This window comes from Triticum urartu, chromosome 1 (genome assembly GCF_003073215.2).
Source record: "Triticum urartu cultivar G1812 chromosome 1, Tu2.1, whole genome shotgun sequence".
Taxonomy (NCBI): domain Eukaryota; kingdom Viridiplantae; phylum Streptophyta; class Magnoliopsida; order Poales; family Poaceae; genus Triticum; species Triticum urartu.
The window spans coordinates 573,987,144-574,055,239 of NC_053022.1; the positions used below are offsets into that span (position 1 = coordinate 573,987,144).

Genomic DNA, 68,096 nt, shown 5'->3' on the forward strand with positions numbered 1-68,096 from the left:
AGCCTTTAGCCTTTTTCCGAAACAATTTAGCTTTTTTTAACCAAACATCAATAGGAGTCCTCCCCACCATCGGGGTATTCCACACCTCTATAAACATTGTTTTAAATTCTGGGTAGTCAAGCCACCATTTTTCAAACCAAATTTTTTTGGGGGAGGTAACCCTCCTAGCTCTTGTGTCTAAAATCAGGGGGGTATGATCACTACCAATTCTGGGTAAAGCAGTTAAAACGGATAAAGGAAACCGAGCATCCCAAGAAGGGGACATAAAGACTCTATCAATAGCAGCAAAAATAGGATCATCCTGATTATTACTCCAAGTAAAACTTCGATTAGCAATGCTAATTTCCATAAGACCCCACCTATTAATCCAATCATTGAAAAGGAAGGCAAGTTGATTATTAATGATGCCATTGCTCTTATCTGTAGCAGATCTCACCAAATTAAAGTATCCACCCAAAATCACAGGATATATGTGAGATTTGCCATTACATCATGTAGCTCAGCAATAAATTCCATTTTCAGATCATTGTAAGCAGTACCATACACAGCAACAAAGTGCCAAACAAAACCATCTTTTTTGTTCTTAATAGTAGTCACAACACAGTATGTTTTATTAATAAAGCCAATTATCTCAAACAGATCATTATTAATCCCCACAAGGATCCCACCAGCAGTGTTAATAGCAGGGAGTTGTTGCCAAGAAAAATCATTTCTACCAGAAATTCTCCTAATGGTAATATCTTCAATTTTTTCCCTCTTGTTTCAAAGAAACCAACAAAATCAATATGATTGCTATTAATAAAATCCCCTAGGAACTAAATTTTACCTGGTTGTCCTAGACCACGAATATTCCAAAAGGAACCTATCATTGGACTTTAAAAGGGTGAGATAGGCCACAAGGCACATTCTTAGAAAGAACAGCTGGACTGTTTACACCCAGATCAGCAGTGCCCCTGATCTAGAGTTGAAAACAGGACCAAAAGGGGTATATACCCTCTCAGCAGCATGTGTGGAAATATCTAAATCATGCGGTAAAACAATTTCTGGATTTTGGTCAGCAAATTGTAGGCATCTTAATTTCTCCATATCCACAATGTCCATAATAATTCTCTTTGATCTAAGCTACTTTTTCCAACACACAAGTCAATCTTATTAATTTGTTCAGCAAGAGTTTGGGTATCAGTGGTAGCAAAAGATTTACCTTTGAAGGAGATAGGAATTTCCAAATTCTTCTTCTGTAGATATGCAGTAGCTTTCTCCATAATCTTGACATTACCATGGTTCCTAGTGATTGGTCTATTAGAGAGCATAGGCCCCCACCCAACATTATGGTCCACATCACACTTCATCTTCTTGTCTGATTCAGCTTTCTCCATGTTTCCTAGAGTGATCTCTTAACATCTCCAAAGGCCACCGCCAGATCATTAGGTAAACATTGCATATCAGTTAAACAGTGCTCCTCTTCCTCATCAGAGTCTTCCATTTCAAACTTACTTAACTGGGCAGAGCAGTAGTCCATATGGACAGACAAAGGTTTAGAGCCAAACGTGGAAGGAGAACCAACAAGAGTCGGACAGGGACTAGAAGGGCCAGAATTCACAGGGCTTTTTTCTCTGATTTCTTCAATGAACTGTTCATGGAAGCAATCAACAAGTTTTGGAGGATGAAACTCACCTCAGAAACAACCACCATCTTGTTCTTACTTTTAGCAGCAGAGATGTTCTTAATTATTAGGAAAATTTGCTTTGTCAAGTTCATCAATAGGCTCATCACCATCCTCTGCCATCTTGTCCTTCTCAAATTGCTCATTACCATTATCTTCCTTTTTCTCTACAACATTATCAATATCAGGGCCATTGTCGTTACCATCAGAGTCCTCTCCCACCTGTTCAAATCCTTCCACGGTGAAAAATAGCAGATATAGCTTTTTCTTCATCTCCACCAATCTCTCAAAAGGAATTTTGGCAGGATCCCTACAAGGAACTTTAATTCTGATAATTTCATAGAAACTTTCGAAAATCCCACTCCATTCCACATCCACAAGGATGCCAAAACACGAAGCAACCTGTGCAAACACTTTCCATGCACACCACTTGGGAGGAATCCCCTCAACTTGTACCCAAGCTTCAGACAACTGACCAAACGCCTCCAGCATTCCCTCCCATTCACATATCTTGATAGAAACTCCATCAATGGGGAGGTCAAATGCAGGGAACACAATCAGGTCTTCTACTTTTTTCCAAAGTGGGAATCTAAGTAGGTATTTCTTCTCCTCAAGCTCTCTAATTTGCCATGGCCAATCTTTGTTTTTACAGAAAATACCATTTAGCTGGACCAATAAGTCAGAAGCAGATACTTCTCCTTTCACCACTTTCAAAATAGCGCAATTCTTGTAGTTCAACCAACTGGATTCAGCAGCAACAGGGATATCTATGTGGTAGAAACCCAGGCCTGCTGCTGCACTACCAAAATATGTAGCAGTAGGTTGCTGGCGGCCCCAGGCCACACAGTTGTTCACATTATGATTTCCACAGCAGATAAAACACTTCTTATGATCAATGCAATTCCCAACGTAATGTCCTGGCCAGCTGCAGTTAAAGCAAATCATATCTCTATACCTCGGATCGAGTGCTTGAATAGCAGGAGTAGGAGGTGGGGGTGGAGGCGGGGCTGGAGTAGTAGCGGTAGCCATGGTATCCCCCTTTGATGATCCACTCCCCTCCCCTTAGAGGAAGACGACTGGGCACGGGGTAGGGCTGCCGGTGGTGGGTGTCGGTGTCAAAACCGGCGGATCTCGGATAGGGGGTCCCAAACTGTGCGTCTAGGCCGGATGGTAACAGGAGGCAAGGAACACGATGTTTTACCCAGGTTCGGGCCCTCTTGATGGAGGTAAAACCCTACGTCCTGCTTGATTAATATTGATGATATGGGTAGTACAAGAGTAGATCTACCACGAGATCAAGGAGGCTAAACCCTAGAAGCTAGCCTATGGTATGATTGTTGTATGATGAAGTTGTCCTACGGACTAAAAGCCCTCCGGTTTATATAGACACCAGAGAGGGTTAGGGTTACACAAAGTCGGTTACAATGGTAGGAGATCTTGAATATCCGTATCGCCAGGTTTGCCTTCCATGCCAAGGAAAGTCCCATCCGGACACGGGACGAAGTCTTTAATCTTGTATCTTCATAGTCCTGGAGTCCGGCTGAAGGTATAGTCCGGCTACCCGAACACCCCCTAATCCAGGACTCCCTCAGTAGCCCCCGAACCAGGCTTCAATGACGACGAGTCCGGCGCGCAGATTGTCTTCGGCATTGCAAGGCGGGTTCTTCTCCAAATTCCGTGTACCTGCTGAATAATGTCCGATTTTCATAATGTAGCGCACCTTGGCTTCCACGCCCAATAATGGTCGTCTTCCACGTATCAAACGAATGCGAAAAGTCGGGGTATTTTTACATTCACACCCCTAGCTGCATAAACGAGCCGCCTATTTAATGGGATGGGGATTCAGATCCAAACCACACCTTCTCCTCTCCGCGAGTAATCATCAGAGCGCCTCCAGCAAAGGTCCATTCCAACATGGCCAGCCATCGCAGCTCCTCCTCTCGCCTTCCAGTCCTAAACCTGGAGACTGGGAGAGGTGCTCCATCCCGCACAGCGAGCTAGTGTCGCTTCAGGCCACGGGATTTCTCCCTCAGGCCTATATGGTCCCAGTCCGAGCCGAACTCGCCACCTATAATGGCGGAGAGAAAGCGGAGTGCACCCCCAATCCCTCCAAAGGAGAGCGGGTGTGCCTCGTCCCTTATCTCATAAGAGGACTTGGATTTCCAATTCATCCATTTCTCCGCAGGCTTCTGGAGTTCTACGGCCTCCAGCTGCACAATCTCACGCCCGGCTCTATATTGCATATCGCGGGCTTCGTCGCCCTTTGCGAGCTATTCCTGGGTGTTGAGGCTCATTTCGCGCTGTGGAAGAGGTTATTCTGCCTGGTGCCCCGCTCTAAGGAGGGGTCAATGTATCAAGTGGGCGGAGCCGAAGTGTGGCGCATCGCCGGGACCGGATATCTATCCGGAACCCCAAAGAAGGCGTCCGAAGACTGTCCTTCGGAATGGTTTTATATAGAGGATGTCTCGCTGCCGGATCCTGTTCGGATCGGCCTCCCTGAGTTCGACAGTGCTCCCTTAAAGAAGCGCCTGAGCTGGCGTCCATGGAGCCCTCCGGGGGAAAGTGACAGGGACATCATTTACCTGATGGGCCGAATAAGATTGTTAGCCCATTCCGGACTGACTATGATTGGGGTTATGGCCGAATGCATTATGCGGGGGGTGCAGCCACTTCAGTATAGAAGCCACCCCATGTGGGACTTCAACGGGGAGGACGACGCCACCCGCTACGGCCGTAAGGGGCCGGATTCGGCTGCCGCTCTACTAAAGATCTTGTCCACTTTGTTTAAGGGAGAAGAGGAGGAATTTCTCCGCGTCAACCCACAGGATGGATTCTCTATGCATAATCCACCAAGCTAGGTAAGCGGCCGCATTTACTTGCCCATCCGTTTTGTATTCCCATTGTTAAATATTTAGTCTAACGATTTCAACGCAGGAACTGCGCCGGGCTGTTAAGGAAATAAACAGCCCTCCTCCACAACCCGAGGACCCAGGAAGGTCCCTCGACCCGGCCTCTCAAGAGGATCCGGACATATCTGTGGAGCTGATTGATGGAGTGTTCCATCAATTGAGCAAGGACAATGCCTTGGTGGCCATTACGGCCGATTACCCATGGCTAATCCCGGCCTCCCAGGTAACTGAGAGCGGAGTCTCATCCCCTTGAGAAGGAATCCCTTCTCACGCATTTCAGTTTTCCTAACGACGATCGTGTTTTGCAGGGGAGGTTTCCGAGGCGGGAGGCCGAACCTGCGGCGGCTAGCCAACGAGGGGCCGCAGGGCCCCGTGGGGTAAAAAGGAATGTAGTCCAGACTGAGACGCCGGCGCAAAGGTACAGCGCACCCTCTTTTTCCCTGGTGTTATTCCTTCAGGGCATATTAACGTTCGTCCTATCTTCAGGACGAAGAGACCTCGCCGGACTATATCCGGAGGGGTTGCCAATCGCGCCTCCACCAGCCAGGCTCCAACGCCTGGCCCAGGAGCGGAAGAGAACACAAGGTGCGCACCGGATGCTCCTCCGACAGAGGATGCGGACAGGCTGTCTGCCACCAATTCCGAGGTGGAGAGTGCCATGAACCACAGGCGTCGTCGGACAGTTCTTCGCGACGCTTGTTTCTCCCAAGAGGCATTAGATGCCTTCAATTCGGGAGATGCGTACCTCCGTGCCGCTCAAAATGGTTTAGTCAGAGCCACGGAGCAATATGTAAAAGACATACGGGTAAGAAAATTTTGGTAAATATATATATACCAGTAGCCCCCGAGACTTGAAACACTTAGAGTAACTGATTTAAGGATCATTTGTTATGCAGGTTCTTACAGAGAAGAATACCGTACTGTCCCAGGAGCTGGAAGAGTGCAAAGCCCAACTGGAGGCCGCACTAGCCGCAGCAGGGGAGCCCAAAGAGACCCCCTCTGTTAAGATATACTTCGAAAGATTAGTATTTTGCGAAGTGCGGTGTGGGTGTAAATCTGACAAATCATATTGCAGATGGCGCCGGACTGGATCCGGAGAGGCAACAACTCTTACGCCGGCTAAAGGCCGGTGAGAGTATGCTGACAAGGGTGAGGCGGGAGAAGAATGATCTTCAGGATGCCAACACTAAGCTGGACGTTGAACATAAAGATGTTCGTGGCCAGCTGTCGGACTCTACTAAGGAGAATCAGCGGCTTCGACGCGGCATATTTAGTAAGTACTTAAGAGAATCTTTTGAAAAAAGAGTTCGGCGAGGAAGTCGACTAACAGAGTAATCTCTGTAGGTACGCTAACGGGTCGTCCTACAGAGGAGATGCCCGGTTCTATGGGTGACCTTCTTCCCGAGCTCTCGCAGCTGCACGGGCGAGTTCGGCAGGCGATGCGAGGCGTTGCCCAAGTCTTATGGCCTTCCCACTCCATGCCCGAGGGCCTTGGAGAGCTTTCAGAGAAGCTTAAGGGAGCTCGGCGGCGCTTCCGGTTGTGGAAGATATTGGCCTGCCGATAAGGCGCTAGGGAGGCCTGGGCCATGGTGAAGACGCGGTACACGAAGTCTGACCCAAACCACATGGCCGAGGTCGGACCTGTGGGGCCTAACGGGTAGGAGATCCCTGTAAGCTTAGTGTACGGCCAAGTAGAATTGGCCGCAAAGTATTCCCAGCAGGACTGTAAGTTAGACAGCCTGTTAGATGGTATTGAAGAGGAATACAATCAGTCAGAGTGACTATGTAATTTTTAATTGACATGTGTAATGCCTTCTTGCCGGATTGTAGATCGTTTGTCGTTGCCGACCTTTTCGCTTCAACCTCAGGACCTGACGGTTCGGAGTGTGTCCGAATACTCTACCGGTTATGTAAGAACCGGGGTATGCATGGAGACCAGGCGTAGGGGTCATTAGTGCTTTATCAGACAAGTGCCCAACTAGTTATGTTATATTACATGGTTAGTAAGAAACATCTTCCAGAGAGAATAGTTTCGTTAGGGGTTCCTTTCTCTGGGAGGCATGCCCTAAAGTGCATGTCCGGACTGCAAACGCAGGAAAATCATCTGGGGGCATATATATAAATAAGTAAAAAAGGTCATCTTTTAGTTCACCGACCGAATATTCCCTTAAGAACGCTAGCTTTCGGCTTCACCCAGTCTGAGGTACACATCCGGCTGATCCGGCAGTAACAATCGCAGAGGTGCTCCCTTTACCACCTAGCCGAACAATCGGGAACGTAGGGGTAAGCACAGGAGCCAGGCAACCCAGCTTGGCCAAAACTTAAGTCATATCGATGCATATAATGGTGAAGAAAAGGTACATGTGGAAGTTTGACACATGTGGTGGGCGTGAAGCCCGAGTAAATAAGCTTCTGTTAAAGAAGCCCCCAGGTTTAATGAGGGAAAGTAGCACGTCACTTGAGGAGCCTTTAAGGGCTATAAAAGAAAAGAGGGGAAGGAGAGAAATGTAAGACAGAAAATGTAAAAAATGGACAGAGGAAGGAGACAAACACAGAGTCCGGCGCTAGGCATAGAATCTTCAGAGACGGGCTGCGTTCCATGGGTTCGGCTCGAGTCGGTTATCCGACGCATCTCGCAGGCGGTATGCTCCACCAGTCAGGACTTGGTCGATTATGAAGGGACCTTCCCACTTGGGCTTTAGCTTGTCCTTTTTCTTGTCCGGCAGGCGTAGAACTAATTCGCCAACGTTGTAGTTTTTGGCCCGCACTTCTCTGCTTTGATATCTTCAAGCCTGCTGTTGATAGAATGCGGAACGGGCTTTTGCCACATCGCGCTCCTCCTCTAAGGCGTCCAAACTGTCCTGCCGATAGAGCTCGGCTTCCCTTTCTTCGTACATGCGCACTCAGGTGAGTCATGAATTATGCCGCAGGGCAAGACTGCCTCTGCGCCGTACACCATAAAAATGGTGTGTATCTGGTGGTGCGATTCAGCGTGGTCCGCAGCCCCCAGAGTACGGAGTCGAGCTCCTCTACCCAGTGCATGTTAGATTCCTTGAGGGACCGCACTAATCTGGGTTTGATGCCGCTCATGATGAGACCATTTGCACGTTCGACATGACCGTTAGTTTGTGGGTGATAGACGGAAGCATAATCGAGCTTGATGCCCATGTTTTTGCACCAGAGTTTTACCTCATCGGCCGTAAAGTTCGTGCCGTTGTCGGTGATGATGCTGTGGGGGACGCCATAACGGTGTACGACCCTGGATATAAAGTCTATCACAGGTCCAGATTCGGCCGTCTTAACAGGCTTGGCTTCTATCCATTTGGTGAACTTATCCACCATGACCAGTAAGTATTTTTTTCTTGTGGGTTCCGCCTTTAAGGGGTCCCACCATGTCAAGCCCCCAGACCGCGAAAGGCCAAGTTATGGGGATAGTTTGGAGGGCGGTGGGTGGCATATGGCTTTGGTTTGCAAAAAGCTGGCAACCGACGCATTTTTGGACCAAGTCCTGAGCGTCCGCCCGGGCCGTTGGCCAATAAAAGCCTGTACGGAAAGCCTTGCTTACAAGGGACCGGGCTACGGCGTGATGGCCACCGAGCCCGTCATGAATTTCAGCCAGCAGGTTCCGCCCTTCCTCTTCGGAGATGCACCTTTGAAGGACTCCAGTAGTACTTTTCTTATAAAGTTCTCCCTCATGGACTTTATAGGCTTTAGATCGCCGCACTATACAGCGTGCCTCGTTTTGGTCCTCTGGGAGTTCCTGCCTAGTAAGGTAGGCTAGGAATGGTTCTGTCCACGGGGCGATAACGGCCATTAGTACGTGGGCTGAGGTTGTGATTTCATTGGCAGAGCCTCCGATTATGTCAGATTGTTCGGCGTCGGACAATGCGGTTGGGTCCGGGCTAATATTGCCATGTTCCCCTTCCCATACTACGGATGGCTTGAACAGCCTTTCCAGGAAGATGTTGGGGGGGACCGCATCGCGTTTTGCACCGATGCGTGCCAGGACGTCTGCCGCCTGATTGTTTTCTCGGGCTATATGGTGAAATTCGAGCCCCTCAAACCGAGCTGACATTTTGAGGACGGCATTGCGGTAAGCTGCCATTTTTGGATCCTTGGCATCGAAGTCTCCATTTATTTGGGATATCGCGAGGTTCGAATCCCCGCGCACCTCTAGGCGTTGAATGCCCATGGATACTACCATCCGGAGACCATGTAAAAGGGCCTCATATTCGGCTGCATTGTTGGAGTCCGTGTACATAATCTGGAGTACATATTGAACTGTGTCTCCTATGGGGGACGTCAAAACGACGCCGGCCCCTAGTCCGGCCAACATTTTGGAACCGTCGAAGTGCATGATCCAGTTTGAATATGTGTCGTACTCTTTAGGGAGTTCGGCCTCCGTCCATTCTGCGACGAAGTCGGCCAAAACTTGCGACTTGATAGCTCGTCGTGGCCTATAAGTTATGTCGAACGGGAGGAGCTCGATGGCCCATTTTGCAATCCGGCCCGTTGCGTCATGGTTGTTTATAATATCGTTGAGTGGTACTTCCAATGCTACTGTGATTGAACACTCTTGAAAGTAGTGTCGTAGCTTCCGGGATGCCATGAATACCGCATATGCAATTTTTTGCTAATGTGGGTACCGTGATTTGCATGGGGTGAGGACCGTGGACACATAGTAAACCGGCTTTTGAAGGGGGAATTTGTGTCCGTCCATTTCCCGCTCGACGACGAGTACTGCGCTGACAACTTGATGGGTTGCTGCAATGTACAACAGCATTGGTTCGCCGATGTTTGGCGCGGCCAGGACAGGGTTTGTGGCCAATATGGCTTTTATTTCCTCGAGTCCGGCCGTGGCGGCATCCGTCCACTCGAAGTGTTCGGTGCGTCGAAGGAGGCGGTAGAGGGGTAGCGCCTTTTCTCCCAAACGGGAGATAAAGCGGCTAAGAGCCGCCACGCATCCGATTAATTTTTGTATTTGTTTGAGCGTTCGCCCGGGCCGTTGGCCAATAAAAGCCTGTATGGAAAGCCTTGCTTACAAGGGACCGGGCTGCGGCGTGATGGCCACCGAGCCCGGCATGAATTTCAGCCAGCAGGTTCCGCCCTTCCTCTTCGGAGATGCACCTTTGAAGGACTCCGGTAGTACTTTTCTTATAAAGTTCTCCCTCATGGACTTTATAGGCTTTAGATCGCCGCACTATACAGCGTGCCTCGTTTTGGTCCTCTGGGAGTTCCTGCCTAGTAAGGTAGGCTAGGAATGGTTCTGTCCACGGGGCGATAACGGCCATTAGTACGTGGGCTGAGGTTGTGATTTCATTGGCAGAGCCTCCGATTATGTCAGATTGTTCGGCGTCGGACAATGCGGTTGGGTCCGGGCTAATATTGCCATGTTCCCCTTCCCATACTACGGATGGCTTGAACAGCCTTTCCAGGAAGATGTTGGGGGGGACCGCATCGCGTTTTGCGCCGATGCGTGCCAGGACGTCTGCCTCCTGATTGTTTTCTCGGGCTATATGGTGAAATTCGAGCCCCTCAAACCGAGCTGACATTTTGAGGACGGCGTTGCGGTAAGCTGCCATTTTTGGATCCTTGGCATCGAAGTCTCCATTTATTTGGGATATCGCGAGGTTCAAATCCCCGCGCACCTCTAGGCGTTGAATGCCCATGGATACTGCCATCCGGAGACCATGTAAAAGGGCCTCATATTCGGCTGCATTGTAGGAGTCCGTGTACATAATCTGGAGTACATATTGAACTGTGTCTCCTATGGGGGACGTCAAAACGACGCCGGCCCCTAGTCCGGCCAACATTTTGGAACCGTCGAAGTGCATGATCCAGTTTGAATATGTGTCGTACTCTTTAGGGAGTTCGGCCTCCGTCCATTCTGCGACGAAGTCGGCCAAAACTTGTGACTTGATAGCTCGCCGTGGCCTATAAGTTATGTCGAACGGGAGGAGCTCGATGGCCCATTTTGCAATCCGGCCCGTTGCGTCACGGTTGTTTATAATATCGTTGAGTGGTACTTCCGATGCTACTGTGATTGAACACTCTTGAAAGTAGTGTCGTAGCTTCCGGGATGCCATGAATACCGCATATGCAATTTTTTGCTAATGTGGGTACCGTGATTTGCATGGGGTGAGGACCGTGGACACATATTAAACCGGCTTTTGAAGGGGGAATTTGTGTCCGTCCGTTTCCCGCTCGACGACGAGTACTGCGCTGACAACTTGATGGGTTGCTGCAATGTACAACAGCATTGGTTCGCCGATGTTTGGCACGGCTAGGACAGGGTTTGTGGCCAATATGGCTTTTATTTCCTCGAGTCCGGCCGTGGCGGCATCCGTCCACTCAAAGTGTTTGGTGCGTCGAAGGAGGCGGTAGAGGGGTAGCGCCTTTTCTCCCAAACGGGAGATAAAGCGGCTAAGAGCCGCCACGCATCCGGTTAATTTTTGTATTTGTTTGAGGTCCTTTGGGATATCCAATTGTGACAAAGCTCGGATCTTGGCTGGATTTGTTTCGATTCCTCTACCGGATACAATGAAGCCTAAGAGCTTTCCGGCTGGAACGCCGAAAACGCATTTTTCCGGATTTAGCTTGATGTCATATGCTCGGAGGTTGTCAAATGTAAGCCTCAAGTCGTCTATTAGAGATTCGACATGTCTTGTTTTTACAACCACATCATCCACGTATGCCTCTACTGTTTTGCCGATCTGGTTTGCCAGACATGTCTGAATCATGCGCTGATATGTTGCGCCGGCGTTTTTGAGCCCGAAAGGCATTGTGTTTAAGCAAAATGGGCCGTATGGGGTGATGAATGCCGTTGTGGCTTGGTCTGACTCGGCCATCTTGATTTGATGGTAACCGGAGTATGCGTCGAGGAAGCACAACGAATCGTGTCCTGCAGTGGCGTCGATAATTTGATCGATGCGGGGGAGGGGGAAGGGATCCTTTGGGCAAGCCTTGTTAAGGTCTTTGAAGTCAACGCACAGGCGCCAGGATTTGTCCTTCTTTGGTACCATCACCAAGTTTGCTAGCCAGTCCGGATGTTTTATGTCTCTGTTGAATCCGGCCTCCAATAGTTTGGCTAGCTCCTCTCCCATTGCATGTCTCTTGGGCTCAGAGAAACGCCGAAGGGCTTGTTTGACAGGTTTGAATCCTTTTAGGATATTTAAGCTGTGTTCGGCCAGCCTGTGTGGGATTCCTGGCATGTCTGAAGGGTGCCAGGCAAAAATGTCCCAGTTCTCCCGTAGGAATTCTCGCAGTGCGGCGTCTACATCGGGGTTTAATCGTGCCCCGATGGAAGCTGTTTTATTGGGGTCCATTGGATTGACCTGGAATTTGACTATTTCATCCGCTGGTTTAAAGGAGGTGGACTTGGGTCTTTTGTCGAGTATCACATCGTCCCTGTTTACCGTGGAGCGCAGCGTAGTCAGTTCCTCAGCCGCTAGGGCTTCGGACAGTGCCTCAAGGGCCAATGTGGCTGTCTTGTTTTCGGCGTGGAGTGCTATGTCCGAATCACTAGCGAGAGTGATGATTCCGTTCGGCCCGGGCATCTTGAGCTTCATGTAGCCGTAATGGGGTATTGCTTGGAAGATTGTAAACGCTTCCCGCCCCAGCAGAGCGTGGTGTCCGCTACTGAACGGGGCCACTTGGAATGTGACCTCTTCGGACCTATAATTATCAGGCGTGCCAAACACCACATCTAGTGTGATTTTTCCTGTACAGCGCACTTCCCGACTAGGGATTATTCCTCTAAAGGTTGTGCTGCTTCGCTCAATGCGGTTCCAGTCTATTTCCATTTTTTGAAGGGTTTCCTCATAAATGAGGTTCAATCCGCTGCCTCCGTCCATGAGTACCTTGGTGAGGCGAAAGCCGTCCACTATAGGACTGAGTACCAATGCGGCTGGTGCTCGAGCTGTTCGGAATTTAGGTTCATCACTGGCATTAAAAGTAATAGCCGTGTCACTCCATGGGTTTATTATTGCTACTTGATGGACTTCGGCGAGGCTGCGGAGTGTTCTTTTTCGCATATTATTTGATGCGAAAGTCTCGAAGACTGTTAAGACTGTACTGGAGTCCCTGAGGCAGCTTTCTGCTGCCTCCGGAATTAGGAGATCTTCGCCCCTTTTGACCACCTGCCAGAGTATCCAACATGCTCTAAGGCTATGAGTTGGTGTGGCGTCCTCTGTACTATGAATTTTACAGGGTCCATTAAGCCATCCCTCCAGTACGGTTCCATGCCCTGTAGAGGGTTTTGGTTTTTTGGTTTTTAACCCGGGTGTCTGATGATAATGCACCCTTTTATTTCGGACGAGGTTTCTATTCAGGGCCGGATTATCCCAAAATTTAGTTTGGTTTTCCGGGCGCTTTCCATCGCACAGTACTTTTGTACTATGGTTGCCAAGTCAGCGAAGCGTGTAAGATCACGACGACCTATGGCGTTGAGGATTCCCTGGTTCGTGCAATTATTGCAGAAGATTGAGATTGCATCTTCCTCGCGGCAGTCCTTTATCCTGTTCACAACCAGGAGGAACCTTGCCCAGTAATGGTGTACTGTTTCTTCGGGCTTTTGCCTGATTTGGGATAGATCGCTTATGTTCGGGTGGGTGGGTGGAATTAAATCCGGAACTTCACCCAATCTAAGACTCAGAGGCCAAGAAGTTCCCGAACTCTGAAGTTTGGATTCTTGGATGTTGTCCAGTGAATCTAGCCCGTTGCCTGATTCTAAGTTCAGGTCTTGAGGTATATCCTCCCCTCCGCGGGTATCCGACTTGGAGGGATCGGGACGCCGCACTGTGCCTCTACCACGGCAACGTGATGGGTGACTTGGGGAGAATTAATTTCTCTTAGATCGGGTTTAACCCCAACCTAGTCATAATCCGTAGTGACCCCTAAGGCGGCAATGCGATCCAAGAGCTCGTTTACGGAAGAGAGCTCCATTGGATCTAACTGCTCGACGAGTTCCGAACTGACGTGAAGATTGTTTTTGATGACCCGAGAGGTCACCGTCGGCGCAACGGCCGAATAGGCGGTCATGAGAAAACCGCCTAGCCGGAGAGTTTGGCCGACAGCCAAGGCTCCCTTAGTAACGGCGCCGTCTTTAAAGACGGGAAGAGGCATCCTTCCTGATTGCGACGGCACAGAGGAACTCTCAATGAAAGCACCAATGTCGGTGTCAAAACCGGCGGATCTCGGGTAGGGGGTCCCGAATTGTGCGTCTAGGCCGGATGGTAACAGGAGGCAAGGAACACGATGTTTTAACCAGGTTCGGGCCCTCTTGATAGAGGTAAAATCCTACGTCCTGCTTGATTAATATTGATGATATGGGTAGTACAAGAGTAGATCTACGACGAGACCAAGGAGGCTAAACCCTAGAAGCTAGCCTATGGTATGATTGTTGTATGATGAAATTGTCCTACGGACTAAAACCCCTCCGGTTTATATAGACACCGGAGAGAGTTAGGGTTACACAAAATCGGTTACAATGGTAGGAGATGTTGAATATCCGTATCGCCAAGCTTGCCTTCCACGCCAAGAAAAGTCCCATCCATACACGGAACGAAGTCTTCAATCTTGTATCTTCATAGTCCTGGAGTCCGTCTGAAGGTATAGTTCGGCTACCCGAATACCCCCTAATACAGGACTCCCTCAGTGGGCCTTGAGGTTGAGGCGGAGCTGCCCCGGACACCATTTTCTTGGGTGGTGGCTGTCAGTGTTGCGGCAATACATGTGTGGTCTCTGCGGTGCCACCTGCATTATGTATTTCAGTGCCAAGTCAGTATGAGACGGCATGGTCGGCCGTGCCGGTAAGCGGAATGCCGGTCCGCTCACCTGGGGCTCACTGCTTTCGGCGATGTGCGGATGTGCCCATGCCCTTCTCGGCGCGCAGCCGGATGCACGCCTAAATGGATAGGCATGATAGGGCTGCACCGCACGGAACGCCGTCGCCATGCATCGTGGTGATCGACATGTACGCCATGCGCGCCGCGCTCAGCCACGCCCAGGGAGGTGCTCGACGAACGTCATGGCACGAGGGAGGGACTCATCGAAGCGAGATCGCACGGAGTCAGACGCCAGGGCTGCGTCGTCGTCGACATAAATATGCTCAGCATTGCCAGAAGCGTGGACAAGCTAGGCGGTGGAGCTCGTCGCCGCGGTGCCGGTCCGGGCCCTTGGAGCACGATGCTGCACTCACCTGGGGCCCGCAGCTCTTGGCCCATGTTGAGCGTGTGATGCTAAGGATGTCCGACCGACGTGGTCGTCGGCGAAACCGACTGGTGACTACGTACGTGCTCCGAGGGCCTGGTCGAACATGTACGCAACCGAGGGTTGGCACGGCAAAGGCAGGGTACATCCTCGCCGGCCGAGATCGTCGGTGCGGTTGGCGAGTTCCAGCCAGATGATCAAGTTGTCGCCAACAGAATAATATGCTATGCAGTTCGACTCATAGGACACGGCCACTTTTGGGAAAAAAATAGCTACAGAGGTATATTCAGACAATTCAGTTACGGAGATGTATGTATCTGACCAGTCATCCTTTCTGTCGTCAGTTCGTACTAGCATCAGTATCACAGTTGGTCTTGTTAGATTTTTAAAAAAATATAACCTTTTTAACAACAAATTACAAAAATATATGACATAATTTGTAAATTGCAAATATATGACCCGGTCGGTTTCTTGTAGGCCGAAGAGGTTGTCTTCGGGCTTCTGTAGGCCGAAGAGACCATTTCAGCCGCGCATGGGCCGAAGAGACACTCTTTACCAGGCCGAAGTTACTATCTTCAGCTCTTATCTGGCGAAGAGTGCGTGGAGTGTCGAGAGGTATCACTACAAATGCATGCATGCACAAATGCGAGACGAGACACTCCATAAAAGTGCGTGGAGTACAAGCTAGCTAGTCATGGCTGATCGATGAGCCTGTCTAGATCTCTCTCTCTCTCTCTCTATGGTAAATCCGTGCGTAAACGTTTTTAGAACAACTTTTTCACCACTCCTCTCCAGAACATGAAGGCCGTGCGATCAGCTGGTGAGCACTGTTAAAAATAAATAATCCTGGCAGTTATTACGGGATAATCCATGACTAGCTAGCTTGTACTACATGTGCACGGCCGTCGACCAAACAAATTTATGGAGTGTCTCGTCTCGGGTTTGTGCTTGCATGCATGAACAGGACACTCCACGCACTCTCCGGCCAGATAAAAGCCGAAGATAGTAACTTCGGCCTGAGAGTGGCGTTACTGGTAGGGGTGGCATCTGAACATGTTATCCTGGCCATAGGTCCATCTCTAGGGATTTGGACTTGTGGGTCCATCTTTAGGATGTACGGGTGTAAGAAAATGCAGTCATCTAACGCTATACTATGAGGAACGGTGATGTACGGTAGCCCGCGGGCTCGTTTATTGAAATCTAGGTTACCTTGACGAACCGAGCCGTGGCTCGCCTCCGTAACGAAAAGTTGTGCGGGGATCAGAAACGTATGCGCGCCGTTTTCTGCAAAAACATCGCCGTCAAGGTTCAGTAAACGCTGACGGCGGATGAAGCGTGGGGCAGCAAAAATATCTCGGACAGCTTTAAGAAAAAAAAGAGACACCTCGGTTGCCATCTACTCAGTTGAGCCCTTCCCCCTAGCTCGACGGCGGAGGGCAAATAAATGGCGGTGGCGAGCAATATGGCGGAGTTTGCGGACCTACGCCACAATGGGCTCGGATATCTGCTGGATCTGATTGACAGGTAATTTCTCCACCGTATTATTCTATTCGATTCGATCCGAAGACGCGTGAGCAGAAGTAGTCAATGATTGGTCTTCGGTTTGTTGAACATGCCATAGGCTCCCGCTCAGAGAGGTCACTGCGGATGTTGAGCAGCCAGATCCATTGGTGTTGACGTCTGTTGAGCCGTCCGCACCGGCAAACGCTGACTCGTCGTGCGCGGGTGTGGTTGGACAACTTGGCGGCGTTGCTGAGCAGAACGATCCCGCTAGCAGGAGGAAGCAATAGCAAACCTAGCCCGTGAGTCGACCGGGAAGGTGAACCCAGAGGCACCTGGGTGAACCAGATGGTATACATAAAATTCAATGTTCTTTCTCTCTGGATTCATGTTTTATTTTTATTTTTAGTGCCTATGTTGATAGATGTCCAGGGACATTACTACTGCTGTCAACTAGCTGACCCCCTGATTTTGATCGTCATCCTCATCCATGCGCGTAATTAGCATACATAGCGGTTTGTGGACAGATCATTACGTCCAAATGTGCTGATGCACAAAAATCACGGCCCACTGTTATATGTGAAAGGATTGCATCATCTCAAAACTGTGAATTCAATTTCAGATTAAGACTTAAGAGTAGGACGTGACCCTCCGGACAGGGCACCCTATCCAGGTATAGTCACTCCATTAGAAGAAACAATCAGGAGGTACGCTGATAAACTCTCAGACAATGTAGTGAAGCCAGAGATTGGGATGAGTTTTGACTCACTCGGGGAAGCATAAGGATTCTATAACCTGTATTCTTGGGAGCTTGGATTTGATATACGATATGGCAAGGGATGGCTGAACATCGAGCAGACAAAGTGTATGCAGGAGATTGTTTATGGATGCTCGGTTAGCACTTAAGAGTTAAGAGCCGAGAAGAAAAGATTTGGCAGTTTTTTAACATATTGATTGCACGGGAATTCATTTTTAAAATTTGACACGGAGAAAACATTTTTTTGCAGGGGAAGCCTGAGCAGCAAAATAACCGATCTTGCCGGTGCGAGTGCCCTGCAATGATGAGATTACTTACAGGTGCAGACAATGATGGCTCATTGCTGAACACTGGTCAAGCCACAACCATTCATTGTCTCTTACTTGCGGTGAGAAAGTTCATTGGCCATCCACAAGCACATAAATGTGTACAATGTGAACTTGAACAAGGCACAACATGGTTGGCAGCTTCTTTGGTTCAACCCAGAATGTGCCTTCAACAAAACGGACGCTGCGCAATCTGTGTGGCTGGATAAGTCAAGACCAGACTGACGATGATGGAAATAAGACACTAGTTGTGTTCAAAGGGATACAATGGAATGATCCAGAATTTACCTACCGAGTACAAGGTGATGAGGAAAGAAGGATCAAGCGAGATACCTCAAGAGCTGAAGATGTTCTTCCTCCCCTGCCTCCCTCGAACACTGGAGCTGTTGTTCGGTCGCCGTCCACATCCGAAAGGCCCCCATCAAGATCCTCCAAGAACGAAGGACTCCAAGAGAAAAGCCTCATCAAGATCCTCACCAAGGTATTCCCATCAGAATTATGGAAGTGTTCAAATGCTAACGACCTCAAAAAAATTCAATTACACATGCTTTAGCATCTCAAAAGGCACTCAAAAATGTAACATGTACATGCTTTAGCAAATACATATCTTTTTTTCAAGTACCATTACATGCTTAAGAATTACTCTGACTTCTGTAGTGTGAATTGCATATGTAGTGTCTGTTTTCAGAAAACAACCTTGTTTATGTGATGGTTCAGTGGTCAAATGATATTATTCTTGGCTAATTTGTTTTCTAGAAACAAACGATTCTGTAGTCACAAGTCCTAGAAAAATCAACAAGGTAGTATTGGTGATTTGTGAGAACTGAACCATTGAATCCAGTGAGAACCAGGATGCTGGTATTTTGAGTCCAGTGAGAACTGAACCTTTGAATCCTTTTTTCAGGGCACTGCTCAGATTCTTTTGATAGGGTCTAGTTAGTGCTAAAAGCATACAAGGTACTTGTCATAAAGTTCCTGTCATCCCACTCCATTCAAAAAATAATTGTAGATTTATACAGCTGTTTAGACAGTAAACTTTGCTAATTGTTCACGGATGGACAACTTGACAGCTTGCTCTTTCCTTAATCATTTCATTGCAATTGCTCGGGAACTTGCACAACATACGGTAGATTTCTATCTCGTATCTTACTCAAGTTTTCTGTATGACTTCTTAAAGCTGCTGGGAAATTGTCAAACCGATAGCTAACTTAGAAAATAGTAAGATTGGAATCAGTACTTGCTAATGCCCGACACTTGAGGGGGAGGCCAGTGTTCTGAACTTAATTGCTTTTGGCACCTAACAGGTAAATATGTGAGAAGTTTAACTGTCCATATCAATCCTAGTCATACTTGTAGAAGTCTTTTTCAGGTAGTAGCCATATTAAGCCACACATCCTTTTCTCTTCAAGAATAAGTGCAAACCTTTCAAATTATACAGCAATCGATCTAAAAAAAAGATATACACGAGTTAAAATATAAGATCCTAGTACACTTTATTCAAAACTCTTCTGCTAATTAAACTGCCTTTTGTGAAGACATAGTATAGTCGAGCATTCATATGGTGATTTCCAAGTACAGAATTATCTCTAAATTCACATCCTAGAAGAGAAACAATCTCCAAGCCTCATGCTCGAATTAAATTTGGTTTGCACAAATAATTATTTACCATCTGGATTCAAATATGTGAGCATGACCATCTGTCTACAATATTTTCGATCATGCCAATAACCATCTGCCAATGCATCAGTTCTCTTGTTCATCTCACTGACAATCAACCTATTTCCATTTTGTGCCAGGCCAAGTCTTCCAAGCAAAACAGCAGGAAGCAAGAAACTAAGCAGTAGTTTGTAATCCTGTTGAGTTTACTGATTGGGCATCCTGTTTACAATGTTGAGTTTACTGAATGGGCATCATGTTTCAGAATAATTTTGAAGGTTCTCTGGCTGTACACTGAATCTTATGTCTTGTTTCTTTCTGTACACTTTTTGAATGAGCAAGAAACCAAGCAAAACATTGAGTTTACTGAATCCTGTGTCCTTCTGTACACTTCTAGTAACCATCGGCTAATACACACTGCTGTAGTTTGTGTCTTTCTGTTAGACAAGCATCGTCGGCCGCGCTAATTCTAGTGTTGTGTGCGTTATGCGAGCTGCACTAGTTTGGTTGATTCACTAATTTGACTGCACTTGTTCCCTGTCAAATTGGCCTACGTGGGTGTATGTGGCCTGTGCGCACGATGAAGAACAACCGGCAGGTAGCTGCGGCGGCAGGGATGGATTTTTCTCGAGTGTGGAGGGGTGGGGACTGGGACCTACGATTACTTATCCACCCCACCGGCTGGTAGGTTGCCGTTCGCTGTGTCCGTCAACACGCAGTGTCGCACCGGAACAGGGAGGCGCAGGAAGAAACCTGATCCATCCACGAGTATCCTGTACCGGTCTGACGGAGTGGCTGAGCAGCAAATTAATGCGTGGGCCCTGCCCTGGAATACTATGGCAATACGTTTGTCGCATACAGTGTGGAATACAGAGAATGCATGCATCCCCAGAAGAGCCATCGAACGTGATTTCAGGATCAGCTGTGCTCAGGACCAGATGCGAATTTTCCCTTCGGCCTGGTAAAAACCGAAGAGTGCCTCTTCGGCTCAGGCGGGCTGGTCTTCGGCCCATCATGCCTGGCCGAAATGAGCTTTTTGGCCTACAGAAGCCCGAAGTCAACCTCTTCGGCCTACACGAAGCCCAAGGGGTTATATATTTGCAATTTACAATTATGTCATATATTTTTGGAATTCGTTATTAAAAAGATTGTATTTCAAAAAAAAAATCGTCTTGTCATTCCTGTGACACAATGCGGATAATGCTTCTGTACTGAAGTACAACATTACGATGATGATCTTGCTACCATTATGATCACAAATATTAGTACTAAGCAGCTCCAGAGCTACATTTCCACTTTCTCAAGGAACATATATACTCCCAAGTCTGGAAGTGTTTCCTCTTTTTTTCTTTGGAAGAGTAGGTTGAAACCCCGGCCTTTGCATGACACAATTATTTTTGTTAATTATTAAGCAGGGTACAAAACAAATGTGATCATGATCAAACCATTACAAGATATGAAAAACACATACGTCTAAGTCCACTTTGTCCGTAGCAACGCCTTTAAGAAGAGATAATCGTCCTTGTGCCATCGTCCGGCCAGAGACCGACAAGACAATGATTTTCATGCTAGTTATCGAGACCGGCCAATGAAGACGAGCACAACAGCAAAGCAAGTAGACAACGCCTTCAACAAGGTAACGACACAAGTTCATCGCTGTTGAGATCGTCGGCACGGCACGGCACGGGACAGCCTCATCGAGATCGTCGGGGTGGTGCACGAGCTCTGAGGCGATTGAAATGCTGTATGTAACCTGGCTTGACAGGAATGCAGAGTCTCAAGCTTGACGGTGCGTCATTAGTCTGCGTTCTTCTTCAGGTTCAGGCTGCGGTCTGAGTCAAAACCATCACCTTCATGCTCATTTATACCAAGAAACAGACACAAGACTGAACAATATGAGAGATCATATACCGTCAGCATGCCGGGTCTTCAATCCAGATGTTCTCACGGACAGAATAAGATGCAGTTCGACTCATGGTACAGGGAGACTTTGGGGGAAAATGTGCACTGTTAGCAGCAGCAGCTGCAGCTTGTTTCTTCTGTTCAGCTGCTACAATCTTTGCGTCGGCTTCTTCTGCTTCCTTCTCTACCTCATTTTGCCTCTGCAGATCCTGCTCTCTTCTCTGAAGCCTCTGCTTAGCTACAGAGACATTCAGAAAATTCAGTTACAGGTCTATTCCTGAACATGCAGAAAACTATATCAAAGAGGTGGGTTACTTATCTTGCTTGCACTGATCAATGTCAGGCTTTCACATGTGCATTCCATTCCTGGAGATATCAAACCAATTAGGAGTACTAAACATACATCTCGAGTAGTATATCATACTGATTACTAATACTCCCTCTGTACCTAAATACTTGTAGTTGGGGAGAACTAACTACAAGTATTTAGGTACAGAGGGAGTACTCAACATGCATGAACTGGGCTAAGCGTTCCATTGTCAAGATTGTGTCACAGGTTTCAGACAGAGACATATATATTGCTTCAGAGATATACCAAACCATGCACACCCCGGTCCCCAGCCACCACAAAAAAGTGCAAGCAAATGAGATTCACAGCAAGAAATTTCTGCTGTGATTTCATAACCGAAAGATCAACAAGGATCACGTATACAAGACTCGACAATATGAGCAAAGCCTCAGGTTATGAACAACTGACAGATCAACAATAGGAACAAAGCCCCAGGTTATGAACAACCGACAGATCAACAAAGATCACAGGCACAAGAATCAACAGTATAATCGGGGAAAGCCAGAAAAGCAAACCGATGGAAAATCCAGTAATACCGTGTCAGATCATATCAGGATGCCTGTAAAGACATCTTCAGGAAGACTCATAGTCATAGGTATACAACCTGCAGACTGCACTTGTCAGCAAAACCGTCACTGTGTTGCCCGAACTTCACCTTCCACAAAGAAAACCTCCAAATTAAATGGGTTTCCCAGCAATAAATAAATGAGAAAAGGGAGACGCACTCGGATATATATGAAGAAGAGAGATACAAATATAGAGACCCAAACAACATACTATCTGAACATGTCCCAGGTTTCAACAATCAGTCCGCACGGAGATCATGGGGCGGACTCAATAACCAAGCCCCTATATCCGGGGATGATTTTGCCCCCATGTTTCACCACTTGGGTGAAAGTGACCTAAGAACCTATGTATGGGTGACACGTGCATTACTTTGGGACATGGAGAGGTAGGATGTGGTGCGTGGACATAGTGTTTAGATGCAAATTTTCTCAACGTCCTCTCCATCGGCGTGTACAATTACGGGTGTGCGTTGCAATTTTTGTTCACCCTATTTCTCACTAAATTTTTTGTTTGAGATTTTTTTTTTACTTTTTTCACAGCCTATTGACCGCCGTTTGGTTTTTTTTTCTCTTTCTTATTTCTTTCTCGCGCATTTGCGTTGGTAGGCCGGCCTGTTCCTCTTGCATGTTCTGGTGATCTGCTCTGAGGTTGCCACGAGGGGCGAACCAACCTGTGGTTGAGATGGTTAGGTGATGATATGCCGGCTCAGTCTCTTGGAGGTGCTGGGGTAGGGTGTGCGTGTGTACGTTTATAGGGATAAGTGTATACGCGTTTATATGAGCGCTTATGTCTGTATTGATGGAAAAAAAAAAGGTTGCCACGAGGGTGACCGATCACTACTTGGCTTCGTTCTACAGCACGTGCACCCTCGTGATCGGCTTCGCATATATAGGCGGTCACCGCTTTGGTCGAGGCTTCTGGGCATTTCGGTCCCAGGTGGTTGTGCTCCAATTGGTTCTTTCATCCTCTTGGAGCTCCTATAAATACAGTCACTCCCCGTTGTTGTTCTTTGTGTTTCGGTTTGGGCTACTTGCTCATTAGTGCCCGTACTTATTGATGGTTCGTCGTAGTTGGTACCACTGCCATCGCTATCCCCCTCCCCCTCCCCCTCCCCCCCTCTCGCCCCCATCGCGCCCTGCTGCCACACCGCATCGGCCGCCGACATACCACCTGGACAGCCAAGCGCCACCGCCATCGGCATCGACATCTCGTCACCCTGCCGTCATGGCGGCGATCTTCATGTAGGTACCACTTCCGACGGCAGGGCCGCGCGCCGCCGCATTTCCCCTGCCTGCGCACGCGCTCCCTGCACACGGCCGCCCATGCGCCGCGGCCTGGCTCCCGACGTGTCGGTTCACCTGAAGGTCAAATCACATCGTCTTCCATCTCTGCAGCTTCTCGCCGCTCAGATGTCATGCCTCACCTCGAACCTCCTCCAGCTTGTTTCCTACTTCCAACTGGTCGCTTACACCATTGACGGATGCCCAAGGCTACCAGGACCATGCCCAAGGCCACTGCTCCTTCCTGAACTTTTTGTTTCTCTTTGTACATGGGTTTCTCTTTGTACATGGTTGGCTGGATGGTCCTCTGTCACCAAAGTCCTAATTTTCTGAGTTTAGATGATGATCTATTTCAATGTGTTTTACAGGTTTGCGCAGCGCGGAGGCCAGGCCAGTGGACCTGCCGCCGCCGCTGCCGCTGTGGCCTCCTTCGTCTCCTCAACCCTTCCGACTCGATCAGGCGTCGGTTGCTGCCAGGGTCCTCGCTCCGACATCGGTGAGAAAACGCTGATGCTTCTCTCATGTGGCTGGGTTCATACTTTTATAGCAATCGATTGATTGATCCGCATTGTGCATCCATGTCTTGGCACTGCACCTGCAGTCACGCATCCATATGTGACCAATGTACTTGGAGCCGAGTGTTCGTGGTACTGCGAGATGACCTCGCGTTTGGACGGGCACCGTGGCGGCTGCGTCGGAGGAGGAGAGATCAAGAGCGCCAGGGCTTCTGTTCTGCAGGGAGAGGCAGCGAACCAGCAGCCGGTAGTTCTGCTTTTGCACAGTATGCGCGACCGGCGCTCTCCTTGCTCGCGTGCGGGTGAGCCTTTGGATTTGAATTTTTAATCTTCTGACCATTTTTCGTTCTGGTTGTTTCATGGTGTCAAAGTAAACCAATGAATCTTTGGATGGGGAAGATACAGAGTAAATGTATCAGACCTGCGGTGGTGCAATTTTTCTGTGCAACCGCCTGACCGGGAAGGAGTGCTTTCTTTCTTTCTTTTTTTGCGTTTGAGGAAGGAGTGCTTTCAAATTAAGCTTTTGGCTTTTCGTCTAAATGTACTGATTTTATACATAAAGTTATATCTGGTGCGACACTATTCCTGTATGATGTTGAGCAAAGCTAGATTCATGTGTGATATGAATGTTCACATGTGAGGGCATCTCTTTCCAACTTATCTTCTTATGTCCACGGTCTTACCTACATGATTCTGTTAGCTTAGGTATTACTGACAATTACAATAAATGTTAAACACACTTCATATAGACACACCGTATCAACAGGCGCGGCGTGTCGCCGCGCGGGTAACGCTAGTATAGATTAGTAGAATGTAGCCAAAAGGTTTATACACACGACTGAATCTTAGAAGCAGCAATAAATATGGCAGGGCTTGTGAATAATAACTATCCAAAACATTACAACGAGCATCAATCACCACTGTCCAGCACCGTAGACTTGGCATCCATCGACTGACTGCAGGACCGCCCGAAAAGCAGCCAGGGTAGGTTGCATCGAGCGCTGTAGGACCAAGCTCAACCAGAGCCGAGGTTCATTGGAGCCTTCCTTCTGATGGCAGCTTCTCTGTCAAGAAGTAAAAAAAGAACAGAAGAACAAACTTGAAGATATATCATTCATTCATCATCACCCAAGCATAAAAGATTGTGGCATTTTACATTCCAAGCAATGTTCGGGGCAGCAACTATGGCCAGGACAAAACCAACATCAGGTTAATGATTGCTGCATATTCACAAACGTTATTTCTCTATTCTAATTCAGATCCATGACTAGCAACAAGAGTTTATTAGGAAAAGAGGCGAAAGATGATTATACGAAGTTCACTAGTACATCTCAAACTGTAATTCTTGAAACATAACTGGAAGTTAAGCATCAAACATGAATAAAATGGTATTGCTAATGAAGAAAGATAACTGTAACATAACTGGGCCATTACCTGCTTCAGGAAATATGCAAAGTGAGCCTTCCACAAAACTCAGGATTTTCTTTACATTCCTTTCACATCAGTCTCCATACTTTGGCAGCCAGCTGAAGAAACAATCACACTCTTCCTACAATGATGCTAACTAGCTCCCTGCTGGTGCTCTACAAGGTCATGCAACTCACAGACAGCGCCATGAGATTTCCAACTCTGCATATCCATCACTAATAAAAGGCTATTGAGCAGCTCATTGTTGGTAAAACAGATTGGTCGCACAACCTGATAAATTCCAACTGTTTGTGACTATTATATTCAACGGAAGGGTGGTTGGGGTGTAATGATAAGGCATCCCTGAACGCAGAAAGTATGGTTGCATCCTGGGAGCCAACCCCACTAATAAGATAGATCTTCCGTAGGCGTAGCAAGTGTTTCATGCCGACTGGTGTACTACCGCCCCACTCCTTGGTATAGAGAGAGAGGGTTTGTAGGTTGGGCATGGCCCCCGCCTCAAATCCCAAATATGCCATAGCGTCTTCCTCAGTCCAAAATTCAAAGTACTCCAGAACGGGAAATAGTCCCGGGCCTAGTATAGCCCATTCTTTAGAGATATGTGACGGACTGAATATGAGTTTAACGAGGGAAGGAAGCTCTCCAAGAAGACGAACCTCGTCAGTTGAGGTCTCCTCCACACGCAGGTAAAGGATGTGAAGGCAATGGAGACCACCCATCCATATAGGAACTCTAGGGAAATTCAACATGAACACATGCAATTTCTCGATGTGTTGGAAAGGATTGCATAATGAGTCCATCTGGCTATGGATTTCAAAATATAACGCCCATATCGAATTGAAGATACTTTAGGTTACAGAGCTTTCCGATGGAGCAGACCAAAGCATCAAGTTCTGGCTTCTCCAAAGACCACAAATTGATTGTTAGGTCCCTGAGATTGGCCAGCTCAATGAGACTTATAATACCGTTCTTCCCATTCAATTCCCTTTGACCGGTCCCCATGCCTACCGGTATTCTCAGACTGTTCAGTGATTTCATATTACCAATCCATTCAGAGAGTAGTCCATGGTTGCAATAAAGAATATAAAGATAGGACAAGCGGGACAAGTGGACTATATCTAAGGGGATGCTCTTCAGCTCTGAATGTATGTGCAACGTCTCCAAGTAAAAAAGGGTCCTTGAAGTTCAGGGAGCTGTACGGCATTTGGTCCCAAAACATACAAATACCTCAATTGAAATAATTGGCTAATACTGGTGAGGTCAAGGGTGTCCACGTTTACCCAGGCGCTGCCATCAATCCTGAGCACCCGCAGATACTTGAACAACACGAGAGGAGGCATGGAGTTCCCCAACAGTGTAAAGGACCGAACTTGTGATAGCTTAACATCAATAGTTGGTCCATATGTTGCTCCACCACCAGCCATCGAGCTCAACGATAATCGACGGACCTTATACTTGCAGCCATGCAGTCTTGCCATGCCTTCATAACTGTATGCCACACTTAAAAAGTTATTTCTATCACACTTGCTTAGGATCAAATCAAGCATAATATCATGTACTCTACAAGACAACACCTCTCCATAATGTGTTTCACAAGGCCGAATCATGCTTCTATTGATAAGTTCATTGAAATAATTTCTACCAACAGCCTCCAAATCTTGCACGTGCAAACTACCAACAAGCAAGCCTTCAGCTATCCATTGCCGGACCAGATCATCCCTTAAGATCTTGCGATCCTCAAGATACATACCAAGGTACAATAAACATGCCCGTAGCCGAGCAGGAAGATGCATGTAGCTAAGGTTTAATATACTCTTCATCTCTCTCAAGGAGGGATTTGCAGAAGTCTGGGTGCCCAAAAAACCCCTTATACTCTCCCAGGCGTTCCTTGATCTTTCTTCACTGGCTAATAGGCTAGCTATTGTGATAACTGCAAGTGGCAATCCATGACACTTCTTCAAAATCTCAGCCACAACTTCTTCAAGTTGGAATGGACAATCATGTTCGGATCCAAATATTCTATTAAGTAATAGCATTCTTGAGTTTTGTTCATTGAGGGGTTTCAGTTTATAAATGCCTTCACAATCATTCTGGCAGGCTGCGCCAGCCACACGTTCCACTCGTGTTGTAACTATTACTCTACTTCCATTATCATCTTCTCGGAAAGCACAACTAATAGTATTCCATGCTGATTGATCCCACACATCGTCAGCAACAATAAGGTACCGATTCAAATGTTTGCAGAGGTCAAATACATTATAATATAATTAATTAATTATAGACAAGATCATCATAATTTTCACAAAATAAGTTCCATAATAAATAGGAAATTTTCTGAAAAGCTATGAATTATCATATTGAATGGAAAAGTAATATGAAAACATATAACCATTTAGCACATAAGGATCACATAGGCACTCCAAAGTCTTTCTTTTAAAAGAGCTCTCTTTACTAAAGGCATAGAGCAGTGCCAACATTGTTTCTAAGACAACCTAGCAATTTTTACGCTAGATGGAAAATATACCAAAACTTCAACCAATCATTCTAATGATTGTATCTCTGCTACATTTTTTTCTCTATAAGTATCCATGTGTATCCCAAAGACCCAAAATAAGAAAACAATCACAAATCTCAAATGCACGGACAAAAATCAGTACTGTGCATGTGAATGTGACCTCATAAATCAATCTTTAGGTTAACAACTTTCACCAGAAAAAAGGAACATAGGGGTATGTTTAACCCTAAATGTACAAACTCTATCAAAACTTCAGACCGCTTTAGCACATATGGGCCACAAAGATATTTGAAGGCCTTTCTTTTGAAAAAGCACTTCTCACTAATATCCTATACTCCCTCCGTCCCATAATATTAGAACATTTTTCAAGATAAAACAGCTTCGAAAACTTTCTTATATTATGGGACGGAGCGAGTAGCAAATATGACACTAGATGGAAAACATACCGATGCTTTAACCGATTTTTCGAAAGATATATGTTTTCCACATTTATTTTCTTTCTGATTTTCAATTTCTGTCTTAAAAACACAAAGAACAAAACAATCAACGTGCGGCTTGGATGGACAAAATTCAGCATCAAATATATATATACGCTAACCATTTACTTAGCTCACATTTAACACGAGTAGCTCATGCAAGTGACTATTGACAGGTAATACCTTTTCTTTTTCAGATGTTCCCTTAGCTCTTCAATGATGTCGTCAACCTTGCGAGTACGAGATGAATCAGGATCCTTCATCTTAAGCTTCAGTTGTAAATTGTTGAGTAGCTCAGTCATATCAGGCCTTTGTGAAACTGAAAGGAATGCTTTGCAATCGAATTGTGAGCTAATCTTGTCATACACCTGTTTGGCGAGTGTAGTTTTACCAAGACCACCGAACCCAAAAATGGATACCACCTTGAGTTTCTTCCGACTATCCAGCAACCGAGTGGCGACCTCTTCTCTTGGGCCATCAATGCCCACGAGAGTTTCTGCCTCCTTGTAGACCGCTTTCAGCCGAGGGTCAACACGCACGGGACCAGAGGCAGGCTTCCAGTCATCAATGTTATACCTCTCGCGCCGAGCATTTGCCTCTATTGCAAGGGTCTTGAGCTCTTCCATCCGGTGGGCTATGCGAAGGCGTTGTCGCAGTCGCAGCTTCTTGATGCGTCGAGCAGTAATCTTAATGAAGCCCGCCTTGGCATCATCGACCCGACAGTGGCGCATGAAGTCATCGATGCAATTCTCCATGTCGTAGGCCATCTCCCTGACATCGTCTCTCCATTCCTTGACCGACGGATCGAGCTTGACATTTGAGCTCGAGCTCATCATCCATGAGGGTCGAGCTTGTGGAGGGCGGCGTTCATGGCGCTGAGTTCCTTCTTGAGGAAGGAGGCCTGCTTCTTGACCCCTTTGAACTTGTTGTACTCGTCGCCCATGAGTGTGGTGAGCTTGCCGATGAGGGGGTTCATCACCCCGCTCGCCACGGTCACGATTCCGCCGGCCATCTCGCGTGCTCTCTTGGCTTGGCGGCTGACTGGCTACAGACAGAGTGAAACAGAGGTTAGTTGGTGTCATAAATAAAGAGATCAAAAAAAGAAATTAACTGGTGCATGGCGAGGGGTTGGGATCCTCCGCAGTGGCGATTGGTCTGTTACCTTGATATGGTGAAGAAATGAGATGTACGGGGAGGTCGCAGATTGCGCGGCAGCGAGCCGGAGGCGGTCGGGGGAGAAGGAATGTGGCGGGGAGGACACGGATCCGGCATCCGGGTGCTCTATCTGTGTGAAGCAAGAGTTAGTTGGAAGCAGCGTTTTGGGTCATACTACTATATGATCCCATTATCCAGACCATAGATTCAGCTGTTTGAATGTGTCATGTCGCCATGTAATGATGCATGTGCGAGCGACAGATATTCGGGTATTCGGCTTTTCTGTGTATGCGTAGAAGTATGCAGAAGGTCGATACGTAGGGTGGGTAGACGCAATAAAGCACCCACATGGCAGGCCCAGGCACCTGGTTATTTGATGAGACGGATGGTCTGTCGGTACGGGAGATGCCTCGTAGCAGGACCAGGTACAGACCATTTGTAAACTGCAACCGGCAATGTTTACACAACACAGGCCATAGGTTGATTAGAGATTATTATTATTTTGCGGGGAGATTGATTAAAGATTAATAATACAAAAATCTGCATGATAGTAATACAAAAACTATCAAAAAATCATGTAGGCAAATTGGGGTATTCTTTATTGTAACAAAAGTTTCAAAAAAAAAAGATTTGCATGCTGTATGATAACAAGAAGCAGGGGTTAAAAAAAGCTAATTCAAATCTATACAAAACAGGACCCGATTTCTTGAGAAAAGGGAAAATAATCGAAAATTTGGAAAGAATAAAGAATCAGGAAAGAAAAGGAGAAAGGAACGGGAAAAAATAGAAACAGAATAAAGAGAAAAAAATCAAATGGGCCGGTCCAGTGTTGGGCGTCCTGTGCGAAGCTCCAGCTATTTGATGCTTCGTGCGGCAAATAGGCTTTCGCAGCTGCCTGGGCAGATAAACAGGTGGGTTGGCTTGGCCTGGCCAGAGCGTGCGCGGTCCCTGTACGAAGATTCTTTTTTCTTTTATAGCAGACGAATGTACAAAAATTAAGTATCACTTTGGATAGAAAAAAAACTTTACATTGGTGAACGGATAAAAAAATCGGAGAAACGCAACTTGCTTTATTTATTTGAGCATCAGTACAGACACAAGCGCTCATATACACCATACACTCGAAGTCACCGTAGGCGCCTCGTCGTCGACGGGAACATCTCCTCCCACTGAAAGCGCATCGGCGGAAATCCTGAAATAAATCCAAGAATAATGCGAGCACCAGGATTTGAACCCTGGTGGATTGGGGATACGACTGTCCACCTAACCAACTCAACCACAGGTTGATTCGCCGCAACTTGTTTTATTATTAAGTATAAATATAGATATAGATATAGATATAGATATAGATATGTACTTGTACTCCTACATTTTTTCCCAATTATATGGAGCTCAGATGTACATGTACATGTACATCGATGCAAGAAAAGAACATAGATGTAAATCCGTCAGCACTTTGCCGTACGTACGTGTAATGGACACCCTGCCACTCTCGTCATGTACATGCATGCGCTCCCACTCTCGCCATGTACAACATCACTGATAGAAAAAGGGTCTGTAGTCCCGGTTCGTAAGGGCCTTTTGTCCCGGTTCTGGATTGAACCGGGACTAAAGGGATAGAAAGTCCTGAGACTAAGTTTGTACCGTCTGTAGCTTCTTCCTATTGCTTCTTGCACTGAAAAAAAAGAAGAGAATACTCTGAATAAAACAATCATTCAAACCATAGTCAACCTCAATGCAATGCATGCGTGTCTCAACGAAGGTAAGTTTCAGAGTAATATAAAGTACTGAAACAGAAAAATAATTGCCCTGGTAAGAACAACCATGTGAGACCATTTTGCTTCCTCAAGACATAATTGATTTTAGCAATGAGGGGTATCTTAATTAGCAAGTCATCGAAGAAAATCATAGAAGATGATCGCTCTGCTTGAATATTCTGTTCATGCTCAATGAATTCTTCAGTTCCCAGCTCTTTGAAATTGTCAGTTAACATCTCACATAAGAAGCACAATGATAAAACTACTTCTGCCCTTGTGAGTTAAGTTATCACATCAGAAACATACTGAATAAAAAGTACGCGCGTGAGTTCACATCTAACATTTTTTTCAGGAAAGGAGTTCACATCTAAAATGAGTAACTTAGCAAGATATATGCTTATTCGGAAGAGGATGCCTAACCAAAGTGATGACGGCGAGCAGACCAGTAGCGCACAAACTACGGGCAGCAGTGGGCAAAAGTCACCGAGATATAGTCATGGACACAATCAGCAAGGGCGACCTGGTGGCAGTGTGCACCATGGCCCCGTCAACTGGGAGCGCCCGCGGTACTGGAAGAGTGATCAAATGACGATTCAGTTGATTCGATAGATTAAGGGATAGTTGGAGAACTACTACCAGCGTCCATGAAGCCCATCCTCCACTGTCGACTAAAGCCCATCCTCTGCATCGGTATACAGGATGTGTGGATGCGCCGATGGTACTGTGTGGCATCGCGGCGGCCTCCCAATTCATATGAGAAGCACCCGGCCGCCCGGTTGCCCGATGTCCCACTTCAGAAATCATAAAGCTAGGTTGTCAGAGAAGGCAGATTCCAGCTGCCAGACCTGAGGCAGCGCGGGCTCGATGCCTCATCTTACCTGGAGTCTTCAAGATTTCGATTGGAGGGAAGATGGGGCGTTTCCATCTGCGATGTAGTAGGGGCCTTGTTCTTCATCTTATTGGTGCGTGTAGCTTGGCGACGGCATGTCGTAGGTCGGGCCGAGTTGACGCTTGAACGCCGTCCATGAAGATAGCGAGGTTGCGGCTGTAGATCTCCCAAAAATTGAAAAGATGCTTGAGCACGTACTCGAGAGAGATGGGACAACACGATTCGCCTGTTCGGCAGCGGCTCGATATCAGGCCCATGTTGCAGCAGAAGTGAAAAATGGCCACACCGGAGAGAAATAAAAGATTTGACATGGTATTCTCAAAAGAAAGAAGGAAAATCGACATCGGTGCCAATTGATCAATGTTGGGCTAATTTGGTCACACACACACGCTGAGATTGCCCTAGGTGCCCTATGTAGCAGTCGGCAGTGACCACAGTGATGATGAGAGATGAGACTCGCCTTCTTATAAAACATTTGGAATACATTTTGCTTCAATACTGAAATCGGAAATCAGGGATCTACTCCTTTATTATCGACGAGGGTAAATGTTCTTAACAACATCTTCATAATCATCCTTGAGACCTCGACACAACACAGCAGAAAATAAGAAGATACAATCCGGAACCGAAAAGTTATCTACGGTAGGCAATGAGCAGCTTCACTCTCTAGCCTCTTATCATCTGCCCTTGAGATTGAAAGCATCAACATATCATTTATTATTTCACATAACATTCAGCAATTCACAACCACAATGACTTATGTACTCCCGCCGTTCCTAAATATAAGACTTTCTAGAGATTCCAATATGGACTACATACGAAGCAAAATGAGTGAATCTACACTCTAGAACACGTCTATATACATCCGTACGTAGTCTGCATTGAAAACTCTAAAAAGCCTTATATTTAGAAACAGAGGGAATAGAAAGCACTGAGCACTGCCACCCTCCACTCACTCTTCGGCAGCTTGATAATGGCGGAAAATATAAGGAAGGCGGTAGGTCTGTCCCTCGACATCCTGCAGAATTCCCATCTTTCGGTAGTATTCGATGCTGTCCAGGAGCGTCTCCTCCAATGCCCTCGGATTCCAGCCCAGATTACTCAATTTTGCCGACGAAATCGGCGTGACAGGAGAGTTTTGATGTGCATCGGCCTTGCTGCAGAAAGCAGAGTGAGAGAGTTATTCAAACCAAATAAACAAGCACGGGGTTCAGGGCAAATGTGCCATTTGATACATACAAGGAACACATGATAAGATAAGAGACCCACCATTTTACATAGTTATAGTCAGGGTACGTCTTCTTTAGCAGCTCCAGCAAAGCCTTTGTGCTAATGTAATTTGGTGCGCAGATATATCTCCCGGATGATTCTGGTTTCTCATATATCAGAAGCAAAGCATCAGCCACATCACGGACATCGACTATTTGCAACGGCGTGTCATTCAACACATTAGGACCCCCTATAATAAAATTTTCATCACTCCCAGCCGTCAACAATACATAACAAGTAGATCTCTAGCATGCAATTAAGTGGATGAGGTAAAAAATAATTGTGCACAAACAGAAGAAGCGATACAAGACATTATTAAGAGTCACATTAGTCCAATCATATTTAAGAACCATCTTCAACAGCACAAATGAATTGTGTAGTTCTTACATAAGGGCCTGAATTGGAAATTAAGGGCATTTTGGAGCACAAGATTACAAAATGGTAATGCCAAAAAAAAATTGTATGTTCTGGCTTCTCGAATCATGAAGCAATAAAGGGAATTTCTATAGGAATTTTACAGGAATTCAAGAAGAGAGAAGGTCGAGAGGAAATTTTTCATAAGGTCTAAGCTCATGGAAGAAATTGGATTCAGTTATTATATAGAACGTCCAAAAGAATCCATAACAAATTCCTAAACCCTACATTACCAAGAGAGCCTTGCAAGTGATTACTGCATTTTTTCCACCCAGAGACATGAACTTTTTTTGTGAGGTAAATGATAATCCCAGGGCAAAAAAAAAGAAATAACGAGGGCACCTTTTATGACGTAGATGAGGAGTTCGCTGGTGGTGTTGACAACAGGTTGCAATTGTGGCCCAAAAACAATACAAGGACATAAAGTAACCACATTGAGCTCATTCTTCTCTGCATATTCCCATGCTGCCTCTTCAGCAACAGTTTTAGCAAGACTATACCAGGCCTGCCAACAAAAATTGTAAAGGTTTGAACTCAGTGCTCAGATGTTGCAACCATTTTTAGTTTCTGAGTAATTACCGATTAATGATGAAGTGAACTACTAATATGTTAGGAATCAACAAAGAAAATCGACATGTTAAATCTTGATGCAAATAAATTAAAGTATATGCTTAGCAAGTTAGCATCCGCAAGTACGTTGCGGCTGAATTCCATTGTTCTATCACCTCACAGTTCTAATTTACTCCCTCCGTTCCTAAATATAAGTCTTTTTAGATTCCAATACGAACTACATACGGATGTATACAGACATATTTTGAAATGTAGATTCACTCATTTTGCTTCGTATGTAGTCCGCATTGAAATCTCTAAAAGACTTATATTTAGGAACGGAGGGAGTATAATTTTACTAACCTCCTTCTCCATGCATATTTTTCTGTCGGACCAGCAACTCTCGTCTTTGGGTTTACCCTGAGGCCAGTTGGGGTTAGAATGAACAGCAGCAGTGGATGACACCACCACAACCTTCTGAACCTTCAGAGATGAACAAACTTCAAGAATATTTAGGGTGCCCTTCACGGCAGGCACCATGATTTCTGACTGCAGGGTTATATTTAGCACAACATTAGTAACAGACCATCAAGAATCTGCATTTTCAAATACTGAGATTTCAACGAGATTCTGAACTTTTGTGGACCAAGTGAATCGACAGATGTGTACTAGCCTCAGGGTCGACGGTCTTATCCGCGGGAACAGGGGAGGCGACATGGAAGACGCCCTGGCAGCCCTCGACGGCGGCGGCCAGCGCGGCGCGGTCGAGCACGTCGGCCTTGAACAAGCTCAGGCTCTCCGCCGCGCCGTCCAGCTGCATCAGATGCGCGTTCTTCTGGTCACCTGAAACGGCATCCCGACATTAATCACCAACCGGCGAAGCAGGCAGCAACAGCAAGAAGAGAGGAGGAGCGGCCGGATCAGGCGCGCCGTGCATACATGGGTCGCGGACGGTGGCGTGGACGGCGTAGCCCCGAGAGAGGAGCAGCTTGACGAGCCACGAGGCGATGTACCCGCCGCCGCCGGTCACGCACACCCGCGGTGGTGCCATCCTCCTCCTCCTCGCTTACGGGTTGGCTCGCAGCTTGCTCGGCTTTAACAATTTCTCCACCCACTCGCCGGTAGAGACTCCACGGCGCAGATCGACATCCCCTTGCTCTTTATGCCGCGGTAGCTACGCGGGCACACAGCCGCTGAGGCCATCTGCCGCTCACTCTCCAGTTCATCAGGCCCTCTCTATTAATGGCACATAAATTTTAGCCGGTTGGCATCTCCAACGCCGACCTGCCCGTCCGTACCATACTGGCTGCATCGCCGAAGTCACGGTTCTGTATGGATCCAGATTCGAATATGATTTTTCCTGTAAACCGGAAACAAATATGAGATGTTTGCGGGAGTCCTCCGCCCCCTAGCCTATCCAAAAGGAAGTCAGAGTTCGTGCTTTTGTAGCATTTCGCATTGTTTTCGTGCCAAAATCTCTCACTTTTTTATTTCACTCTCCGTCCCTTTCAATTCAATTCCCGCTCTTTTCTCCCACCCTCTCTTTCCCTCTACCGTCGACGTATGGAACCGTTAGAGAATATGTTGCAGATGGAGCCGGCGGAGGTGCTTGGGGACTCGAGCATCACGCTCGCCCGGAAGATCAACTCGGAGACGCGGCAAAATCGCCGCGTCAAAGCAGGCCGCAAAGGAGGAAAAGGTGAAGAAGCGGCTGGCTGGTGGTGGTGGCGATGGGCATGGAAGGCGTGGCGGACGCCGCTAGACGGGCGCGCCCAGACGGCATCGTGACCGGAACCTTACAAGCCTCTGTACTAGTATGCCACCAAGCAGCTCGCAACCCCCGCTGATATGGTTCCTTACATCGTGGACGTTAACCCTGCGTCCCTCTTCTCCTTAAAAAAGGTCGCGCTCGAGAAAAAGAGGGTGATAATACAGACAGTCCTTGCAGACGTGGAGCGTGTGAAAGAGCATATTCTCAATTTCAATAGATCGATCAAGGGTCATCGAGTGCTCAATCGGGACAGGGTATGGGGCCATTTGACGCTGACGGATGACTACTTTGCCCCCATTGCTCTATTCGCTAACAATTTTCGCTCGCGCTTTCGGATGCGAAAAAATGTCTTTGATCGCCTGTACCATGACGTTGGGTCCTTTGATGACTACTTCATCTTGCAGAAGGTGGCCATAGAAAGGATTGGATTTGTTGGTTACCGTAAATGCCAAATTTCATGGCGTTTGGACGTTTGAGGAGCCCGTGGCAAAAAATAACAAATCTGGCTTCTCAAAGAAACTTTCAAAAGGTGCACACAGTAGACCCGATTTTGTTAATTTTACCCCAAGCTTCTCAAATGTCCAAACACCTTGAAATTTGGCACGCTTCTAGAAAACATTATAAACTGTTATGTGTAAAACTTTCATATTTTTTGAAATTGTTTGCTATTTTTCTGTATTTACTGTTCATCAGATGCAGATGAGCCCGGGGACTGAATTGAATTTCGATCATATTCAAAAATGTTCTGCTTAGTTTACCGTTCAGCTATTTTTATTTGTCGTTTGTGATCTCAAGTTGTAGATTAAAAAATAAGTTCCGCACAACACAGCTCAACAACCTCAAACATAACCTCAATTGTTCGGCTAAGAAATCAAACAGACACACAAGTTGCATCTGCATGCATCCATCCTGGATGACCCATGGGACCTGATCCCCTCCTTATTTTTCCAAAACACATTCAGTGATGTCTCAAGAAAAAATAAAAATCAATGACTAAATGGTGCTGGCTCATTCCACCAAAGGTGGCATGCGGTAGAAGAAGGGAAGCCGGCAGGGTTCGCCATCTGAAACATGAAGAAGCCCTGCCTTTTCATACGACTCGACGCTGTCTGCCAGTGTATCCTCTAATTTCCTTGGTTTCCACCCCAAATTCTTCAGCTTATCCGAAGTCAGTGCACCCTTGTAATCCACGTCGACCATCCTGCAAACACCAAAAAGTGGTGGTTAAAATCCTTCGTAAATCGACTCTAAGGCAAGCTATGGCATGACGTTTGATACAATGGCACTTACTTGTCTGCATAACTGTAGCTAGGGTACATGCTCTTCATTATCTCCAGCAATTCCTTCAAGTCCATTTGGTCTAACGAGCATATGTACCTCTCATGTGGCCCTGCCTTGTTGTACAACAGGAGCAACGCGCCGGCTACGTCGCGGACGTCTACTATGGGCCAGAACTTGTTGTTCATCGTATCAGGGCCTCCTGCATCCAAGCAGTAAATCATATGCTCAGCATGTTGAACTTTGTTGGGCTGTGTGTTCTCAAGTTACACAGCAACAAATTGAAATTAAGACAAATCCCTAGCTTTTGTTTCAGTAGTACTGAATCTACCATGCACTTCCCAAAATATTGTTACCCTAGTGATAAATGCCAAGAACAACAGAGTTACAGAAAGCAAGAAAGAAATGCTGCATATTGCACTTGAATTAGGATTGCAACCTTTTATCATGTAGAGGAGGACCTTGCTGCTAGTGTTGAGCACCACATGCTGCAACAGAGGGCCGAAGACCAGACCAGGGCAGAATGTGATGACATGCAATCCGTTCTTGTCACCGTATTCCAGGGCTATCTCTTCAGCTTCGGTCTTCGCAAGCGAATACCAGCTCTGCCAACACAAACAAGTGTACATATTGTCGAGTTAGCGCTACCTCTCAGCTATCATCTCATCTTCAATTTAGAGCTCACTAGCTAGTGCAATGATTAAGAAGATGTCCCTTTCTTTGCATAATAGGTACTCCCTCCGTTTCGAATTACTTGTCGCAACTCGCAAGTATGGATGTATCTAAATGTATTTTAGTTCTAGATACATCCATTTTTACGACAAGTAATTTGGAACGGAGGGAGTAGATTTTAATCTCTTTGGAAACTTGGTGGTGGATGTACTATTGATCAGCAATTCCGAGTGCTCACCTTATTCTCCTTGCAGAACTCTTTGTCTGACCAACAGCTTTCATCTTTGACTTTATCTTCTGGCCAATCTGGATTGAAGCAAATACTGGCGGCAGATGAAACCAGAATGAGTTTCTCAACGTTCATAGCTGAGCAGGCCTTGAGTACATTCATGGTTCCCTTGACAGTAGGATCCATCATCTCTTTCTGCACAGTTGAGCAAGTTTATGAGTAACAGCAGAACAGCTAGCTTCTTAGTGAAAATAGAAGAACAAACAAACTAGTATTTTTTACTTTTGGGGGTAAACAAACTAGTATTACATGCACATGTATTTTTCTAAAAAATTTCTCTCACTTGTACTAATTAACACCAATTCTCTACACCCTACCAAACAACATACTCCCTCCATTCACTTTTGTAAGACGTTTTAGACATTTAAGACAACACCTAAAATAGTTCAATTTCAGTTGTCTAAAACGTCTTACAAAAATGAACGGAGGGAGTAGTTCATTTCCATTTACGCCACTCTGTTAATTTTTCATTCAAATATCTCCTTTAATTGTATATGAAGACTACTTGTAATGCAATTTCTACCATACCATGCAAAATATATACTAGTTCCACTTCCATCTTACCACTAAAACCTTTGGAACTTAAATTTCAGCTACTATAAAAAACGTTGGACAACAAAAATAGGACATGTTCAGGCCTTATGCAATAGTCATTTCGAACTCATTTTCTGGGCATCAAAATCCACTACACACAATTAATGTTAGGAAAAAACTGTAACGCAATTTGATGTAAATTTACTATTTACCAACTATCATATATCACAACCATAAACATTTCTATGGTGTTGTGGACGAGAAACTTAGGTCCGGATGGCAGCAAAGCCTAAGTAGAAGTGACAAGAATGCCGAAAGAAGTGATCAAGAATGAAGGCCCGATAAGCCCAAATCCAGATCATTTTTCTCTAGAATTGATCAAACTTAAACACATTTGGCTTGGGACAAATTCAGAACTTCAATTAGGAATATTTTGGAACGGATGTAGTACCTATAAAATTAGTCAACCGTAGCGCACGCTACATACATCCGGTTTGGATGACGGTCCAATAATAAGATATGTGTGTAGACATGTTTTTCTATTTTTGCCGATTGTGGCATTCTGTCCTGTAATTTTTACCTCTACTTTTTTCGGATCTTTATTCTACTCCTATAAAAATCTTAGTTGGTGATGATGGTGTGCCTGCCATCTTTCAACAGTAGCCGTCGGATCTAGATCTGAACCATACAAAGCAAACTGCTGCAGTTTTGCAAAAAGATGCCCGACACTTGTTTTCATATTTACAAACAACTCCTTGTCTCTCACAATCAGCCATATCTCTTCCCCACCACATCCAGAAGGCCACGGAACAATCTGTTGTGATGGCCGCTGCCGGCGCCATCCACCCTCAATCTTGGTGTTCCGTGCAATGCACGGGCATCTTAGACTACTCACAATGGGAGTAACATAGATAGTAACATCACATATATCTAGATAAAATAGATGATGTGGCAAGCAATAAATGAAGAAAGAGAGGAAATTAGTAACATAGCTAGTTACTAGTACTATGAGTAACATCACACATATCAATGCAAAATGTGTCTATAGCCTAATAAATGAATTGGTGTATGTTATCACACATATGTTACTCCCCACTGTAGAGGTAGTAACATAGACTAGTAACATGTTTATGTTACTACTCAATATTACTACCCATTGTGGCTAGTCTTACTAGTTTGAAACTTGAATATTCGGTTTGCATTAATAAATAGATGTGCACATCATGTGATGCAGAGGCCGGGCTACTCATCCATTTTGTAAAAAAAAAAAATTGACTTAGAATAAGCCGAACTTGTAGATCTCATAACTGAACAATTAACTCGTCCAATGCACTTCTTTCCGTCTAAGTTAATTTTTGTTCTTCAGATCTGCTTGAGTCGCTCGCATTAGTCCTCTTTGGAAGGGGAGGCTAGAAGTCCAGAACTACCTCCCACATTACTCCACTCCAGTGAGTGATAAAAGTACGACTAGGAGAAATCCTACACTGACAAGCTGGCCCAGGAGATGGGTGAACACTTGCCTCGGGGTCAACCATCTCCTGCTCGGGCACCGGAGTGGCGATGTGGAAGACGCCCTCGCAGCCGGCGAGCGCGGGCGTCACCGCGCCGTAGTCGAGCATGTCGGCCTTGAACACCCGCAGGTTCTCCCGAGCCCCATCCAGCTGCTCGAGGCACGCATTCTTCGGATCGCCTGGAAGACGAGCAAGAAGCAGGAGGTGAGCGTGCAGCCGTTACAGTGCCTACTAAGCTAGTGGCTACGTACGTGGGTCGCGGACGGTGGCGTTGACGGCGTAGCCGCGGGAGAGGAGCAGCTTGACGAGCCACGAGGCGATGTACCCGCCGCCGCCGGTCACGCACACGCGCGGCAGTGGCGGCGACGACGCCATCCCCGGTTGCCCTGTTGATATGTGGATGAAGAGCTTAAGAGCGAGAGGCACTGCATACAAGGTTCAGACAAGGTCAATAGGAGATGGAAGACGGGAGACGGGGGGAGTACAGCTCGAGATTCCTCATTGCTTTAAGGTTGCGGTAGATTCCTCAAAAAGAAAAAAAGTTGCGGTAGGTGGAAGCATCTATGCACTTGACGCGGCTCACTCCACCCAGCCCGCCCGCTGACAAGGATGGCCCACTCCTCCACGTGCAAGAGCAAGCACGCCCATCGAGATCGCCATGGATTAGATTAAACCAAGGTGATGAATTAAGTATACATACACTAGACTGCAAGATGCAGAGACTGACCATGCTCTAGCAAAAGACCAGTTAATTGACAACGCCTTCAATCACAGACAGGTCTGACCCAAGGGCGGTGCTAGCAGTAATACTCCCTCCCTTTCATAATATACCAGTGTCGAAAATGTTCTTATATTATGAGACAGAGGAAGTACTTAGTACTACAACCGTTCATTTCTAACACGATTTTCAATGCCATCAAACAACACGACGAGGAATCTTTCGGTATGGAATCTTATAGTAGAACGAACCTTGGCGCGATGTTCGATTGCATTGTTGGAGTGGACGTTGGATCTAAAGCCGAACTGATCTGTAAAAACTTAGAGAATGAAAACAGGCTAAACTCGAGCGTTGAAAAAAATGGTGCTCCAAAACTCAATATTTTTCTCGGTTCATTTTTCTTTTGCTTTACTTTTTTTAGAAAAAATTTTGACCTATTCATTTTCAATCATGGCAGTACAATAAATACCAGAAATAATAAAAATTACAGTCAGGCCCGTAGACCGTCTAACAACGACTACAAGCACTGAAGCGAGCCGAAGGTGCGTTGCCATCATCGCCCCTCCGTCGCCGGAGTCGGGCACAACTTGTTGTAGTAAACAGTCGGGAAGTCGTCGTGCTAAGGCCTTATAGGACCAGCGCACCAACAACCGCCGCAGATGAAGAATAACGTAGATCAGAAAGATCCAACCCGAAAACACACGAACGTAGACGAATAATGACGAGATCCGAGCAAATCAATCAAAGATAGATCCATCGGAGACACATCTCCACGGGCCCACCAACAGTGCTAGACGCACCGCTGGAACGGGAGCTAGGCGGACAGACCTTTATTTCATCTTTAGGGAGCCGCCGTCATCTCGTCTTCCTGAACAGGACACAAACCCTAGCAAAACTGAAAGAAACAATTAAAAACGGAGCCCTGCCGCGGACCCTTGCCGAGATCCACCGCGCCCCCATGGCCCTAGAGCCACCAGAGAAGAGGCGGATCTGCGGCAGCACCGGCGGGAGGTAAAAACCCTAGCTCTTTTTGTGGACAAGGAGGAGGCGGCGATTTTTTTATTTGCTTTACTAGTAACTGAAATGCATGTTTAGGAATTAGGAGTGGTGGCTGGCTCCATTAGTTCATAGGTTGATGTCAATTAATCTTACATAGACAACGGTGTATTTTGATGAAGGTTGAATATCAATGGTGTTTTTACTGTGAAGTATATGTATGGAAACAGTGTTAATATTCAACCTATTTTTCATAGACAACACATACAGAAAACAAAGGCTGCTGTCAAAAACAAAACAAAACTGGCAGGCTAGTAAAAATATTGCTTTTGTTATCATCAGGAAGTAATTCATCATTTCTCTTTGTCTTGCCCGTTTGCAACTTTGATTTGGCGCACATTTACAACTTTAATTTGGCACAAGATTCATGTTGTATATAATTTGCCTCAACCAACAAGTATATCAAAAAAAATTGTAAACTACTGTAATTGGGTGTTATTCACCCAGAACTGAAGGGACTAGGATATTAGATTTGTCGTGTTGTGCTAAAGATGAAATTAGTTACTGATGGTTAAACGATTAGGATGTTATGCATCATCCACTATTTGTCGGATTTTGGGTTCCGGTAAAACCCTTGAGGTTCGAACTCTGGGGTGCGCACGAAGATCTCCCCCCCTCTAGCTCACGCTCTCACCGCAATCTTAGAGCTAAGCGTGTCGAATTCGTAGAACAAAGGGACACAAGATTTATACTGGTTCGGGCCACCGATATGGTGTAATACCCCGCTCCAGTATGGTGTGGTGGATTGCCTCTTGGGCTGAGGAAGAACAGTTACAAGGGAAGAATAGCCTCCTGAGGAGAGGTACTTTTGTGCTTGGTGAGTTTGTGTGGATGAGGACGATCTGAATGGCCTCGGTTCAGTTTGGATCCTCCTTCCTACTGTGGTGGCTAGCCCTATTTATAGAGGCCCTGGTCCTCTTCCCAAGTGCTGGCGGAAAGGGATGCCACAACGGCCAAATTTGAAGGGAGACAACTAGTACAAGTTATCCTGACTAAGGATGGTCTTTGCCTGCCAAAGGCTCTGGTGGTGACGCCGTCCTGGGCTCCACGGTGACCTCCGTCCTGCCATCCTGCTGGTCTTGGTCTTGTTGCACCAATATGAAAACCTTTGACTGATGCCTCAGGACTCCTCACCTACGTCTGTCCCTTTAGCACCAAATAAAAGTGATATGTTGCAAAAATAATATCACTGAAAACAAATACTAATTCAATGAAATATTTTTCGATGACATGCATTAACATTTTTGCTAACCAAATATGTGGCCAAACTTTGACTCAAAATACAATAAGGACTAATAAACAAGTAGCAAAATCATTTTTCTGTAAAAGAGGATTACCCTCGGCCTCTGCATCTGAACAATGCATGCAACCATTTTATTAGTTATTCACAAAGACCTTATAAAGTAGTACATCAGGTAGTCTGAAACCACCATCTTAGCAACAATTGTCGCTACTCCTATCCACTTGATGAAGGGGTGCCGATAGTCCGAACCTGATACCAAATAGACATCGCACCAAAGCCTAACATCTAAAGCCGGAGACCCCAACCGAGCCACATACTGGGTTTTGGGTACAAACCGGTCCGATGCACTCTCATGTGTCGTCGCCCCCGTCTTCCACCAATCCATCTTCAGAGCAGAAACTAAAGCACCGACCTGGCCATGCCTTTGTATCATCGACGGCACCATGACGCCAGACAGCGTCCTCCTCCTGCGCGAATCTATCTCCGTGCATCGGACGCCGAGTCTCCACTGCGCCATGCCGCCAAGATCCGCCGCCATCAACGAGTAAGATGAAGCACCGCTCCACCAAAGAAGCCGTCCATTGGTCCCTCGAGCATGTGTACACCTCCAAGAATGGCGCCCTCAAGGGGGAAACGACATCAGAGCGCCACCGTCATCTGATCTGCTAATCTAGGGTTTCCCCGGGAGGTAGCGGATAGAGGTCTGGAGCTTTTCCACGGCGATGCCTTCAAGAAGGTAATGACACAAAAGAGCGCCGCCATCACCGGTCTTCGCAACAAGCGGAGAACGAGGTTTTCACCCAGATCCGCTCGATGAACCTCCATCTCGCATCGTGCACACGGACCACCACCGGTCTCTCGCACACCACAGAGACATGGGACGAAACCCTAGTGCCTCCGGAACTCTACTCTAGATGATGGTGGTATGAGCTTGTATGACGAGTGGATCAGCTGAGAGCGTGGACGTCAGAGTTGAAGAGGGCACCTCTAGTATGGTGTCGTAGTGGTGTGCGGTGGTGGCGTGTGTGGGATGGAGCCATGATGCCGAATTAAAATTTATGAGTGGACGAATTCAAACTTTATGAGTGGATTTGGGCTTCCTTGTTGCGGCCAAGGTCGACAACCAAGCGTGGGAAGCTTGGAGGCCAACGCAGTGGTTCTGGAGATGGTCATGGAGGTGACATTTCGAGTGCAGGGTGGCAGGACCCTTACAACATTGTGGATCTATGCTGACATGCTTGTATTAGCACATGAAAGCAATAACAACGACTCTGTGATGTGGTGGCTTTGGTTCAATGTTTATCTGTTGGGGAACGTAGTAATTTCAAAAAATTTCCTACGCACATGCAAGATCATGGTGATGCATAGCAACGAGAGGGGAGAGTGTTGTCTACGTACCCTCGTAGACCGACAGCGGAAGCGTTATGACAACGCGGTTGATGTAGTCGTACGTCTTCAGGTCCGACCGATCAAGCACCGAAACTACGGCACCTCCGAGTTTTAGCACACGTTCAGCTCGATGACGATCCCCGGACTCCGATCCAGCAAAGTGTCGGGGAAGAGTTCCGTCAGCACGACGGCGTGGTGACGATCTTGATGTTCTACCGTCGCAGGGCTTCGCCTAAGCACCGCCACAATATTATCGAGGATTATGGTGGAGGGAGACACCGCACACGGCTAAGAGAACGATCATGAAGATCAACTTGTGTGTCTAGAGGTGCCCCCCTGCCCCCGTATATAAAGGAGTGGAGGAGGGGAGGGCCGGCCCTCTCTATGGCGCGCCCTAGGGGAGTCCTACTCCCACCGGGAGTAGGATTCCCCTTTTCCTAGTCCAAGTAGGAGTCCTTCCATGTAGTAGGAGTAGGAGACAAGGAAGGGGAAGAGGGAAGAGAAGGAAGGAGGGGGCGCCGCCCCTCCCCCTAGTCCAATTCGGACTAGTCAATGGGGGGGGGGGGCGCGGCCTGCTTCTCCCTCTCCCCTAAAGCCCAATAAGGCCCATATACTTCTTCCCCCGTATTCCCGTAACTCCCCGGTACTCCGAAAAATATCTGAACCACTCGGAACCTTTCTGATGTCCGAATATAGTCGTCCAATATATCGATCTTTACGTCTCGACCATTTTGAGACTCCTCGTCATGTCCCTGATCTCATCCGGGACTCCGAACTTGCTTCGGTACATCAAAACTCATAAACTCATAATATAACTGTCATCGAAACCTTAAGCGTGCGGACCCTACGGGTTCGAGAATAATGTAGACATGACCGAGACACATCTCCGGTCAATAACCAATAGCGGAACCTGGATGCTCATATTGGCTCCTACATATTCTACGAAGATCTTTATCGGTCAGACCGCATAACAACATACGTTGTTCCCTTTGTCATCGGTATGTTACTTGCCCGAGATTCGATCATCGGTATCTCAATACCTAGTTCAATCTCGTTACCGGCAAGTCTCTTTACTCATTTCGTAATACATCATCTTGCAACTAACTCATTAGTTGCAATGCTTGCAAGGCTTTATGTGATGTGCATTACCGAGAGGGCCCAGAGATACCTCTCCGACAATCGGAGTGACAAAACCTAATCTCGAAATATGCCAACCCAACATGTACCTTTGGAGACACATGTAGAGCTCCTTTATAATCACCCAGTTACGTTGTGACGTTTGGTAGCACACAAAGTGTTCCTCCGATAAATGAGAGTTGCATAATCTCATAGTCATAGGAACATGTATAAGTCATGAAGAAAGCAATAGCAACATACTAAACGATCGAGTGCTAAGGTAACGGAATGGGTCAAGTCAATCACATCATTCTCCTAATGATGTGATCCCATTTATCAAATAACAACTCTTTGTCTATGGTTAGGAAACATAACCATCTTTGATTAACGAGCTAGTCAAGTAGAGGCATACTAGTGACACTTTGTTTGTCTATGTATTCACACATGTATTATGTTTCCGGTTAATACAATTCTAGCATGAATAATAAACATTTATCATGAAATAAGGAAATAAATAATAACTTTATTATTGCCTCTAGGGCATATTTCCTCCAGTCTCCCACTTGCACTAGAGTCAATAATCTAGTTCACATTGCCATGTGATTTGACACCAATAGTTCACATCATTATGTGACCAACACTCAAAGGGTTTACTAGAGTCAGTAATCTAGTTCACATCGCTATGTGATTAACACCCAAAGAGTACTAAGGTGTGATCATGTTTTGCCTGTGAGAGAAGTTTAGTCAACGGGTCTGCCATATTCAGATCCGTATGTATTTTGCAAATTTCTATGTCAACAATGCTCTGCACGGAGCTACTCTAGCTAATTGCTCCCACTGTCAATATGCATCCAGATTGAAACTTAGAATCATCTGGATCAGTGTCAAAGTTTGCATCGACATAACCCTTTACGACGAACCTTTTGTCACCTCCATAATCGAGAAACATATCCTTATTCCACTAAGGATAATTTTGACCGCTGTCCAGTGATCTACTCCTAGATCACTATTGTACTCCCTTGCCAACATCAGTGTAGGGTATACAATAGATCTGGTATACAGCATGGCATACTTTATAGAACCTATGGCCGAGGCATAGGGAATGACTTTCATTCTCTCTCTATCTTCTGCCGTGGTCGGGTTTTGAGTCTTACTCAACTTCACACCTTGTAACACAGGCGAGAACTCCTTTTTGACTATTCCATTTTGAACTACTTCAAAATCTTGTCAAGGTATGTACTCATTGAAAAAACTTATCAAGCGTCTTGATCTATCTCTATAGATCTTGATGCTCAATATGTAAGCAACTTCACCGAGGTCTTTCTTTGAAAAACTCCTTTGAAACATTCATTTATGCTTTGCAGAATAATTCTACATTATCTCCGATCAACAATATGTCATTCACATATACTTATCAGAAATGCTGTAGTGCTCCCACTCACTTTCTAGTAAATACAGGCTTCACCGCAAGTCTGTATAAAACTATATGCTTTGATCAACTTATCAAAGCGTATATTCCAACTCCGAGATGCTTGCACCAGTCCATAGATGGATCGCTGAAGCTTGCATATTTTTTTAGTACCTTTAGGATTGACAAAACCTTCTGGTTGCATCATATACAACTCTTCTTTAATAAATCCATTAAGGAATGCAGTTTTGTATATCCATTTGCCAGATTTCATAAAATGCGGCAATTGCTAACATGATTCGGACAGACTTAAGCATAGATACGAGTGAGAAACTCTCATCGTAGTCAACATCTTGAACTTGTCGAAAACCTTTTTGCGACAATTCTAGCTTTGTAGATAGTAACACTACTATCAGCGTCCGCCTTCCTCTTTAAGATCCATTTAATCTCAATGGCTCGCCGATCAATGGGCAAGTCAATCAAAGTCTATACTTTGTTCTCATACATGGATCTCATCTCAGATTTCATGGCCTCAAGCCATTTCACGGAATCTGGGCTCATCATCGCTTCCTCATAGTTCGTAGGATCGTCATGGTCAAGTAACATGACCTCCAGAACAGGATTACCGTACCACTCTGGTGCGGATATCACTCTGGTTTACCTACGAGGTTTCGGTAGTAACTTGATCTGAAGTTCCATGATCATCATCATTAACTTCCTCACTAATTGGTGTAGGCGTCACAGAAACCGGTTTCTGTGATGAACTACTTTCCAATAGAGAAGTAGGTATAGTTACCTCATCAAGTTCCACTTTCCTCCCACTCACTTCTTTCGAGAGAAACTCCTTCTCTAGAAAGGATCCATTCTCAGCAATGAATAACTTGCCTTCGGATCTGTGATAGAAAGTGTACCCAATAGTCTCATTTGGGTATCCTATGAAGACATATTTCTCCGATTTGGGTTTGAGCTTATCAGGATGAAACTTTTTCATATAAGCATCACAACCCCAAACTTTAAGAAACGATAACTTTGGTTTCTTGCCAAACCACAGTTCAGATTGTGTCGTCTCAATGGACTTAGATGGTGACTTAGATGGTGCCCTTTTAAACGTGAATGCAGCTGTCTTTGATGCATAACCCCAAAACGATGTTGGTAAATCTATAAGAAATATCATAGATTGCACTATATCCAATAAAGTACGGTTATGACGTTCGGACACACCATTATGCTGTGGTGTTCCAGATGGCACGAATTTGTGAAACTATTCCACATAGTTTTAGTTGAAGACCAAACTCGTAACTCAAATATTTGTCGGGTTGCCCAGTGGCTATATATAGCCCACCCCCTACAACCATAAACGGTTGGCTGCTCAGATTTAGTGCATGGCTTTTGTCGTTTGAGAGCAACCCACCTCGAAGCCTTTGAGAAAGAGAATACCTAGCGAGGAGAAAGCCCTAACCACCCAGAGCCAGAGAGAATTGGGCATCACTTAAGTCTTCTTGTCTGAGTGATCTGAAGACTTATTACACTTGAGGACTGTGCATCCTCCAGCCGGTTAGGTGTCGCGTTCTGAGCATCCAAGAGTCATTGTGGATTGCCGGTGAACGAAGTCTGTGAAGGTTTGGGAGTCTACCTTGAAGACTTACCAGAGTGATTGGGCGAGGTCTGTGTGACCTTAGCTCAAGGAGAATACGGTGAGGACTGGGTGTCCTGAGCTGCGTCTTCAGGACTGCGTGTCCGGGACTGTGTGTCCTAAGGTTTAAATACCTAGCCGCTCCAACTAGACGTACAGTTGTCACAGCAACTGAAACTGGTCCAACAAATCATTGTCTTCAATGAGTCACTGGTTTCATCTTCACTTCTCTTTACTTACTGTTACTCATTGTCAAGTCATTGCATGCCTGTTCTATCTTTTGTCTTCACAACGTGAGTGTATGACCTGTTTGGCTTCACAATATCTTCCTACCTGATCCTTACTACACTGCAGCTATTTGTCATTGTGCTTTCACTCTATTGAATACTTGACCATGGCTTGCCTAGTGTAGTCTAACTTCCGCTGCATAGTGATAGGCATATCTCTCCTGAATGTCTTCATAACTTCCACGTTTTGAAGACTTTCATAAAAATCGCCTATTCACCCCCCCTCTAGTCGATATAACGCACTTTCAATTGGTATCAGAGCAAGGTGCTCCCTTGTTCTGTGTGATTCGGTTTAACCACCTGGAGTTTTAGCTATGTCGACTGCAGGGATAATTAAAGTCTCCGCTGCGTGCCCCGTCTTCGATGGAACTGAATATCCCTACTGGAAGAATAAGATGCGCATGCATCTTGAAGCCATTGACGTTGACCTATGGTATGTCGTTGAGAACGGCGTTCCCAAGGCTGGAGAAGGTGTCACTGCTGCTGATGTCAAGAAATTCGTTCTACTGGACTCTACTGCCAAGAATATCATCTGTGGTCATCTGACCAAGTGACAGTATGGCCGTGTGAGTGCTTTGAAGACATCCAAACTGGTCTGGGATTGGCTCTCCAAGGTCAATGAAGGCATCTCAACCCAGAGAGATCAGAGAATCAGTGTCCTTCGCAACCTCTTCAACCGCTTCAAGCGAAATGACAATGAGAATGTCCAGCACACATTTGATCGACTCACTGACATCACAAATGAGCTTCAAGCCCTCGGCGCCACTGAGATCACCAAACATGAAATCGTCAAGACGCTGCTGAGATCACTTGATAGTTCGTTTGACATCCTAGCCCTGATGATTCAAGAACGTCCTGATTTCAAGACACTCGATCCGTCTGACATACTCGAGAGGCTCAACACACATGAGTTTCAGCTTTCTGAGAAAAGAGATATCTACGGTCCAAACTATGGGCGAACTCGTGCCCTGAAGGCAAAAGCTGTTTCCTCACCTGAAGAAGAATCTGACAGCAGTTCTGATGATCCTGAAGACATTGGAAGGGAACTTGCAATGCTTGTGAAGAAGTTCCAAAAATTCACCAAGAAGAAAGGCTTCAGAAAGTCTTCACGATCAAGCTCAAGGAATGATGAAGCTTCTGCTCATGACTACAAGAAGAAAACATGCCACAAGTGCAAGAAAACTGGACACTTCATCTCTGAGTGTCCACAGTGGGACAATGAGAACAGAAGGAAGAAGAAGAGCAAGGAATATGACTCTGACGACAAGAAGAAGAAGAAAATACTCAAAGTCTTCTTCCAAGTCTTCCTCAAAGTCTTCATCACACAAGAAGAGCTCATCTGGCAAGGCACGTGCGTTTGTTGGCAAGGAAATAGATTCAGAGGAGGAGTCCGCTTCTGAGGAGGCAGAGGTGGAGTCTGAGGAGGAGTCTGATTCTGGCATTGCAAGTCTGGCTACAGCATACGTCGCCAAGTCCATCTTCAACACTGAAGACAATGACTTCATCACCGACACCGATGCAAATGACAAGGACTACTCCACTCCTACCTACTGCTTCATGGCACGCGGTGCCAAGGTAAACACACGCACTACTCGCTATCAAACATCTAGTGACGATGACTCTGATTGTGGTTCAAAACCCAGCTACAAAACACTTGCTAAAATTGCAACTGAACAACAGAAAACTATGGAACATATTCAAAAACTGTTAGACAGAAGCGATGATCTGTTGGGTGCTGAAATGACTCGATCTGAATCCTTAATTGAAGACATAAAAAATCTTCACGTTAAGTATCAGGAACTTGAAGATCGTCATGATACTCTCTCAACAACTCATGAAAAGCTTTCCTATGATTATCTTCAAAGGAAGCAAGATCTTGAGAAAGTGACAGCGGCTCATGAAGATCTTCAAAAGGAAAACGAGTCACTTCGCACCAAACAGATCAGTTCCGCTCAGGAAGGATTTGAACCACCATGTCTTAAATGCATTGAGCGTGATAATGCTACTTCTGTTGCTGAATATTCTGCTGCTGCTACTGTTGCAATATCTTCAACTGTTAATGTGGTAACTAACCCCTCTGCTGAGGACACCACTGCTATTACTGATGAGAATGCTAGGTTGAAGACATTGCTTGAAACAGGGATGTACAAAAGTCTTAAAGGGCATCAGACATTATGTGATGTCCTCAAGAAGTAGATTCTGAACCGAAGCCCTAGGAAAGAGGGTGTTGGGTTCGTAAGGAAAATGAATGTAGATGGCTCTTACTAGAAAACTGAACAGTACCCCAAAACCAAGTGGGTTGCTGCAAAGGAACCTTCAGCAGATCCATCCAATCTATCCGGCTTCACTTGTGCTAACCCCATTATCATTGATGAATCCTTTGATGCAAACTATGTACTGTTTAAGAATCAGAATGGTGAAGTGTTTGCCAGGTACATTGGTACTAACTGCAGGAATGGACCGCCTATGAAGAAGATCTGGGTTCCGAAAAAGTGTCTGGAAAATCTTCCTGTGAATGTCTTCATGACACCTCACATGAAGAAGACAAACCTCAGACCAAAGGCTTCATACAGACAGAGGACTCACCTGAGTCGCACTAACGCAAATGTTTTTCAGGGAAACCATACTCAGGCATATGAATATGAGAGCGGTTCATCAAACCGCCATGTTCATATGACCAAGAATTATTCTGCCTATTCTTATGAGTACTATTGTCCACCTGCTAGACTGTTTGCTAGGGCTCCAAAGCCAAAATTCTCAGATGCTGCACTTAGACTTATTGCTTCTAAGCCACCCTTGAAGATGTGGGTGGCTAAGAAAGCTTGACTCTCTTTTGCAGGGAAAGGTCTCCAGCAGAAAACCAAAATCTTCTGACGCTATTGCTGGGGACCTTAAACATCTTGTAGGGCGCAAGATCAAATGCCCGAATGGCATTACTATGTACTTCGTTCCTGAATCGCATGCTACTCTCCCTATTAGTCCTAATCTGGATCTAAGTTTTCATAACCCACTGGTTCGTCAAATGTTTTTGCTTCACAATGCTCTTGGTGAAGCCTATCCCCCTAACTGCACTGTAGGGTACGACACCAGCGTCTTCAAAATGGATTATTGACAGTGGGTGTACAAATCACATGACTGGCAAAAGAAGCCTTCTTATGGACTCAACCTTACGTCCATCCGACAAGAGCCACATCACATTTGCTGACATTGGTAAAAGTAAGGTATTGGGTCTAGGTAGAGTTGCAATCTCAAGGGATCAACACATGGATAAAGTCATGCTTGTTGAATCCCTTGGCTTCAACTTAATGTCTGTCTCAATGCTTTGCGATTTGAACATGATCGTAATATTTGGAAAATATCGTTGCCTGGTACTAATGGAATCTGACAAGTCTCTAGTGTTTGAAGGGCATTAGAAAGATGATTTGTATGTGGTAGATTTCTCAGCAGGGCCACAGCTTGCAGTATGTCTTCTGGCAAAAGCTTCAGAATGCTGGCTTTGGCATTGGAGGCTTGGGCATGCTGGCATGAGGAACCTCCACACCGTTGCAAAGAAGAAGCATGTCATAGGCATCGAAGGCGTCAAGTTCAAGAAAGATCACTTATGTGGTGCCTGTGAAGCAGGGAAGATGATGAGGGCAAAACATCCCTCGAAGACAATCATGACCACTACTCGACCCTTCGAACTGCTTCACATGGATCTTTTTGGTCCCACTCACTACTCAACTTTTACCACTACTGCTTGCCTCTATGGCTTTGTCATTGTTGATGATTACTCTAGATATACTTGGGTGCACATAATCCTTTACAAGACTGAAGTGCAGGATGTCTTCAGACGCTTCGCCAATCGAGCTATGAACAATTATGGCGCCAAGATAAAGCACATCAGAAGTGACAATGGCACTGAATTCAAGAACACTGACCTTGATACATATCTTGATACCTTAGGCATCACACATGAATTCTCAGCCCCGTACACGCCACAGCAGAATGGCGTCGTCGAACGCAAGAACAGAACACTCATTGAGATGGCCAGAACGATGCTAGATGAATACAAGACTCCAAGAAAATTCTGGCCTGAAGCCATTGACACTGCATGCCATACAATCAATCGTGTTTATCTTCACAAGCTTCTGAACAAGACATCTTATGAACTCCTAACTGGCAAGAAGCCAAATGTCAGTTACTTCAGAGTATTTGGCGCAAGGTGCTGGATCAAGGACCCACACCACACCTCAAAGTTTACACCAAAAGCACATGAGGGTTTTATGCTTGGATATGGAAAGGATTCGCACTCCTACAGAGTCTTCAATCTCTTTCATTAGAAAGTGGTTGAAACAGTGGATGTGCGGTTCGATGAGACCAATGGTTCATAAAGAGAACTACTGCCAAATGTGCTAGATGAAGTTCCATCTAGTGAATCAATCAAGCTAATGGGAACTGGAGAGATTATACCTTCTGAAGATCATCCTGAAGAAGAACTTATCATCTCAGCACCTGATCCACATGAAGACAATGCTCAGCCTGAAGACATTCCTCCCAACAACAACACAGATCAGCAAGAGCAAAGTCTTCGCCCTGTACATCCTCGTGTTGCCAATGAAGTGCAGATTGACAAAATAATTGACAGCATCAATGCACCTGGTCCACTCACTCGTTCAAGGGCAACTCAGCTGGCAAATTTCTGTGGGCACTTCGCATTCGTCTCAATTGCAGAACCCAAGAAAGTTGAAGAAGCCTTCATGGAACCTGAATGGATTCAAGCTATGCAAGAAGAGCTTCAACAGTTTGAGCTGAACAATGTATGGAAGCTGGTTAAGTGTCCTGATCCACGGAAGCACAATATAATAGGCACCAAATGGATATACCGCAACAAGCAAGATGAGCATTGTCAAATTGTCAGAAACAAAGCTCGTCTCGTTGCTCAAGGATATACTCAAGTGGAAGGCATTGATTTTGATGAAACATTTGCTCCTGTGGCTAGACTTGAAGCCATACTTATACTGCTGGCCTATGCAAATCATCATAACATACTTCTATATCAAATGGATGTGAAGAGTGCCTTTTTCAATGGCAAGATTGAAGAAGAAGTGTATGTTGCACAACCGCCTGGGTTTGAAGATCCAAAACATCCTGACATGGTATACAAACTCAACAAGGCACTGTATGGCCTCAAACAAGCCCCTCGGGCCCGGTATGACACACTCAAATACTTCCTGAAGAGCAAAGGCTTCATACCTGGTTCCCTAGATCCCACTCTCTTCATGAAGACATATGATGTTGAACTGTTTGTGTGCCAAATTTATGTGGATGACATTATCTTCGGCTGCACCAATCAGAAGTACAGTGAAGAGTTTGGCTATATGATGCAAGAGCAATATCAGATGTCTATGATGGGGGAGCTGAAGTTCTTCCTCGGTCTTCAAATACGACAACAACGCAACGGGATCTTCATATCTCAAGAGAAGTATCTCAAAGAGTGCCTGAAGAAGTTTGGTATGCAAGACTGCAAAGGCTTCACAACACCAATGCCAGCCAAACATCATCTGGGTCCCCACGACAATGGTAAAGAGTTCGATCAAAAGGTATACCGCTCCATGATTGGTTCTTTGCTTTATTTATGAGCATCTAGGCCAGATATTATGCTTAGTGTTTGCATGTGTGCTCGATTTCAAGCGGCACCAAAGGAGTCGCATCACTTAGCTGTGAAGCGAATTCTTCGATATTTGGCTCACACTCCAACTCTCGGATTATGGTATCCAAAGGGCTCAGAGTTTGATCTGGTTGGGTTCTCGGATGCTGATTATGCTGGTGACAAGGTTGATCGGAAGTCTACATCAGGCACATGCCACTTTCTGGGACGATCACTTGTATGTTGGTCTTCAATGAAGCAGAACTGTGTATCCCTCTCCACTGCTGAATCTGAATACATTGCTGCTGGATCTTGCTACGCTCAGCTTCTGTGGATGAAGCAAACCCTCAAGGACTATGACATTCATCTGAAGCAAGTGCCACTTTACTGCGACAACGAAAGCGCCATCAAGATTGCCAACAACCCAGTTCAGCACTCGAAGACAAAGCACATAGAAATTCGTCATCACTTTCTCAGAGATCATGTTGTGAAGGAAGATATTGATATCATACACGTCAACACTGAAGAGCAATTGGCAGACATCTTCACCAAGCCCTTGGATGAGAAGAGATTTTGCAAGTTACGGTGTGAGCTAAATATTCTGGAATCCTCAAATGTCCTGTGATCGGGCACACATCCTAACACTTATGCATATTGATGACTTAGATGTGCAACACACGAAGTAACGTATATCTTCAATCAATGAAGACATACATTCTAAATGTGAATACATTAATGTGGAATTTGACTTCGGAGCGCCACGATAATTGTGCGCCGTGTCTGGGTCTAATACTTCCTATACGGTGGGTAACGCCACCACCAAACGTTCTATTTTGAAGTGTTTCACTCATGGCGTTACCTTGCAATGTCTTCACATTTGGTTTGGCTTCAATCTCAACATGTCTTCATGATTATCTTCACTATGTTGATTATATATATATATACTAGTGTTCTGTCCTCTACAGCATTCACTTATAGCTATGTCTTCTTGTTTGAATCTTTTAAACTAAGTGAATGTGATCGGACCCTAACCTCTCTATGCTTTCTATCTCAAATTCTATCTCTCCAAGTCATATGCATTCTATTGAAACTGTCGAATGTCTTCTCTGCGCCCTTGACAGCCGAAGACACAGAGACAACCTTTAAGTCCATTTTCAATGCTCATTTATCCACATGACATCCGGAGAAGTAGGAACGACCACCCGACAATCCAGGCGTGCGTGGGACGTGGAACAAACCCCAAAATTCCGCATGATGGCCACGTGTCACTCAGATGCGAATCGCCAGGGGCACCTGTGTAATAGCGCAGTGCCGCCCCTGTACCTATAAATACACATTCACCGCGGTCATTATCTCTTCTTCCACCCTCGCACGAACCCTAGCGCCACCGCTAGCCCTCGACGACGCCGGCGACGAAGCGCTTCGCTGCCGCAACCTCTCCGACGCCGTCTTCACGCCGATCATGGACATCGTCCTCTCCGCCGTCGCTGTAGGTGTTCTCCGTCGCCAAGTTAGGGCACGGAAGATTGAACTGCTCGGCCTCATCTCCCACTCCGTCTAGCAGTTCCCAGTGTGGTAAATAAAACTTCTTTTTACGGCCCCTTTTGATCCCATGGCTTTGTTACTTTCTACCATAAGAAGTTTCTATTCACACAAGTTAGATCTCTCATACTGCATCTCATAACATGCCTAGTATATTCACTTGTGCTTCACAAAGTAGTTAGATTCCTCACTTGTACTGATGTGTGGATTCGTACAAATATGGAACCAACTTCTTATCTATGAGTGAATGTCTTCGCACGATGAGGTCAATGTCTTCTAAACTGATTTATCTTCAAAATCTTCTGAGAATGCATATGACCTCTTCCCCTTCCTCGCACCTTAATGCTGTCACATGTACATGTCCGTGGGAGAATCCTTTGGTTCTCATAGTCTGCATTCATTTGCAGAATTCTTACAGCATCACATAAATTCTCCTGAAGCCAGTTCCTGTTGGTCCAGCAAGAGAAAGCCTTTGAAGCCTTTGCACGTCTTGAAGCCTTTCAAGTTAAAGTTTATGGCTTCAGAGAAAGCAGCAAGGAAGGGGGGCAGACAACGTCGTGGCGGAACGTCCAGAGATCTGCCTGATGAACTCGCAGAAATGTACAAGACAGATCCTGAAGAGGATTACAGTCAGCGCAAGACCCGAATCCAATGGATTCGACGCTATTGGGCAGAACAATGGTTCAAATACCGCTTCACAACCCAAGAGTATGCTGAGAAAAGTGCCATCAAAAGACCGTGGGGAGACATCCTATACAAGAATCTTCTACCCAGGTCCAGAGATGAAGCTATTGCCCAAAGCTTCTATCCATGCATGGTTCGTGGACCACAGCCTGATGATGCATATCCGTCGTCACTACTCCGGTGTCGTGACGACAATCTGTTCAAGCGCAACTTCCAGTTTACCCAAAACTCAGCGAAGCAGAACAAGAAGAAATTTGGGTTAGACTTCAACCCTGGTCCCTCAGCACCAAGGGCAGATGGCACACGAGAAGCAGAACCCAATGTCATCGGTCCGTATGCCAACCTTGAAGGCCTCATTACCCGCATCTTGGTTCAAGGGACTGCAGTGAATGAGCCCCCAGCTGACTCTGAATCAGAAGAAGCTCCTGCAGTGCTGAAGCCAAAGAAGATGAAGAAGCCTAAAGCTTCAAAGCCTGCCTCTTCACCGAAAATCTCAAGAGCGAATCCACTTGCAACTGCACCTCCTGAAGACAGTGTGCAGTCTGAAGACATATCCCGCATCTCAAAGCCCCAGAAGGCCAAGGTGCCTCTGCCACACAGCGGCCAAGAGCTCACAGCTGCTGCCATTCTGCGCAATGATGACATTGACCTGTCAAGTGATGAAGACCTAGCAGATGACGCTCTTGAGCAACTCATCAAGAGCAAAGAAGAAGCAGAAATCTTCAATGATCTGCCGCTCTTTGACGTCACCATCATCCACAACTTTATTGACGAGTGGTTTGACATGCCCAACATCAGCTTCGATGATCTACAGCTACCCATTGGCCTCAGTGTCGCCTTCCATGGCGCCATTGCTTCAGAACTAGCCATCGCCCAACGCGTTGTTGAGCTGAAGCAGAAAATTGACTATGAAAAAGCTCAGTTCAAGAAGCATATGGCCCAGCTCAACGTGCAAGATGTGAAGAACTTCAAAATCATGATGCACGAGCTCAAGGAAGCTTTTCTGAAGAAACGTGCTGAAGCTCAAGGTTCGCGTGAGCGCATGAAGACTCTGGCTGACAGATGTGTGCAAGCCTACAATGAGGCTGAAAAGCGCAAGGCACTTGGGCATCCTGGCATCGACCCCAGGATGGCCGCAAAGAAGAAGAAGCCTGCTACGGCTGAACCTGATGCACCAAGGCAAGAAGCAGTTCCAATTGTCTTCCCAACTGCAATAACTGGCTCGAAGCCAAAGAGCAGGTCAACAGCTTCAGAGCTCAAGAAGACAAGGACTGCTGAGGCTGAAGCCAGGAAGAGGAAACACTCTGAAGCCTCTCCTACCGCCCCCTCCAAGAAGAAGAGGAAGATCAAGAAAGCTCGGGCTGCTTCCACAGAGCCCTTGATAGTTGAACCCATTTCTATGGTTCATCCTGACGCAGAACGTCAACTGACAGTTCATGAGCCTGCTTCCACAGAGGCTCCTGAAGCTGAAGACATTCCAGCAGCTGATCCCATCGCTGCTGAAGACATTGGTCATCTTGACAATGTAGAAGATGGTGCAGTCCTTCCTCAGTTTGAAAACAACGAACTCATCAGCATTGGTCGTCCACTGACGCCAATTGCACAAGATGCTTCATGGGTGGATCGCCCACAAGAGGAAGAAGACTATGAGGCCCAGCCCACTCCACCTCCACAGGCGTCGTCTGCATTCCGTAGGCTTCGCAAAGGTCCAAGGCCTCAAGTCTATGCTGAAGACATTCCGGCTGCATCAGCCGCAGAAGAAGAAGCAGTTCTCCAGGAGAATGTGCTTGTGTCCGACCCTGCAGCTCGTCAAGTGGAGGATGAAAACCGTGAGGCTGCCACATTCACCAATGAAGCTAATGTGGAGCCCTCCCCAACAAAGGCATCAGAAGACAACGAAGCCACTGATCCTGCCACTTATGTTCCTAAGTCTGCTGCCGGTCCTCAATTCGACTGTCATGTTGAGCACAGGCCTCAGGTCCAGAAGCCAATCCCAAGACAGGTTTCCAGGTCCTGCATCAGCACCTGGCTCCTTCAACATCAATGGCTTCAGGGCAGACAACACGTTCTTCAATAGCTCCAGGAACCCCTACTCAAGGGAAAGGATATCATCTGATCGGTTCTGGAGCTATCCTCAGCGAAGCTATTACTCTTGCATACTGTACAACCAAGGTCGCATCTTCCCACACAAGCGCCTTGACGTTGAAGCTATAGCTGGTCTGCCCTGTCTAGAAGAAGCGTTGGATTGCTTCAAGCAAGTGGGTCTGCTGCAGTTTGTTACTGATGAAGAGCATTGGAATGAAGAGCTGCTGCTACAATTCTATGCCACACTTCACATCAAAGGGTACAGCAGAGATCCGAAGACTTGGGTCCTGGAGTGGATGACTGGCAACGTTCATCATGAAGCCAATGCATTTGATATCATTGAGCTCACTGGCTTGCCCACTCCTGGCGATCTCTTCGAGCAAGGCTGTCGGCGCATACTGAAGCTATTGAAAGCATCTTTCAGAGGCCTGAACCTAATATGAGTCAGATGCTCAGCATGATGAAGCCATTGCCCCAAGATGCTGCTTATCCCATAGAGTTCTTCATTGAAGACCTTGAGTATCTGCCAAGAACTATCTATCACATCATAAGGCGGACTCTCTGGCCCATTAAAGGACCTCTCCAAATGCCAAGATTGAGGGTGCAATGAAGACTTTGATATTCTATATCCTTCATGGCAAATTCTTCAATGCACAGGACTTTTTCATACGCCAACTTGCTGCATCAGGCTCTGATTTGTTTGGATTGAAGTTCTACGCCCCTTGGGTAATGCGGCTGATCAAACTTCACTCTGCTATCTCGTATCAGCCCTCAGCCCGCAACCATCGTATCTTCTTACCTGATGTGGATACCTCTGCTGAAGCCATCTATCCTGAACCTGCCAAGCAACCTCTAAGTCTTCAGAATGCAGAACACCAGAGCTTCACTCAAAACATTGAAGGAATTGAAGCAGTCTCTCGGGTGTATCCGTTGGCTGGCACTACACGTGCACCACGCCCTGCTTCCACTGAAGCTACTGACAGCACAACTGCTCCAAGACCCAAGAAGCGCACTCGTGTTCTCAGTGATCGAGAGCTTCTTGTGGCCCTTCATCAAAAACAGGATAGGCATCATGACTGGCTGAAGCGTCAGATGAAAAGCCTCTTGGTGGATGTTAATCACCTTCGAAATCTTGCCACCAAGAATGCTTTCGTTACCCATGAAACCTGTCGTCGTACATGGAAAGGGCTATCGATGATGTGTTTTGAAGCTGATCTTCAAGAGGATGGCTTCACTGAGCGATTCAAGTTTGACACCACTCCTCCAAGAAGGGCTGTGATGCGAGGCACACCATCACTTGAAGACTCTGAGTTCTCTTCATCTGCTGCAACAGTGACTGCCCGAGTTATTGAGGATGAAGACGATGCTACTTCACCACCACCCTCTTCAGCACCGCCAAACACCACCAACGACCCTGCTGCTCATGGGAACGAGTGGACACTCTATGTCTTCAAACCTTTTTGGTCCTTACTGACAAAAGGGGGAGAAGCATATGGGTTGATAGTCTTCAAGCGGGTCCATATGGGCGGGTGCTTTATATTTTGCTGTATTTTGCTTCGTGCTTACAACTCTCGTTTTGCTTCATTTGGTTCTTTGAGTTGTAACACTAAAACTCGATGGTCGTCTGCTACTTGTTTGCCACCTTGTTTTGCGAAGATAAATTCCGCATGTGCGACGATAAATTCCGCACTTAGCTCATTCTGCAGACGTCCATTTTCCATTATGCATGTCATTATCTTCATATACTTTCACATGCATAGTGGATTGTCATCATAAGTTGAAGTGGATCTCCACAAGTACAACCTGCCATGTGCATTTGCATTCCAAAGGCAAATTACTTATATGCACATCTTCAGGGGGAGCCCTTGCATCTTATGAAGACAATTCCCTATCCCTTACAAATTTCACAGATTATATTCCCCGTTGAAAACTTCAACTAGTTTGTCATCAATCACCAAAAAAGGGGAGATTGTAAGTGCATCTAGTGCCACCCCTAGTTGGTTTTGGAGTATTGACGACAAACCTAGTTGAGGGACTAATGTGTTTGTGAGAATTGCAGGATAACACAGGTAGAAGTCCCTCATTGATTCGGTTTTACTACCAGAGATGACCCCTAAAAATGTATGAAGACATTGAAGTCAAAGGTGGTATATGAAGATATTCACATTGAAGACTATGACAAGAGAAGACATGATATGAAGCCTATGGAGCTCGAAGACTTAGATCTTTCGTAGTTCTTTTTCTTTTGTGTTGAGTCATATATAGGAACCACCGTACTGTTAAGTGGGGTCCAAGAGAACCAGTCAGAACGACTGAAGTGATGCCTAAACCAAAAACCTATGTCTTCGAGTGAAGACTATGAGAGCGAATCTTGTCCAGAGTCGGACAAGTCAGCTTTGCTTGTAGCCCAAGTAAAGTTGCCATGTGAGTTTGAAATCTGACCGTTGGAACACGTGTCAGTTCCTTAGTGACCCAGGGTCATTTCAGACAAATCAGGTCGGGTTGCCCAGTGGCTATATATAGCCCACCCCCTACAACCATAAACGGTTGGCTGCTCAGATTTAGTGCACGGCTTTTGTCGTTTGAGAGCAACCCACCTCGAAGGCTTTGAGAAAGAGAATACCTAGCGAGGAGAAAGCCCTAACCACCCAGAGCCAGAGAGAATTGGGCATCACTTAAGTCTTCTTGTCTGAGTGATCTGAAGACTTATTACACTTGAGGACTGTGCATCCTCCAACCGGTTAGGCGTCGCGTTCTGAGCATCTAAGAGTCATTGTGGATTGCCGGTGAACGAAGTCTGTGAAGGTTTGGGAGTCTACCTTGAAGACTTACCAGAGTGATTGGGCGAGGTCTGTGTGACCTTAGCTCAAGGAGAATACGGTGAGGACTGGGTGTCCTGAGCTGCGTGTTCAGGACTGGGTGTCCGGGACTGTGTGTCCTAAGGTTTAAATACCTAGCCGCTCCAACCAGACGTACAGTTGTCACAACAACTGGAACTGGTCCAACAAATCATTGTCTTCAACGAGTCACTGGTTTCATCTTCACTTCTCTTTACTTACTGTTACTCATTGTGAAGTCATTGCATGCCTGTTCTATCTTTTGTCTTCACAACGTGAGTGTATGCTCTGTTTGGCTTCATAATATCTTCCTACCTGATCCTTACTACACTGCAACTATTTGTCATTGTGCTTTCACTCTATTGAGTACTTGACCATGGCTTGCCTAGTGTAGTCTAACTTCCGCTGCATAGTGATAGGCATATCTCTCCTGAATGTCTTCATAACTTCCACGTTTTGAAGACTTTCATAAAAATCGCCTATTCACCCCCCTCTAGTCGATATAACGCACTTTCAACACTAATCCCGAAAGTATAGGGAGTGTGCGATGATGATCATATCAATCTTGGAACCACTTCCAACACACATCGTCACTTCACCCTTAAGTAGTCTCTGTTTATTCTGCAACTCCCGTTTCGAGTTACTAATCTTAGCAACTGAACTAGTATCAAATACTGAGGGGTTGCTATAAACACTAGTAAAGTACACATCAATAACATGTATATCAAATATACTTATGTTCACTTTGCCATCCTTCTTATCCGCCAATCACTTGGGGTAGTTCCGCTTCCAGTGACCAGTCCCTTTGCAGTAGAAGCACTTAGTCTCAGGCTTAGGACCAAACTTGGGCTTCTTCACTTGAGCAGCAACTTGCTTGCTGTTTTTCTTGAAGTTCCCCCTTTTCCCTTTGCCCTTTTCTTCAAACTAGTGATCTTGTCAACCATCAACACTTGATGTTTTTCTCGATTTCTACCTTCATCGATTTCATCATCATGAAAAGCTCGGGAGTCGTTTTCGTCATCCCTTGCATACTATAGTTCATCACGAAGTTCTACTAACTTTGTGATGGTGACTAGAGAATTCTGTCAATCACTATTTTATCTGGAAGATTAACTCCCACTTGATTCAAGCGATTGTAGTACCCAGACAATCTGAGCACATGCTCGCTAGTTGAGCGATTCTCCTCCATCTTTTATCTATAGAACTTGTTGGAGACTTCATATCTCTCAACTCGGGTATTTGCTTGAAATATTAACTTCAACTCCTGGAACATCTCATATGGTCCATGACGTTCAAAACCTCTTTGAAGTCCTGATTCTAAGCCGTTAAGCATGGTGCACTAAACTATCAAGTAGTCATCATATTGAGCTAGCCAAGCGTTCATAACGTCTGCATCTGCTCCTGCAATAGGTCTGTCACCTAGCGGTGCATTAAGGACATAATTCTTCTGTGCATCAATGAGGATAAACCTCAAATCACGGATCCAATCTGCATCATTGCTACTAACATCTTTCAACACAATTTTCTCTAGGAACATATCAAAATAAACACAGGGAAGCAACAACGCGAGCTATTGATCTACAACATGATTTGCAAAATACTACCAGGACTAAGTTCATGATAAATTTAAAGTTCAATTAATCATATTACTTAAGAACTCCCACTTAGATAGACATCTCTCTAGTCATCTAAATGATCACGTGATCCAAATCAACTAAACCATGTCCGATCATCACATGAGATGGAGTAGTTTTCAATGGTGAACATCACTATGTTGATCATATCTACTATATGATTCACGTTCGACCTTTCGGTCTCCGTGTTCCGAGGCCATATCTGTATATGCTAGGCTCGTCAAGTTTAACCTGAGTATTCCGCGTGTGCAACTGTTTTGCACTCGTTGTATTTGAACGTAGAGCCTATCACACCCGATCATCACGTGGTGTCTCAGCACGAAGAACTTTCGCAACGGTGCATACTCAGGGATAACACTTCTTGATAATTAGTGAGAGATCATCTTAAAATGTTACCATCAAACTAAGCAAAAATAAGATGTATAAAAGATAAACATCATATGCAATCAAAATATGTGACATGATATGGCCATCATCATCTTGAGCCTTTGATCTCCATCTCCAAACACCGGCATGACACCATGATCTCCATCATCTTGATCTATATCAATGTGTCGTTACATGGTCGTCTCGCCAACAATTGCTCTTGCAACTATTGCTATCGCATAGCGATAAAGTAAAGCAATTATTTGGCGCTTGCATCTTATGCAATAGAGAGACAACCATAAGGATTTTGCCAGTTGCTGATAACTTCAACAAAACATGATCATCTCATACAACAACTTATATCTCATCACGTCTTGACCATATCACATCACAACATGCCCTGCAAAAACTAGATAGACGTCCTCTACTTTGTTGTTGCAAGTTTTACGTGGCTGCTACGGGCTAAGTAAGAACCAATCTTACCTACGCATCAAAACCACAACGATAGTTTGTCAAGTTGGTGCTGTTTTAACCTTCGCAAGGACCGGGCGTAGCCACACTCGGTTCAACTAAAGTTGGAGAAACTGACACCCGCCAGCCACCTGTGTGCAAAGCACGTCGGTAGAACCAGTCTCGCGTAAGCGTACGCGTAATGTCGGTCTAGGCCGCTTCATCCAACAATACCGCCGAACCAAAGTATGACATGCTGTTAAGCAGTATGACTTATATCGCCCACAACTCACTTGTGTTCTACTCGTGCATATAACATCAACACATAAAACCTAGGCTCGGATGCCACTGTTGGGGAAGGTAGTAATTTCAAAAAATTTCCTACGCACACGCACGATCATGGTGATGCATAGTAACGAGAGGGGAGAGTGTTGTCTACGTACCCTCGTAGACCGACAGCGGAAGCGTTATGACAACGCGGTTGATGTAGTCGTATGTCTTCATGGCCCGACCGATCAAGCACCGAAACTACGGCACCTCCGAGTTTTAGCACACGTTCAGCTCGATGACGATCCCCGGACTCCGATCCAGCAAAGTGTCGGGGAAGAGTTCCGTCAGCACGACGGCGTGGTGACGATCTTGATGTTCTACCGTCGCAGGGCTTCGCCTAAGCACCGCTACAATATTATCGAGGATTATGGTGGAGGGGGGCACCGCACACGGCTAAGAGAACGATCATAAAGATCAACTTGTGTGTCTAGAGGTGCCCCCCTACCCCCGTATATAAAGGAGTGGAGGAGGGGAGGGCCGGCCCTCTCTATGGCGCGCCCTAGGAGAGTCCTACTCCCATCGGGAGTAGGATTCCCCTTTTCCTAGTCCAACTAGGAGTCCTTCCATGTAGTAGGAGTAGGAGACAAGGAAGGGGAAGAGGGAAGAGAAGGAAGGAGGGGGCGCCGCCCCTCCCCCTAGTCCAATTCGGACTAGTCAATGGGGGGGCGCACGGCCTGCTTCTCCCTCTCCCCTAAAGCCCAATAAGGCCCATATACTTCTTCCCCCGTATTCCCGTAACTCCCCGGTACTCTGAAAAATACCCGAACCACTCGGAACCTTTCCGATGTCCGAATATAGTCGTCCAATATATCGATCTTTACGTCTCGACCATTTTGAGACTCCTCGTCATGTCCCCGATCTCATCCGGGACTCCGAACTTCCTTCGGTACATCAAAACTCATAAACTCATAATATAACTGTCATCGAAACCTTAAGCGTGCGGACCCTACGGGTTCGAGAACAATGTAGACATGACCGAGACACGTCTCCGGTCAATAACCAATAGCGGAACCTGGATGCTCATATTGGCTCCTACATATTCTATGAAGATCTTTATCGGTCAGACCGCATAACAACATACGTTGTTCCCTTTGTCATTGGTATGTTACTTGCCCGAGATTCGATCGTCGGTATCTCAATACCTAGTTCAATCTCGTTACCGGCAAGTCTCTTTACTCGTTTCGTAATACATCATCTTGCAACTAACTCATTAGTTGCAATGCTTGCAAGGCTTTATGTGATGTGCATTACCGAGAGGGCCCAGAGATACCTCTCCGACAATCGGAGTGACAAATCCTAATCTCGAAATACGCCAACCCAACATGTACCTTTGGAGACACCTGTAGAGCTCCTTTATAATCACCCAGTTACGTTGTGACGTTTGGTAGGACACAAAGTGTTCCTCCGGTAAACGGGAGTTGCATGATCTCATAGTCATAGGAACATGTATAAGTCATGAAGAAAGCAATAGCAACATACTAAACGATCGAGTGCTAAGCTAACGGAATGGGTCAAGTCAATCACATCATTCTCCTAATGATGTGATCCCGTTAATCAAATAACAACTCTTTGTCTATGGTTAGGAAACATAACCATCTTTGATTAGCGAGCTAGTCAAGTAGAGGCATACTAGTGACACTTTGTTTGTCTATGTATTCACACATGTATTATGTTTCCGGTTAATACAATTCTGTCATGAATAATAAACATTTATCATGAAATAAGGAAATAAATAATAACTTTTTTATTGCCTCTAGGGCATATTTCCTTCATTATCGTCATGTGAGTAGCGGGCGCTAGATAGTCTTTGTCCAACCGATCTTCTGGTGGCGTAAGATGGTGTGATGGTTGATGCAGTCCTGATGCGAGACGTGGCGAGTTGTCTACTTGTCTTTGCACTTATCAAACAATGGCATTGGTTGTGGATTTTAGGGAAAAAATCTTGCATGTCCTATATTGTTCCAGAATCCTGGGGCAGCATTTCCTTCAACAAGCTATGCCTTGGAGTCACGGATCCTTGATAATTTGGGTCAAAATCTAGGTCCATCTTGGTGGATTGAATGACGGGTGTATCCAACACCGCTCATTTCTTAGCAGTGTTCTCATGGATATGTGAGTGACCCCCCTGCGTTTTGACTTTCGGTTTGAGATTTTTTTTTCGCCCCAGGCCGAGATGGCCGAATTTTGGCCATTTTAAAAAATTTTGGCGAAACTTTGACTAAAATTTGACCAAAATTTATCAAATTGGACCGATTTCGGTCGAAGATAGATTTCGCCCCAGGCCGAGATGGCCGAAATTCGGCCAAAATCCGCTTATTTCGGCCGAAAATCAAAACACAGTGACCCCCTGGTTGGCACATGAGTTGATGTCAGTAGGCATTACTGGTAGGGGGTCAAGGCCTCCAGGCTCATTGTGGTGTGGTTGCTTATCCTTTTTCGACAGAGTTGGAGAGGAACAAACCAAGTTCTCTTTGGCTCTCTCTCTCTCTCTCTCTCTGCGTGTGTGTGTGCAGAACCTGTAGTTTGTTGTGCTCAATGTTTAAGTGTTCATGTCTTGTCACAGCGATCCCCGACCTATTTTTTTCTTGGCAACATGTTTGTGGAGTCGTTTCCCCCTAGTTTTTTCTACTTGACTGAGTTATAAGTTTTCATGATCCATTCCACTTGTAAAATGAATCAGTTATGTTATATTTGTGGAATCGCATGAACCCTTGACTTTTTTATGAGGTCCATTAACAAAATCCAGCATTGCTAATGCATGTGTTCTCGTTTTTTTAACCTTGTACAGTAGAACAATAGTTCTTCCGTAATATATTATTAATAATAAAAATTACAAAGCCCATACAAGTACATGTCATTCAGCAATACCCTCTCTCTCAAACATGATCAACTAAATTACAATTTGTTCTCTAACAAGCATGTGTTCTCGTTATATGACCAAGCCAACTATTTACTATCAACAAAGAATCAACTAAAACCAATGGATCCCACAAACCCATCAAACATACAAAGTTCCTCCTATGAACATTTTCTCATCTTCATTAAGTTTTGGTAGATTAATAGCAATTGCGGTATAAACACGCTTTAATTTCTAAATACCGAAGTTTTGCATAGGCTAGATCCACAAACTTGTGTGGCCCACCTACTCACTCGGCATTGTCAATATATACAGACTTGTTCGACTATGCACCTATTTAGTTGAAGAAAACATATCATTTATGAAAAATCATGATGTGAATGCATGGTTGAAATTTAAAATATCAAAAGGTTTAGGGAAATTACCCTCTACAACTACAAGTACAATGTAGCTCCTGTGGTCAATGAAGAGGCACAAAGCAGATCCTCTGCGCTTGAGCAAAATTCAATTGACTTTCAGGGGAAAACAATATAGTGAGTTCGGGGTTGACATTACCAAACCCTTACAAAAGTCTCCCTACAAGTCTGAGACCCAATTGGACGTTCATGGCCGGCCCACAACCTCTAAGTAGCTCCTTTGCATAAATAACCGATTTGGAGTAAACTTTTCAAGTGAGCGTGAGATTGGAATTC

General features: G+C 45.8%; 2 protein-coding genes and 1 pseudogene across 3 annotated transcripts; all 3 read right to left on the minus strand.

The window, feature by feature from the left end:
• Window positions 1-25,364: 25,364 nt before the first annotated feature.
• Window positions 25,365-29,091, minus strand: LOC125540320 (annotated as a pseudogene).
• A 3,261-nt stretch (window positions 29,092-32,352) lies between these two features.
• LOC125540326 (phenylacetaldehyde reductase-like) lies at window positions 32,353-35,293 on the minus strand. Of its 2 annotated transcripts, none has more exons than XM_048703944.1 (6): window positions 35,025-35,293; window positions 34,759-34,928; window positions 34,449-34,634; window positions 33,879-34,041; window positions 33,123-33,222; window positions 32,353-33,010 (listed from the first exon to the last, which is right to left on the minus strand). In XM_048703944.1, exons 1-6 carry the CDS (start codon window positions 35,134-35,136, stop codon window positions 32,806-32,808), a joined length of 936 nt encoding a protein of 311 aa, XP_048559901.1. In that variant the 5' UTR covers window positions 35,137-35,293; the 3' UTR covers window positions 32,353-32,805. The 2 variants fall into 2 exon arrangements, with proteins under 2 accessions (XP_048559901.1, XP_048559894.1); XM_048703937.1 differs by having other exon boundaries at window positions 33,123-33,312; window positions 35,025-35,290.
• A 1,351-nt stretch (window positions 35,294-36,644) lies between these two features.
• Window positions 36,645-40,613, minus strand: LOC125540341 (cinnamoyl-CoA reductase 1-like). Its single transcript, XM_048703954.1, has 6 exons — window positions 40,392-40,613; window positions 40,150-40,319; window positions 38,045-38,230; window positions 37,574-37,739; window positions 37,147-37,336; window positions 36,645-37,057 (listed from the first exon to the last, which is right to left on the minus strand). Exons 1-6 carry the CDS (start codon window positions 40,513-40,515, stop codon window positions 36,865-36,867), a joined length of 1,029 nt encoding a protein of 342 aa, XP_048559911.1. The 5' UTR covers window positions 40,516-40,613; the 3' UTR covers window positions 36,645-36,864.
• Between the last annotated feature and the right edge of the window lie 27,483 nt (window positions 40,614-68,096).

What these genes read in the sequence shown, in the direction of transcription:
- LOC125540341 (XM_048703954.1), bottom strand. Translation starts at nt 40,515, where the DNA reads ATGGCGTCGTCGCCGCCACTGCCGCGCGTGTGCGTGACCGGCGGCGGC. An exon ending in AGGAGATGGTTGACCCCGAG is followed by an intron (nt 38,231 to 40,149) that starts GCAAGTGTTCAC and finishes TCAACTGTGCAG; the next exon opens with AAAGAGATGATGGATCCTAC. An exon ending in AGCTACAGTTATGCAGACAA is followed by an intron (nt 37,058 to 37,146) that starts GTAAGTGCCATT and finishes TGGTGTTTGCAG; the next exon opens with GATGGTCGACGTGGATTACA.
- LOC125540326 (XM_048703937.1), bottom strand. Translation starts at nt 35,136, where the DNA reads ATGGCACCACCGCGGGTGTGCGTGACCGGCGGCGGCGGGTACATCGCC. An exon ending in CGCCACCGTCCGCGACCCAT is followed by an intron (nt 34,929 to 35,024) that starts GTATGCACGGCG and finishes ATGCCGTTTCAG; the next exon opens with GTGACCAGAAGAACGCGCAT. An exon ending in ATAAGACCGTCGACCCTGAG is followed by an intron (nt 34,635 to 34,758) that starts GCTAGTACACAT and finishes ATAACCCTGCAG; the next exon opens with TCAGAAATCATGGTGCCTGC.